Below are 72089 nucleotides of genomic sequence, written 5' to 3'. Positions count from 1 at the left end.
TAAATATGTATTTCACCAATAATTCAACCCTAAATTCCTCTATTTTTGTGCTCGCGTGAACAGGACTTTTATTTTGGTTTGGCGACGTGACGTCACAAGGCTGCGCCGCGCTCCGGCATTTGTTGTGGTTCGACTAAAGAAAGGTTTGTTTTTAAAATTTTAAATGAATGCAATCGATTTAAGCCATTTTATAGGTTTCGCAAACTCTGTAAAATGGCTTCACAATTATTGAATGTAACATTGTAATACTTTTTCTCACGTCAATGCATGTTATTTTCTGAGTAATGCGCTTCCGCAGAAACAGAAAAGCTGCGTCTCATTTCGCTCCGTGTTTTGTCAAACAGTTTAGCATAAACGCGAATTCAGTTACTGACAATCAGTGAACCCACGCAAACACAGGGCTTTCTGCATGTACGAGTCAATTAAAGCAAACGATTAACAAAATGATTCGTTGTTTGGAGTCGCTCGAGTCGTGCTGCTCAAAACAAAACACAAACGTGTAACGACGACTTTTACAAGCCAACTGCAAGTGTTTTCAAGAAAGTAGACTTTTAAATGTGATCTATAGAGCAATAAATACTAATGTAAACCATACACGTCGAAATTTTAAGCGTCTAACCTGTTTTGTTAATTTTGTAGAGCTAGTTTTGAGTGTTTTTGGTTAATCAGGTCATTTAAGTCCATTAACTCTTACTCTGACTGATTCCCTTTCAGTGCACTGGACTAGATAGCTGACTGAGATGCACCCAGAGATTAAGTTTGTATTATAGCTTTCTTATTTATTTTTCTGTTAATTTTTTTTTTCTCATCTTAAACACAGAAAAAGTCTTGCTGAAGCGACTGAGATCTGTGTGACGCTGTTATAAAGATGGCGTTTATTAAAGAAGAGCGTGAAGACGTAAAGATTGAAGACATACAGAGTGAAGATGTGAACATTGAAAACATGAAGACTGAAGACGTGAAGATTGAAGACATACAGAGTGAAGATGTGAACATTGAAAACGTGAAGATTGAAGAAACATTCAAAATGAAGTTTGAAGATAGTGATGATGATGATGGATTAGGTTGGTTTTCATTCTTAACTCACTCATTTGGTTGATATTAAAATGTCCAGCGCTACAGAAATGAATGATATCTTTGAAGAATATCATAAGAGTGTTATGATATTCTTCAAAGATGAATGCAGGAACATGGAGCGTGGACAGACATGTTGATCACATGACAAATACTAATGCTGCCTTCAAGTGCAGCTGACAAGATCCTACTTACAAACTGGACATTTGTTAGTACGGCATGTCAAGCATTCAATTCCGACAACAATAATATAGAAGTACCCCAAATAAATCAATAATGGAGTGTAACAATAAACCTAAAAGGTCCTTTTAATCATGACCGGGGGGGAATCCATCACTTAAAGGAACACTCCACTTATTTTGAAAATAGGCTCATTTTCCAACTCCCACAGAGTTAAACCGTTGAGTTTTACCGTTTTCAAATCCATTCAGCCGATCTCCGGGTCTGGCGATAGCACTTTTAGCATAGCTTAGCATAGATCATTGAATCTGATTCGGTATTTTTCCTATTTAAAGCTTGACTCCTCTGTAGTTACATCGTATACTAAGACTGATGGAAAATGAAAAGTTGTGATTTTCTAGGCCGATATGGCTAGGAACTATACTCTCATTCCGGTGTAATAATCAAGGAACTTTGCTGCCGTACGGTGCAGCAGGCACGATGCTATTACGCAGCGCCTGAAAGTAGTCCCCAGCTATATCATAACTAGTTACCTAGCTAGGGACTACTTTCAGGTGACATACTATTACTAGCGATGCACTGAATGTTAGGCAGCCAAAATTATTCAGCTGAAAATAGCGGGAAAAAAAGCTTATTCGGAGTAATTAGCAAAAAGACCGAATAAATAGTACCGAACAATAACATGATGCGATCAAATAGAGGCGAGCACTAATGCAGCAAACATGACTGCAGCGTGGAAACATTTAAAACTGTCCGAGAAAGATCACCGTTTAGCACTGCATCGCATGTCTTCGGTGAGAAGAGGAAGGGGTGGTTGTTGCTGGTTACTGTATGATGATTTAAAATCGCGAAATGGCCTTAAACAATTAAATACACTGGAGAATGTTATGTTTTCTAATACACGCATGAATTGCATGTTCAAACAGCGCTGCAGGAGCTCGTGACGGCGTCTCATTAGCGAGGGCTCAAAGTCCAAACCGCGAGGGAAATCTGCACTGAAACTGTGTTACTCAGTAAAATTATGATTTTTTTTACAAGGCATGTGACAATGTGATACGTGCATCTTCCCAAATTAGTAATGAGAATAATTTATAAATCTGCTGCTGTCAACAAAAAGAAGCACTGAGGACTTCCTGCAGGTTTCCGTCAAAATAAAAGCTCCATCAACATTCATAAATCTTAGTATTGTAATTTTACTGTTGTTCTGTTAAATAAAATTAAAAAGTAAGACAATAATAACGATAATAATTACAATAGCTCTATTAATACATTTATTATAGCATTCACACAGTGTTCAAATTCAGATCTGTAATATTTTCTAATGTTTTAAAAGAATTCCCTTTCCCCTTACAGCCTTTGCTCGGCAAGGCTGTATTTATTTGCATGCCTGATTCAAGAAGAGGGTCTCAAAATGGCCACAAGATATTATTTTATCAATCACTAATAAAACGTTGTTCCACCTTTTTTTTATTTGAATCATTATTGATTTTTATATAAATCACATGAACGGTGTCATATAGACGTCCCTTTAGGCTACTATTTCCTTATTTCGGATACATCTGAAAACAGAGTTCTCGTTTTAAAACTTTCTTTGTTCACATAGTTTCTCATTCACACTGAAATGTTGGAAAATGTTAAATTCGCTTTGCCGTCCATGTGTAAAACCTCAACAACAAAAAAAACTCACTGAGACAATACAGACATAACAGACAAGCTCACACAATTTCTGGCAGGATCATTTTATTTATAGGATTATCTCATCATTCACTGACGTGTCCATGTCGTGCTTTCTCATGTTTTGCTGCAGGACAGCAATTTTGGGTTAATTTTCTGTATATAAATATTTTCTTTATATTCATCTGTAATATAAAGAGTGTACAAAGTAAATATCTTTAGCAACAGTGTGAATATGAATAGCACATAAGAGGCACAATTACCGGTGTAAACATGGATTAGTACAATATGTGTCACATGACTAAACAAGCGTCATCATTTTTAAAAGCCTCCGTTTTCACTGTTCACACTACAACGCAAAAACAGCGTTTTCAAATTGATCCACTATGGAGAGTGTTTTCAAAAAGCTTTTCAAGTTTTCCTTGACAAAAATGTTGTCTCAGTGTGGACAGAAGGCCACAATGAGAAAGAAAAAAAAAAGCATTTTCAACTAAAATGTAGTAGTGTGGACATGGCCTTAGAGTCTGTAATAATCTGATGAACTGAACCAGGTGTGTTTGATTAGGGAGGCATACAAAATGTGCCGTGTTGGGGCTCCAGGAAAAATTAATCTGTAGCACATACTTTTTTTTTTTTTAAACTATATTTGTTTGATACTAAATCAAGTCAGGCCAATAATATTTTTCATGATACATGTTGGCTATGTGTACTCCTTTTGTTTCACTCAGAATGAAATCATTCTGATTAAATAATCCAACTGTACTGTTTACATGAATGCTAAATAAAGCGATTGGATTGATGTCTGAATTTGTCAAGTTTAAAATTGTTTTTGATTTAAATTATTATTGGGTTATTTTCACTCATTATAATAATGGGGTATAATAAGCTTTTTTAAAATTTGAGGTTGATTTTAAAGTTAAAAAATAAAGGATTAAGCATCGAATTTGATGAATAATAACAAACAGAAAGTGAAGTCTCTTCCCTTTTAAAATAACACTAGCCTATGTCTTTCAAATCTGTATTGAACAGCTTCAGTGACAGATTTGCCTAAATACACTTGTCCACATAGATTAAGTAGTTTTTGTTTCAGATGGATTTTGCCAAATTATGTGACATGTAACTATCATTCTCTGTGCAGGCAAACTAAAATGATGCCGGAAGAGCTAGCGTGTCTTATAAGCACTTTAGTCACTGCATTTTAAAACAACTAGAGCTTATTCGTTGACTCTGCATCACTTCTGAGGAAGAATGCTGTTCTACAAACTTAGAAATTAAGAATTGTTCAAAGAAAGTACTTGGTTCAAGAACATTACTAGCCATCTCATATTTGATTTTTGTTTCTTCAATTTGTGAGGAAGTCCAAAACCGTGTGTCATTGGTGTAACAGTGAAATCTAGTGATAATGTCTCTCAAGGAAACCTATACAAAGAAAAAAAGCAAAGGGCCTAAAACTGAGCCTTGTGGCACTCCACTCTTCATTTATAAATAGGACATAAAACATATTCATTTCTTGTCCACAAATGCCTAATCTCAAGCTGTACATGAGAAAGTTGTGATCTAATAGCTCTAGAAGAGATAAGCACAGTTTGTTTAACAATGGGACTTAAATCCTGACTGCAATTGTTCACAAATGCGTTACAGTTTCTAATATTTTAGACCAGGGATATCATAAACCAGAGTTTTGCTCCAACACTATTTGAATCAAAGTCTTCAAAATTATTTAATTTAAAAATAAAAAATTTAACTTTTTTGAAATCTAAAGGTATGTAAATTGGAGCAGGTTGGATCTTAACTCTGCAGGATTCTCACCCTCCACAAGCTGTGTTTGACATTCTTTAATAAATGGCAGATTTGGGCCATTATTGTTCTCTTTTCTGCTGTTGCGTTTAAACAGGGTTTAACTTGTATTTGTCTCTTTTCATCCTAGACCTGATGGCAATAATAGAGGAGATTCAAAAGCAGTATAAGAAACAGGAGCAAGATCAATGTAAGGATCATGATTTCAGTACTGGAGAAAAAACTGAAGAGACTTCCCCACAAACAAAAGCTAAGGAGCCTCGAATTAAACATCGTCTCATCTGTTCAGAGTGTGGGAAGTCTTTCAGTCATCGAAGCGGCCTTAGAATGCACATGAGGATTCACACTGGAGAGAAGCCTTTCACCTGCCCTCAATGTGGAAAACGTTTCTCTCAACAAGGAAACTTTCAATCACACATGAGAGTTCACACCGGAGAGAAGCCTTTCAGCTGTGACCTGTGTGGAAAGAGCGTCACAACACAACAAAAACTTAACTATCACATGAACCGTCATGTCAGTACGAAAGAGTAGGAAAATAATCTACTCAAGTAAAAGTTCCATTACATTAATGAAATTTTACTCAAGTAAAAGTAAAAAGTAGCTTATTTAAAATTTACTCAGATTAAACATTACTTTTTACAGGGTTCCTACGGGGTTTGGAAAAGTATGGAAAAAAGAAAGCAGATTATGGAAAAATATGTGTTTTCAGACTTTTGCCCCTATTTAATTTTTTTTATAATAGAAAATTCTGAATTTAGTGAAAATAAATGTATCATACAAGACGTGAGGTTTCATGGCAGCTGTTTAGTGACTCTTTCAGGGTTCGTACAGGTGCTCGAAATCCTTGAAAATTATAAAATAATGTAAAGTCTCCTGTAAATTCTGCTTTTTTTCATGGGAGAGTCTGCGCTTTCAAGTCGTGTAAAAGGTAAGCAAAAATGCCCTTGCTCAGTTAAATTAAATATGTTAAGGCCGTCACGATTAAAGTGAAAAAATAAAATATACATTTCAAAGTCAAAATGCAGGGTGGGTGTTTTTAATATTAATTTATTTCTGAAGTGAACCGACTGTCTTGGCATTTTCGTTCCATCTCATCGACGTACAGTATAATGTCTGAAAGCATCATTTATGAGCACAGCGCTGCTTTGTGTAGTGCCACCTAGTGGCAGACAGAACCTCATATTTTAGCCTTTAAACTATTTTTAAGAAATAAAGGAAAGGGATGAGTCAAAAGTGTAAAGAATTATTTTAATTTAAAGCACACAAGACGTCTTATTGTTTAAATGTTTTAGATTTTTGAAGGCACAACCTTTTTGTTCTGAGCAAAAACAGCAGGCAGGCTTATTGAAAGTGCAAATTAATCCTCTGCTAACAAAGCTGCTGAAAAACAATCATTCTTTATACTTCTGACTCATCCCTTTTCATTATTTCTTAAAAATATTTTAAAGGCTGAAATGTTAAGTTTGTCACTTTATAAAACTCTGTTTGTGAAAACCTGTATTTGAACTGCAAATCATGTTTTTTGCAGTCTTTTTATGGTTTAATATGTTACCATAGACATTGCCCTTCCCTGCTCATATAGTATTTATTTGATTTGTGCAGGTCTTAAAAAGCCTTACATTTTATTTGAAAAATCCTGGTGGTACCCTGTGAATTATTTCTTTCTTTTTTATTTTATAATTTATATACTTTATGTTGGCTATTTATATTATGCAATGCTATATGCGATCCAGACCGGTGGTTTTTAATAGCACAATAACATTTGATTTAAAGTGAAAAATTCAAGTGTGTGTGTGTGTGTAAACATGTAATTTACCAGTTTAAAGTGCTGGAAAATCTTGAAAATGCACATTGAAAGTGCTTGAATTTTGCATGAGACGCTGCAAGAGACGCGTGTGCAACAGTCAAACACATCCACGTTCACACAGAATAAACAATGGAAAAGCAGCGCAATCGAATAAAAAACCTGTAAAGAACTACTACTATATGTCTGATATTTCATGTTTGCATCATGGTGACAGGCTGAAAGCTGCTGTTGTTTTTACAGAACATTTATAGTTAATAATAGTCTACTGGTGGTATACCTTCAGTCATTTTGAATTTGAATTAGGCCTACCTTGACTTTTGAGATTTTTTTTAAAAGCATTTTCCTTTTATTTCTGAACACATAATATGTACAAGACAAGTTTGTTTAATATGTAGTTGTAGTTCATGTATCTTTTCTGCAAAGATATTTAACAAGTAATTTGTTTAACATTTACATCATGTTGACAACAACATGTGTGCCTCAGGATCTCGTCACACTATCTCTGTGCATTCAAAATGCCATCAATAAAATGCACCTGTGTTCGTTGTCCATAACATACACCTGCCCATACCATAACCCCACCGCCACCACCATGGGCCACTCGATCCACAACGTTGACATCAGCAAACCGCTCACCCACACGACGCCATACACGCTGTCTGCCATCTGCCCTGTACAGTGAAAACCGGGATTCATCCGTGAAGAGAACACCTCTCCAAAGTGCCAGACGCCATTGAATATGAGCATTTGCCCACTCAAGTCAGTTACAACGACGAACTGCAGTCAGGTCGAGACCCCGATGAGGACGACGAGCATGCAGATGAGCTTCCCTGAGACGGTTTCTGACAGTTTGTGCAGAAATTCTTTGGTTATGCAAAACGATTGTTGCAGCAGCTGTCCGGGTGGCTGGTCTCAGACGATCTTGGAGGTGAAGATGCTGGATGTGGAGGTCCTGGGCTGGTGTGGTACACGTGGTCTGCGGTTGTGAGGCCGGTTGGATGTACTGCCAAATTCTCTGAAATGCCTTTGGAGACAGCTTATGGTAGAGAAATGAACATTCAGTTCACGGGCAACAGCTCTGGTGGACATTCCTGCAGTCAGCATGCCAATTGCACGCTCCCTCAAAACTTACGACATCTGTGGCATTGTGCTGTGTGATAAAACTGCACATTTTAGAGTGACCTTTAATTGTGGCCAACCCAAGGCACACCTGTGCAATAATCATGCTGTCTAATCAGCATCTTGATATGCCACACCTGTGAGGTGGATGGAGTATCTCGGCAAAGGAGACGTGCTCACTAACACAGATTTAGACAGATTTGTGAACAATATTTGAGAGAAATAGGCCTTTTGTGTACATAGAAAAAGTCTTAGATCTTTGAGTTCAGCTCATGAAAAATAGGCCTATTTCACAACGTGACGTCAGCAAGCCGGAAGTAGGGAAAACTCTTTTCCGGTAAAAGCGCTTCCAGAACAATGGTGGAGACTAAAAGTAGTCAATCTTGTAGCGTACCTTTGTGTTTCACCTCGAAGAAGAAACAACCGTATTTATCGTTTAATAGCTTTCCCGATGATGAAAATATGAAAAAGCATTGGAATTGGGCTATACGAAGAGATGAGGGGGTGGAATTTACAGTGAGGAAGGGTAAGACTTTTGTGTGTGCTATGCACTTCACGGAGGATGAAGTCTGCGTCCATCCACAGTTCGGGCATAAATATCTTACACCGCAGGCTGTGTCTTCTAGGTTTTCGTGGGAACGACTGGGGAGACGTCGACGTTAAATCACGCCAGACACGGACGGCAAAAAGAGGTGTCTGTGGTGAGCAGGAGGAAGCAAATGTTGAAATGGAGAGTGTTGCTAAGTATAATTGCATAAACCTGTAATAATTATTTACCAAATTGAGTTGTTGTTTTTCTTTCATCCCTCTTTTCATTTTCAAATGTACTCTAATGAATTGTCATGTCATAATATTAAAAAAAGTTTTATTTTATTTCTTTTTAATTAGGTGCTCTTGATGAGACACTGGAAAAAAATAAAGGAGCTGGAGGAACTGGTGTCAAGCCTTACCATCTCTCGAGATTTGCTGGATAGATCTGATGAAGACTTCAGGTATTTCACGAGGTTCTCAAACAAAAACATCTTTTTTGTTTTCTGGAGATCTATTGAGCTCTCTGCATCCAAGATTGTGTACTGGTTCAAAGCCAAGAGGATTGAAATTTCAATTGTAGAGAAAGAGGTTGTGAAGCCAAGCCCCCAGAGCAAGATGCAGCTCATTGATGAGTTTTTCATGTTTTGCTTGCGAGTCGCTGTCGGTCTTAGAGAGAGAGTTTTGGCTGAGATATTTCAAGTGAGCACTTCTACAGTGAGTCGCATTACAATAACATGGTCCAACTACTTATACCTTGTGTTGGGATCAGTTCAAATCTGGATGACCCTGGAGCAGGTGAGACGGACAATGCCTGAAATTTCAGCAGTACTGCCCAAATGTGAGGGTCATTATTGACTGCACAGAGTTCAGATGTGAGTGCCCAGAGGCAATTACCCTCCACTCTGAAACATTCTCAACCTACAAGAGCCACACCACCTTCAAAGCATTAATTGGAGTGACACCCTGTGGTGTAATCACATTTGCGTCAAAATTATTCACTGGCTCTTTCTCTGACAAGGAGTTGACATGGCAGTCAGGAATCTTGGATTTATTGGAGCCAGGTGATGAGGTGATGGTAGGTAAGGGCTTCTTCATTGGAAAGCTGTTGGAGGATGTTAACACCAGCTAGTAACATCCTATTCTCCTTTTCATCTTTGCCATCATTCTCACCTATTTTACCTGTTGGTAACATTATCATTATCACCTCCTCCTGCTCACCAGCCAGTAACATCACAAGATCAGGTACAGCCTCTTCACTACATAATTTCATCAGTTTAGTACCTTAAATTATTGTGTACTTTAAAAAAATAAATAAAAAAATTACGCACCACTTCTCCAGGTAAAGACAAATGTGTAACTGTAGCAACTTTTCTGTTCTCATCAACAGTGTAAAAGAAAATGTATCGCAAGAATCTTCAGTCAACCTCATCCCTAGCAAGGGTAAGTAATTTCTCTATTTTTCTATTTATGTAGTATTTTGGTCAATCTTATTTATTGTGGCCAAGTATTAAGTAGCATTAATAGATCACCTACACACATTTTAGAACAGACATTATCTTTTAGTTTCATATAACAGAAGCAGAGACCTAGCCTACTTTGTGACACTGTGGTCTATCTTCCGGTAAGTTGGAGTTTTTGTTACCATTTTCAGACAGGATTTTAAGTTACATTATTTGTATGTCATTTGACCTTTTTCTGTTTCAATAATTTTTGCTGGATTAAGTGTTGGAAATTAAGATTTATTTTGATTTTGGAAAAAGAAAAATCATCAAAATGATTTAATTCAATTTTAACATAAACTAACTCTCCTGCAACAGAATCTTTCAGTTTTTTAACACATTGATCTTGAATCCTAAAATCTACTGCAGTTAAAGCTTAAATGAACTATGAATGACTAATCTGATTTTTTTCCTTGCAAACTAAATAACTATATAACAGTGAATAATAGAAGCATCATTGGTTAGGCAACACTTCCTGCCTATTTTCTCCCTAGCAAAACATGAATGTATGTGCCAAAGTAGAATTCATCAACTTTAGCCTTGATTTCTTGGATCAGATCATCATCTCTCCATACTCTCTCCACAGTGAAGTCACCCCTAGTATTTGTCACCAGATCACACCAAGTTAAGCCAGTGACCATCAGCTGACCCTGGACTTGCCAGTGGTAGGTGTGTGATTTCCTTAGTTTGGCTTGACCCCCAACAAACTTCTACCAGGCCATAGGGAAGGGTCTTCATTCGGGTCTACCACCTTGCCATCTGGACTAGCACCAAGGTGTGGAGCTTCGGGGGTTGATGATGAGACCACATGGAAGTACATTAACATTGAAGGTCTCAGCATAGCGGCGAAGAACCTCTGGCTCAAGTTCCACTCCTCTACGCATTGCTTTGGTCTGGGGGGCACCTTTAATGATTCGGCCAGCAAGTGTTTTTGCAGTGGATTCTGACCTCACATGAGCTGCTTCATAGAACTTGCTTGCTGTAAGTCGGAGGCGACGCATGCTGAAGCAGACTGGGCTTTTGGATTGATCCCGTGTTCCCTCCTCAATGATCCCTGACATCTGAGGTGTCACCTCCAGGCTCTGTATATGCATGAGTTCAGCCCAGCTGCCAGGGACAAAATGATATTGTGGAACTGTGTATTGTGGGACAGGTAATGGGGGGAATTCTGGTGCATTTGGATGGGTAAGCACATCCGTTGGCAGCACAGCAGGACACTGGTAAGAAAACAGTGAACCTTTTGGGACCTCTCCAAATTTTGATGACACCATGGTTACAGCAGACATCCCATCAACAATCTTTGCTATGAGTGGTTGAGGTCGAAGGGAAATGAGGGATGCTGCTCCAGCAATCACATCATTATCAGGCAAAGGTCCTAAAACAAAATTTTTATGTCTCACTGTTTTAACTATTTCGGAAATTATTATTAGTATTTGGAGATTACATCCATATGCTTTGTACAGGGTTGACTGCACACTGCTCCTACCAGAGGCTTTTGGCTTGTGCACCACAAGCTCATCCACTGGTTCTAGAGTTATGCCCTGACAAAACATTTATATATATATATATATACGGGATTGTACGGGATTGTAATCTGATTTGTACATTATGCACTTTAAATGTGTATATATATAATTTATTTATTTATTAACTTTAGTTCTGCTTTATTTATTGCTATCTGTTGTCAAATTAAAACAGTTTGAAGGATCAGTAGTTTTCTTTTTCATTTTACCTGGGTGCGGGACTATGCCAGGCCTGCTGCTTGCTTGTGGATGCAAGGGCAGCTGGAACATTCTTGGTGCCTACCGTACTAAAATGTGCTGTCTGGTAGAGTAATGCAACCAGATGGTTGCACAAACATCTTCCAGCAGCACACGAGCATGTATATGCAGCCAGTTGAGGTGGGGTGCTGGTTTCAAGAGTGATCCCAAAAAGTGATGCAAAGACTTTAATGTATTTCACATATTTAACACACATTTAGGGTGTACACTTTGCTCAGTGTAACACTTTAGGGTTTACACTGAGCTGTTTACCCCAAACGGTACAGTGTGATCTTGTATAATTTATATATATATGCATGTGTATAATGTATGTGTGTGAGTGCGTGTATATACACACGTATGTATGCAGTATCACATGCTATGTAAACTTAATCCTAACTGCAGGTGGTGCTGTTACTGCTAGACTTTATCGTTAAGTTTGACATTGATATTTAGACAAGTACTGCATTATAAACAATTATTTGCTAAATCCTGAATGTATTTACCTCAAGCTGATGTGGTTCTGCATGCTTTCTTAATGACCTATAGCACCTGGCTCTAATTACTACTTTCCCTGAAATAATGTTTGAGACTGAAGTGTCCAAACACACAAACACAGTTATTAACAGGACGTTTATTATTATTATTATTATTAAACCACTTTTAAATTCATCCATGAAAACAACATTGATCATTCAGAAATTAGCTACCATGGCAACTGTCTAACATAATACATACCTTGGTAATCAAAAACGAATTGCTCAAAAAAAAATTTATAACCCTTGTCCAATTTTGATCGCCTCACATCTCCCTGAAAACTATCAACAAAACGGACAACATCTGCTATTCTTAGTGTTTGTAAATTTATTAATGATTGGGAGAAAACGAGTTCGCATTCCATTATGACAATGAATGAATGAATGAATGAAACGATCGTAATGGCGCGACCAGAAGTACCGCTTCCCTACTTCCGTTCTCAGCTGCCATATTGTGAAATAGGCCTATGGGGGCAAAAACAAAAGTGTTGCGTTAATAATTTTGTTCAGTGTATATTCAGACAGGGTATTTGATCTGAGAGGAGTGTTTCTAACAGGAAAGTGTTTTCTTTTTCTGCCTCAAATCAAGTTATATTAATGATAATTATATTACTGGCATGCAGACAGTTTATGCTCCCGGAGACTCACGCGCACAGCACTTCCTTAGTGACACAGAGGACTCTAATGAGAGCTCTGAGGACATCTAAGCATTTCTAGACCTAAAAGACAGTGTTATTTTGCAACATCTACCATTTTAGAAGACTCAATTTCTTCTTTCTATTTCTCTATTACTTCTTTTGTTTGAATATGAAATTCAGATTTTATAATAAATAATAATAAAATATACAACAAATGTTGATAAATTAAGATGTGACATAATTAATGTGGTTATTTTCTTTCATTCTGTCTTTCTTTTTTTTTTGGCTAGTAGAAGTACTGAATGGCTGGTAACTTAAAAATTTAGTAGCCAAATTGGACAAAACCCTGCATATATGAATAGATTTATTCGTGCACCTCTAGTTTTGATGGCATGGGAACAACTCTTCCTCTTCTCTAAAGCAGCGCAACATGGCCCCGCCCCCTTTGTTACATGTTCCCATGGGCGGGGTTTGTCATTTGGCAGACGCTTTTATCCAAAGCGACTTACAAAGTACAAGCAAACAGACCAACGAGAGAGCAACAATATACATGTGCTGTGACAAGTCTCAGTTAGTCTAGCACAGTGCACATGGCAAGGATTTTTTTGTATTTATTTTTTATAAATAAATTCGACCGAATAGAATAGAACAGAATACGTAAGTGCTAGTATTAATTGGTCAGGTGATGGCAAAAAAGATGTGTCTTTAGACGTTTTTTGAAAATGACTAAAGACTCAGCTGCTCGGATTGAGATAGTTAGGTCGTTCCACCAGCTAGGAACAGTCCAGGACAAGGTCCATAAGAGTGATTTTGTGCATTTGGGATGGCACCACGAGTCATCATTCACTTGCAGAAAAACATATTTTAAATCGCCTGTAGTCTTTATGAAATGTGAATGAAGGCACTCTGTGACTCGCTGCAGCACATGGGACAAAGACTCCAGATTCCCTGTGAGAGAAATAATTACTGGATCAGTTAACTACTGTAAATTACATACTGTACTGCTAACTCTGACAGTCCTTTACTTTACTATAGTATTCCTATAAACATTACTATCTGATCATGGTAAATTCTCAAAAGGCTCATCTTACATTAGTTGCATAATTTATGATACTCAACCTGATCTGTTACCTGTCTAGAAGGTAAAGCAGAAGAGTTTATAGCATATACTGTGTATATATATATATATATATATATATATATATATATATATATATAAACAAATCACTCTTACTCCACATTTCTCACAGATATGAGGTGCAAAAGTGAGAGCACATGTCAGAAAAATGGACTAAGTGCTAGAAAAATATCCAAGAAAAAAAAATGATATAATGTATTTGTGAGAAAATATTCTACAAGTCTCATTGTGTGAATTCACGTACTGATTTGTGGACTTCACATTGTTTGATTGCGGTGTGAATGTGTTTTGACTGCAGCAGAACTGAGAGGGAACGAGTTTCTTCATTTGTGATTCACAGGATTTGTGCTCCTGCAGTGAAGACTTTGAGAAGATGAAACGGACAGAAATAAGAGTTTGCAAATCTGAAAATATTTTTCTCAGTGACTTCAAATGTCCTGATAAACATGTGGATAATATCACTACAAATACAATTATTCTTAACAGAGGAAAACATTCATTTATTTCATGCATGAACAGAGTTTGAGTCGCTTATAACGTGCATTTATAACATACACATCAACCATCTTCACACATCTGTAATAAGATGCGTTTATAAACCTGTTGAGTGTTATTTTTATTAACAAAATATTAATTTTACTTTGTTTTTATCAATTAAATAATTGTACTGTAAATAGAAGATCAGTGTATAATAATAATAAATACTGACTTTATTTTACAGTGCAACATTATTATTGTAATAGAAATAGTTATAATTTAAATAATGAAATATATATTTAATATTTTGGTCATTTAAATACTCACTTTTTATTTTACTGCAATCATAACATTTCTTTATTGCTATAATAAAACAAAATAAAATTATAATTTTGGTTGTTATGAATTGTAATTGTTATATTATAAAAAACAATTAAATTATTATATGAAAATGTTTGTTATTTTTAATTTATCATTGTTATTATTATTAATATTAACAATGTTATTTTTACTTTAGGTAAATATAATTAAATATAACAGGTACACAAATAAATAAAATTCTTACTATTGCAGTAATCATACTGCACTGTAAAATAAAATGTCAGTATTTAATAATAATAATAACAATAAACCAAATGTATATTTAATATTATATTATGTTTTCTATGTTTATTTTATGTAAATTTTATTATTATTTTAATTATAATAAATGAGCAAAGAAATATATTATGATTGCAATACTACAATCCCAGATAGCAAGGTGACATTGATTCAATGTTGAAATTCCATCAGAATCATCATTTTGGTTGAGGTTGAAAATTCAATACTAAATAATATTGGATCAATGTTGATAGTTCAATGCTTTCCAATGTTGAAAAGACAAACGTTGAATCAATGTTGATTTTTGGTCAGCTTAATTTCCACACTGGAGTATTCATTCAACACTTTAATGCAAATCTAAATCAATTGGGTACATTTTTATGAAATGTAGTGAGCACATTCATGCTTCTCAAAGGGGAAAAAGGGGAAGAGGGGTATTATTATTAAACTGCTGGACATTATAATTATTTTATTGTTGTTATTTTTATTAGTAGTAGTAGTAGTAGTAATAATGTTTTTAAAACTCCCTCATCATGGACGTCTCCAACCCTGTACTCAGTATTTTGGCTATCTAGGAGCACATTCTGCCAGAGACTGATAACTGAATGTCACAGAGTGTGTACAATTCCTGTGTGGTCATCCAGTTATATCATTAACTTAAATTAAATATTTTGAAATTATTATTATTATGGTTATTTTAGAAACCATGTATAATTTACACACATTTAACTAATTATTTAAAGATAATAGGTAAATAGAGACTTCAGAATGTTTTTTTTTCATGCACCTCAATCAAATCCGTTAGGTGGCGGTAATGCAACTTCAAGCTGGCTGCCAACCACCAATCAAATCAAAGCGCGCAGATTTCAAGCGCGAAACAGACTGAGACAACTGCATAAAGGCTTTGTCGGTGGTTTATTAGCGATAAGTGCACAAAGATTATTAAAAAATATGACATGAAATACACCTAGAAATAACAACAAAAAAATATCTGTGTACTTTCATTACAGTTTCGTTGTTTGACGACAGTTGATTGCCGACAGTTGATTGCGATACCTTTTCGTTGCGACGGATAACGTAACGTTACACCACAGAGAAGAAGGTACATGATTTGTATTTCATTTTGCGTTTTTAATCATCTTTTCCACATTGTGTTTGTTTTTCTGGACAGTTTGGAGTGAACTGCGGCGGACTAACGGCCAATCAGGATTTTCTTTAAATAATACATAGTTTAATTTCGCTTTATTTTTCCATAAAACCCTACCATAAATCCGCAGAACACTTGCATACACAGCAAGTGTCCCATGTCTCATGGGACACTTGCTGTGTATGCAAGTATTCTGTGTATGCAAGTGTTCTGCGATAAGTATCACCATTCTGTGATACTTTTTGCATTAAAAAAACAAACAAACAAAAAAAAACCTTGATGCCTTGACGCTGGTCACTGCCATTATGTGGACGAGCGCGAGGGTAGCTTTTTCTTTTGTAACTTAGTCCAAAAAAGCGCGGTCAAATTATTTCCAATTCAGAGTGAAAAAAATAATAATAAATCAACATTGTAATTGTAATAATTTGGTAAAATTCCATAATTGTGAGCGTGAGACGACAGCAAATATTATTATTAATTTATTTAATTTTTGAGCTCGAAGCCAAAAAAAAAAAAAAATTCACAAAGAGGGTGAAAATAATATTTATATTATTGAAAAACTGATAAATGGGAATGACCCTCGCAGCAACTTTAATTCTTTGTCATTTACTCGCATCCAAAATAAAAGTTTTTGTTTACATAATATATGTATGTGTACTGTGTATATTATGTATATATAAATACACACACATACAGTATATATTTTGAAAATATTTACATTTATACATTTATATATTCATATTCTTACGTTATATTATACAGTATTTTTCAAAATAATAGCAGTACAATGTGACTAACCAGAATAATCAAGGTTTTTAGTATATTTTTATTGCTACGTGGCAAACAAGTTACCAGTAGGTGCAGTAGATTCTCAGAAAACAAACAAGACCCAGCATTCATGATATGCACGCTCTTAAGGCTGTGCAATTGGGCAATTAGTTGAAAGGGGTGTGTTCAAAAAATAGCAGTGTCTGCCTTTGACTGTACAAACTCAAAACTATTTTGTACAAACGTTTTTGTTTCTAGGATTTAGCAATCCTGTGAATCACTAAACTAATATTTAGTTGTATGACCACAGTTTTTAAAACTGCTTCACATCTGTGTGGCATGGAGTCAACCAACTTGTGGCACCTCTCAGCTGTTATTCCACTCCATGATTCTTTAACAACATTCCACAATTCATTCACATTTCTTGGTTTTGCTTCAGAAACAGCATTTTGATATCACCCCACAAGTTCTCGATTGGATTAAGGTCCGGAGATTGGGCTGGCCACTCCAGAACATTAATTTTGTTGGTTTGGAACCAAGACTTTGCTCGTTTACTAGTGTGTTTGGGGTCATTGTCTTGTTGAAACAACCATTTCAAGGGCATGTCCTCTTCAGCATAGGGCAACATGACCTCTTCAAGTATTTTAACATATGCAAACTGATCCATGATCCCTGGTATGCGATAAATAGGCCCAACACCATAGTAGGAGAAACATGCCCATATCATGATGCTTGCACCACCATGCTTCACTGTCTTCACTGTGTACTGTGGCTTGAATTCAGAGTTTGGGGTCGTCTCACAAACTGCCTGTGGCCCTTGGACCCAAAAGAACAATTTTACTCTCATCAGTCCACAAAATGTTCCTCCATTTCTCTTTAGGCCAGTTGATGTGTTCTTTGGCAAATTGTAACCTCTTCTGCACATGCCTTTTTAACAGAGGGACTTTGGGGATTCTTGAAAATAGATTAGCTTCACACAGACGTCTTCTAACTGTCACAGTACTTACAGGTAACTCCAGACTGTCTTTGATCATCCTGGAGGTGATCATTGGCTGAGCCTTTGCCATTCTGGTTATTCTTGATCCATTTTGATGGTTGTCTTCCGTTTTCTTCCACGTTTCTCTGGTTTTGCTCTCCATTTTAAGGCATTGGAGATCATTTTAGCTGAACAGCCTATAAGTTTTTGCACCTCTTTATAGGTTTTCCCCTCTCCAATCAACTTTTTAATCAAAGTACGCTGTTCTTCTGAACAATGTCTTGAACAACCCATTTTCCTCAGGCTTTCAAATGCATGTTTAGCAAGTGCTGGCTTCATCCTTAAATAGGGGCCACCTGATTCACACCTGTTTCTTCACAAAATTGATGACCTCAGTGATTGAATGCCACACTGCTATTTTTTGAACACACCCCTTTCAACTAATTGCCCAATTGCACAGCCTTAAGAGGGTCCATATCATGAATGCTGGGTCTTGTTTGTTTTCTGAGAATCTACTGCACCTACTGGTAACTTGTTTGCCACGTAGCAATAAAAATATACTAAAAACCTTGATTATTCTGGTTAGTCACATTGTACTGCTATTATTTTGAACAATACTGTATATAAATATGTTTATATTTATGCATTTAGCAGACGCTTTTATCCAAAGTGACTTACAGTGCATTCAGGCTATACATTTTTTTATCAGTATGTGTGTTCCCTGGGAATTGAACCCATGACCTTTTGCACTGCTAATGCGATGCTTTACCACTGAGCATATACATGCATGTGTTTGTATTTTATAAATATACACAGTAGACACACACATTATGTAAACAAAAAACTTTTATTATGGATGCGATTAATTGTCTGACAGCACTAATATATACAGTATATACACACACACAATATTATTCCATATGTATTTTTTTCTCTTACAGTACCCTGGAGCTCCAACGTTGACTTGTCCTGCAGACAAAAAGGTTGTTTCTAGTAAGCATCCCATTGTTTTTTTTTTTTTTAACTAAACCATGCACCATTTGCACAACAATGTCCTCTCGTTGATCTAAGAGGAGACACTTGAGAAAAATAGTTCAAGCAACAGAGTCTGACATTTTGCTCAAGTTTCAGGAGACCGTTAGACCGAAGCAAGATGTTGCTGAAGGGCCTGTTGGAAGTGAGCATTCTGGTTTGGTCACTGATGAGCCTTGTCCTGTATTTGATAACACAGAGTTTGCTGGTCCTGTTTCTGAAATGCCAGGATCCCAGATTGTTAATTGCACAGGTTTACATTCATTTCCAGTTGAGAGTCCTCACAAATCAGCAGCTAGTGAGTCAGATGACTGCGATAGTGATGGCAATGATACTCCAACACATGATTTTCTTGAACAGTTTGAGATATTGGGCCACAACTTTCTCTGTGTCACTCGTTGCATTAACAGCACTTCTGAGTATTCTAAGGGTTTTTCACCCCAAACTCCCAAAAGATGCAAGGACGGTTCTTAAGAGTCAAGTTGATGTGCCTACTACCAAAATGGAAGGAGGAGAATATTACCATTTTGGATTGGCTAAGGGACTGCTATCCTGATTGAAATGTTTGACCTTGCCTACAAATTTGCATACACTAAAGCTTCAGTTCAATATTGATGGGCTCCCTCTTTTTAGAAGCTTCATGGTTCAGTTTTGGCCGATCCTTGCTTTAGTCAATTGTGACTACAGTAAGTCCCCATTCATTGTTGGTCTGTTTTGTGGGATTAGCAAGCCAAAAAGTGTGTTTGAATACTTAAACCCTTTTATTAAATGGTATCATTTACTGTGGTAGAAAGTTCCAAGTAATTGTCTCTTCCTTTGTGTGTGATGCACCTGCTCGTGCATTTATTAAGATGACTAAAGCCCGGTACACACCAAGCCGACGGTTGGCTGCCGGGCAGTTTTGTTGTCGGCCGACGAAGTCTTCTCAGTGTGTTCTGCACTGTTGGCTGCAGTTGGTCCTCGTCGGCTTGTTTTCGGCCGATTCGACATGTTGAATCGGCGTTGGAGCTCGTCGGTCAGTCAGGCCATCTGATCGTTCTGATTGGCTGTTCAGCTGGCAAACCAGTGTGCGAGAAAGGCGCAGAACGGACGTGCTACTTGACAGTCGGGTATCGAGCGTCGGCTTGGTGTGTCAGGGCAACTTTGGACCCAGAAGCTGCCGACGTCGGCCGACCCCGCAGTCTGCTTTCGTCGCCACTAGTTCGTCGGCGTCGGCGTCGGCGTCGGCTTGGTGTGTACCGGCCTTAAGGCTCACAATGGTTACTCAGGGTGTGACAAATGCTGCCAGTTAGGGGAGTGGAAAAACAAGATGACACCCTGAGACAAATGCAAAACCATGAACTGATGAAGACTTTGATTCAATGCTTGATGAAGAACATCACAAGGAGCTTTCTCTTTTAAGTGGCATAATAAAAATGGTCTCGATGTTCCCATTAGACTATATGCACCTTTGCTGTTTAGGTGTCACTAGGAAGTTACTGTACCTGTGGACAAGAGGACATTCACTGTCCACACGATTATCTAGACAATCCATAAATGAAATTTCTTCAAAACTGATGATGCTCCGTGCCCACACACCTGTCGAATTTAACCGTAAGCCCAGGTCACTGACAGAGATCGATTGCTGGAAAGCCACTGAGCTACGCACATTCATGTTGTATACAGGACCTATTGTACTCAGAAACAGCATTCCCAGTGAGCTGTATGATAATTTCATGTTGTTTTCTGTTGGGATGTGTTTGCTTCTCTCTCCTGGCACCTCGGATGGCATGGTTGAGTTGGTTCATAACATGCTTGTCTCCTTTGTAAGCCATTTTGGAGAGCTTTATGGCAGGAGTGAAATTGTATTCAACGTACACCAGGTAATACACCTATAGTATAAGCTTTTTGGGCCTCTGGATAATGTGTCTGGTTTTTCTTTTGAGAATTATCTAGGACAAGTCAAGCGTCTGTTGCGTAAGCCACATTTACCATTGCAGCAAGTAGTAAAAAGAATATCTGAAATCCCATGTATGCAGATTCCAGTGCCATTCAAAGAGTGCACATTACACAGCCTCCATTTGGATGGTCCATTACCTCCTCAGTTTAGCTTAGCTGAACAATACAGAAAAGTTACTACATATAAATATACATTATACACAGAGGAAGGAGATAACTGCATACAGGTTGTAGATGCAATTTCTCTTGTTATGAATATAATTAAGGTGGAAGAACACACATTTGTACTATATCAAAACTTCAAACATCAGGAGTCATACTTTTGCTGTTCTGAACTTTCTATTCATCAAGGAAACCTGAAGCTGTTTTCAACACAATTATAATAATAATAGTTTTTTTGAGCAGCAAATCAGAATATTACAATGATTTCTGAAGGATCATGTGACACTGAAGATTGGAGTAATGATGCTGAAAATTCAGCTTTGATCACAGAAATAAATTACATTTTAAAATATATTCAAATAGAAAACATTTATTTTAAATAGTAAAAATATTTCAAAATTGTACTGTTTTTGCTGTACTTTGGATCAAATAAATGCAGGCTTGGTAAGCAGAAGAGGCTTCTTTAAAAACATTAAAAATCTTACTGTTCAAAAACTTTTGACTGGTAGTGTTAATAAAATCAAATAATACATTAAAAATGAGTTTGTGTTGTGTTAAATTTCAGTAATTTTGACAGTCAAAGTTGACAAGCTTTTCAGGCAAATCCTTTTTCTTTGCACCCTCTTTCCAGAATTCCAGCTGACCTGTGACTTTCAATGCATTTGGTGCCACAAAGATCTGAATGAACCTGCAAGCACAAAAAGAAAAAAAAAACACATTATTTTTCAAAGCAGAATTTGTTTACAGAATTTGCCTCAACTGTCAAACTTGGTGCTGTATGCACTTTGATGTTAATAAAACCTTATATACTACATCTGAACGCACCTACAAAGGAAGGTACATAATTAGTTGATAATTCATCACATTCAAATTATTAAAGCTCCATTTTTTACAATGCAGTCTCAATCAGTAGAGCAAAGTGCTAGAATGCTGAATTAATGGGTCTGATTCCAGGGGCGGTTCTAGGGTGAGTGGATATCCGGGGCTTAGCCCAGAGACATTCATTTATGTATCAGAATACACGGGATACAAGTCAAATAAAACAGGCTATGCTGAAAAGTTACATTGGCTAAGTGGCTTAATTTTTTTTTTTTTAAAGCAACAAGTGTAATTAATTACAATTTGCACTTACAAATTGCATAAATAATATTGTGAAATTAATGTTTTAAATATAAACACAAAAATATGTAAATTATAGAAAAAAAAATAGAATGATACTTTTAAAAATGAGACTAAAATTACCAGTAGGCCACTGTCTTAATGACAGAGCCATTTATTTAATCTATTCATTAAAAACGGCTGATTCTTTCAGGAATGAAGAAACTGTTTTTATGAATAGATCAGTGAATCTCTGATTCAAGGCATTCAAAAAAGGTAAATTCTTTCAGTAATAAAACACTGTTGTGTGCAGAGACGTACAACATGGCTTTGTTTAGAACCATTTTTGCGAAAAAAGACAATATTTCTTTTCACGATTTAAATCACTTAATATTAACTTCTTGTTTATTGAATTTTGTTGCCCTGACACTTAGTAAAGTCTGCCACAGACCATGCTAAATGCTAACCAATCTGTTCATATAATCTACTCATTTCTAAATGTGTGTATGTGTCCTAGAAAATCTGTGCTTATAATACCATGATTAAAAATCTATATTTGTTGCTATACAGTAACAGTAATCTAATTTTGTCAGATGGGGATATCGGTATTATGAATTTATAGTCTACAGTAAGCTAAAGATACCTGAAGCAGCTGCATTTTGCTGTCTAAGTGCTGGTTCAATAGAAATAATTTTAATGCGCATGAAAACTCAATCTTGGTGCCCACACACCCCTAGCGCCATCCCTGTTTGATTCCCAGGGAATGAATAACTTAATAAAATGTGTAGGGGAGCGCAGGGCACAAACTAACACGGGGTAGGTTGTAACACACATGGTTTAAATATTTCCACACATGCTAGCATAACCAAATTTACACTTTTTATTAGCTGCCATATCAACACTATATAGAGAATAAAGTGCACCAAAATTAAAAAATCTTTTGAAGATGTCGCTGAATATTTATTCTACCAAAGCAGAAGTGCATTTCTGGCTGAAGTGAATTGTCATCTCAGTTTTTAGTATTCATTTAAAATTAGACAAGTCTGCTATTATTTTAATCTCCAATCTGTTATCAGTTTAGATAATTTTATAATGCTTCGCTAACTAGCAGAAGACATTAACCAGTTTTAAATTCCAGTTGCACAGATGGGGAATGTTGTAAAACTGTTACAATGTGCCCTGCTATTATTAAACTATGCTATTCTATGACATTAGCAATGCAATTTACACCATTTACTTTTATGAGTTTTAATGAGAAACCACAAGAAGCAGGTGAATAAAGACTGATAATTGATGTTTAATGTTCAGAAATTGTTATTTCAAGAAATGTAAAGCATTTCTTGTGTCCTATGACAGCTGTGTGTGGAGGGAGGGGAGTGTATCATTTCTGAATGTGTTTCTTCATTTGCGCACTCTGTTTTGAACTACACTGTATATGTAGCTGTGTGTTGCGATCAGGGCCGTCCCAAGCATGGTTGCAATGTGTTCATTGTCAAACTCCAAAATTAGATTATTTTTAATTCTTAAAAAACGCCATTATTTTATTTGAAAAAGTTAATTTTATTTTATTGACAAAATATTTTAGTTGTTTTGTATATTTTTTCATTAGATCCGATAATATTTTAAGCTGTCATATGGTTATATTACAACATGCCCCTCACATGTTACAATGTACCCCACCTATGGGGCATGTTGTCATTTCCATTCTTTTGAGATAAATAACGAAAAACATACACCTGTAATTATGAAACAACGCAACATATTTGTACTAGACAAGTGTGAAATTAAAGTGTATATAAAAAAATTATACTCTGAACCCCACGTGGATTTACACATGCTAAGAAAGTCCGTGTTAGGTTGTGTCCCGTGCTCCCCTACATTAAATACAATATAACTTGCTTTGGCTAAAAGCATCTGGCAAATGCATGAATGTAAATGCAATGTAAAACAAAATGTATTTTGGGTTACCTAATTCTGCATTTCTGTAAAACGGACAGCTGGCTGTATGATAGTCATAGTCAGGATCCTGTTTTTTCTTGGAAAAATCTCCTGTAACAGACAGAGTCACAACACCCTTTTAGTGTTACTATAGTTTATGATCAGAAAAAAACTACCGTACAGTAATACAAATATTTTGAATAAAATAAACATTTTTGGTAACACTGCAATAAGGTGTCATTTGTTAACATTGGTAAATGTATTAATTAACATGAACAAACAATGAACAATGCATTTATTACACTATTTATGAATCTTTGTTAATGTTAGTTAATGACAATACAGTTGTTGTTTATTCCATGTTAGTTCACTGTGCGTTAACTAATGTTAACAAACACAACTTGTGATTTTAATAATGCATTAGTAAATGCTGAAATTAACATTAACTACGCTTAATAAATGTTGTAGAAGCAATGTGCATTAATGTTTTTAACTAACGTTAATGTTAACTAATGAACCTTATTGTAAAGTGTTACCACATTTTTTTATATTTATAAGCAAAACTTACTATATTAATATATTGCTAGCCCGTTCCTCTCTTTAAAAAGTAAGTTAGTGGAGAACAGCAGCCCGTGGCTAATCTAGCTACTTTAGTAACATTAGATGAAAGCTCACCTGTTTTTACGACGGCAATCACAGGAAAAGACTCCAATACTCCTCCGATGCAGACGACATCACCACAAGATCACAAACTTGAAAATAAAATACAAAAGATGTACTTTACAGTGGTATTCCTTAACTCAGTTTTCCTCAGTATTTCACGTTAGCTCGCGGTTTTATTTTACGTCTCTCACTGAATAGGGACCGTCTCTAAAGTTACATACAACATTGGTACACACGTTTCTAACTTAAATAGCATTTGAAGAGAATTACACTTGCGATAAAGAGGCAGTGTACAAAAGATGTTATGCTTCTCTGTGTTCATTATCTTCGGCTAACTGACATTATTAACTTACCAGTTGATGTTATCATGGAAACTATGCCAGTCACAAGAAGAGGCGCCAAAATACACCTCAGACGTTGTCGACAAAATCTAGACTAGAAATTTGAAAAGAACAAACAAAAGAATTACTTGAAAATACTGTTTAAAATGTCCACTGAATTGAAACAGTGGTGTTGCCAATGCACTTTACCTCAGTAACATTATTTCACGTTCGTTCGTTGTTAAGGTTAAGTAACGACTCGCCAGATTAACTAACTTGCATCAAAAGGCAGCCAAACCTACAAACGTGTTTCTCGGTTTAATAAGGTTTATTTTGGCTAATATAGGTGACCTTAATTTACTCACCAGTCGATGTTATCACCGTTATGGCGGCGTTAATCCGGCCTTCAGTCAGAAAAAAAGGCCCCAACTCCCGACATGAAAAACGACACGATGGATAATGTTAGTTTGCTGTTAATGAGTTAAAACATCTTAAAATATCTCAGTTTTGCGTAAAACAGAAATAATATATGCCTACTAACCTTTTTGTCTAGTTAACAGTGCAAAGTGTCTCTTTTGTCTTTTTACCTCTGCTTCCACCAAACAGCAAACAAAATAAATCTCCCTTGCCATTTTTCGCGGGCAAGTTCACTACTGTAAATTTACAGTAGTTTACTGTAGTGACCATACATTTTCCCATAATCCTTTGCAGTTTACAGTAAAATACTGTATATACATTTTACAGTATCTTACTGTACATAATACAGTAAAATACTGTTCAAATTACAGAAATCGGTTACAGTGTGTCTTTAGTTTTTATTTACTATCTTTTCTTTCTTTTCTCATGGTGAAACAAGAAGCAGTGGTGCATTGTGCAGTTTAAAAATGGTGGCACTGAAATAGTCCCTCAGAACTGGCTTCATGGTGACAAATTATCATGGCCGCCATTTTCCCCCAAAGAGAGATCGAAAATTCATTCCGCAGTAAAAAAAATGCCTCCAGCCAGGTGACGGATGGATTTTTTATGAGCCAGTGAGATGTTTAATAAGTTGTGGTAAGTAAACATCTGTTGAAGTGTTATTTTAAAGGGTTGGTTCACCTAAAAATCCTGTCATTAATTGCTCACCCTCATGTAAATCGAAAGCAACAAGATTGATCTTGTTCATCTTTCGTTCATTTGAAGTATTAAGGCTATCCTCACACTGGAGTTTGATGGATGACCAAGAAGAAAGTCAAAGTAATGTTATTTAAACTGACAAATAATAAAGAAATTGATAACATTTTATTTGAAATTGTGTCTATAATGCTGTCTGATTCTTTGTTTCAGACCAAACCCTGTATATAGTCAGGATGTTGACTCAGAGGAGGAATGCACTGATGTTAAAAAGAGAAGATTTCCTCAAGCTCCAAGGATTGTGATACCAGGTATCCTGTTTGTTAGTTTTGATAAATTAAAAAAAATATATATTATCTTTCCCTGCCTTATAGGAAACATGTGTTTTAAAATGTCATGTAATGTCACCTACATTGAATACTGCAAAGTAATGTTGTGAGTCCAAAAGCCTAAAATGTACATAGTTTTTCAGTAGTTCAACAATAATCATGTATTTTCTTCTAAACAAATCTGACATTAATCAGTGTCTGTCGCAAGCTTTAGTTGACTGGCTCTAATAATTCACTTTTTTTTTCCTTTGCAGCAGAAGGACCAGGAATTGCTGGTGTAGCCACCTGCAGCAGTGGAATTGGGAAATCCACAAGAAACGGTAGGCTAACTATTTTAACTTCAGGATGAGATTGTTTGTAAAATCCTAAATTCTTGCTAATGTTTTCTGTGTACTTTTAAACAACACTTTCATTCAGGCATGTTTATTTTAAGGCATAACAAATGTTTATTTTCACCTTGTCACTTTGGTGTTTGCCGCAGTCAAAATCAAGTAGATTCTGTTCTACTGCACTAGGGTTGGGCGATATGGCCAAAAAAATTGTGATAATCAAATTTATCAGTCACATATCAGTCGATATCGGTAATTATCACAATAAATTTCAGTTAATTTTTAAAAAAAATAATTTTTTTAGCAGAACTTGCCAAACAGATGAACATTTCACAAATCTGAGGTACAATATTCAAAACATTTGTACTCATGGAAATTACTGAAGTATTCAAATCTGTTCATTAGAAGGGGGTGACCAAGCGGCAACCTCCCGCTCTCTCTCTTGAAACCAACACGGAAGTGACTAAAACTGCAATTCATCGACTGGCCGCTGGAGGCTGGCTCCAAAAGGGAGTCAATCCCATAGACTCCCCATGTTAAAATGCCCAACTTTACAGCAGAAAAAAACATGTTTACAGCCTGGTACAAAAAATTATTTTGGTCTATATAGCTAATTTTTCCCTTCGTGACAACTGTGAGGGGGGTGAATTTTTTTATAACTCATCCGTTTAAATTATATTAAGCCTTAAAGTTCTGCATAATTAAGGGCGTGGCCACTTGAGTGACAGGTGGATTGCCGCTCTGCTCCAGAGTGTGAAACTCGCTAGAGTGTGAAACTTAGAAAACTGGCTTTAAAGATTTGTATTTGTACAGAAAAAATAATTATAGGTAGGACACTGGGAATCTGGCAATTAGATGTTTTAATGAAAATGATCTCAAACTTGATTTTTACGGCTATATTGATATTGTACTCTGCTTTTGCACTGTCTGCAAAAAGTGAGATGTCACGCCAAGGAAAAAGGCAGTAACTCCCACATTATATACAATATTTGGGTGCTGATCACCATTTACAGAATCATTATAGTAACATCTGGATCAAATCTAGTGATCACTGGCTATAACATCTAGTGATTCATTTTTTTTTTTCTGACCATAACAACCAGACAAATAGTTAAACACGAGTAGATACCGTTTTGCAACCAATTTATTTGCAATGTTCGCTAACATTAAAGGATGCAAGATATACTTAGCCTATTGTTTTTACATCGAACTGAATGAAAATAGCTTAACCTATAAGAACGACTTGTGGATTGATGTGAACGCCAGCAGGAATAATGCTCCGAATGATTGTGAATTAAACCTCTCCGATGGCGTTCATTGCAATTGATTGTGTCGACTTACAAGAAAAGGAAGGAAAAGGATTTAATTGCGAACAGTTATTGATTTCATGTGTGATACGCTGTCAGGGCATTTGAGTCCTCATGTACAGAAGTGTGCAGCCCCAGACTGACAGCTGGCACTGAGTGAATAATCTGCATTATATATATATAAAAAAAACACTTTAAAGATTATTTACGATTAATTATTGGTGCCAAGTTATCGAATCATTATTGCTTACAGTGCTTTGTTATATGGAGCAGTTTGTTAGATCGCGGTCTCTCTCATTTGTTTGTCTAATGAAGTGCCGACAGATATAGAAGTACACAATAAACGCAGTAGACTTTAATGGACAGTAAAACAAAGGCAGAATACTGTATAACTCCAGGCCGGCACAGTATTGACGAACGAATGCAAACAAATGCAGAGCACCAAACTTATTTGAGCTTTCCAAAACAAAATCAAAGAGCGGTAACTGATGTTATACTGTGTTCTGCCTTGGTTTCTCCGGGGCTTTTCTCCATGATACTTAAACACATGTCCCAAAATGATCAATAACTCATTTTCGACCAAAAACGAAGTTATGGTGTTTTGTCTTTGCACGGCAGCACTGCTGTCACTATAGAGGGGTGTGGTTTCAGCTCAGCTTCACCCACGTCCCGCCCTTTTGCCCATTTTCGATTATCCGGGAGTGACGCGTGGTGACGCGCTTCCAAGATGGCAGCGGTCGGCTCATACATTTATCATACATGTGTTATTGTTTTATCAAGGGAAAAGTATATTGTGATAATTATAATTATTGTTTTATTGCCTAGCCCTATACTGCACTTTTACTTGATTCTGGGAAGTTTTCAGCTCAAGTAAATCGGCAAGCAACAATCTTGACTGCATTTAAAGGGTTAGTTCACCAAAAAATACAATTTTGTTGTTAATTACTCACCCTCGTGTCATTCTACACAGTAAGACTTTTGTTTATCTTTGGAACACAAATGAAGATATTTTTAAATGAAATCCGAGGGATTTCTTTCCCTCCATAGAGATCCAACACATCTTGTACATACAAGGTCCAGAAAGGTAGAAGAGACATCATTAAAGTACTTCATGTGACACCAGTGGTTTAACCTCAGATTTATGAAGCAATGTGAGTGCTTTGTTTGCACACACAAAAAAAAAAATAATAATAATAATTACCACTATATTTGCAAAATAATATTATCCAAAGCACATTCACAGAATAATGTCTGGGCGTCTGGAAGCAAAGCACTCGCATCACTTCATAAAACTGAGGTTAAACCACTGGAGTCACGTGGAGTACTCTAACTCTAGGATTTCATTAAAAAAATATCTCCATTTGTGTTCTGAAGATGATCGAAGGTCTTAGGTGTGGAACAACATGTGGGTGAATAATTAATGACAGAATTTTTATTTTTGGGTGAACTATCCCTTTAAAATAATCAGTTGTTCTAATTATCACGTGTTTTCCCTGTGATGACTTTAAGTTCAGCGACCCCCTGCTGCTGGTGCCCAATGTGGCCCTCTTCATTCTGATGTGAAAGCTGCCCTCAGCTTGGAGGAAGATGTGCCTCACCATGAGCCCAGTCTTTATCAACATTTACTTGCAGGTAAAGCACTTACAGATATCTAAAACGGTGAACTTGATATTGAATTTTAAAGCTACAACTACTTAAGCGTAAATGGCAATTTGTTTTTTAAACATATTGCATATGGCCTGTATGTAAAACAATAATAGATCACTATCTATTCAGTACTTGCTAGCCACTGATTTTGTTGTTTGTAAATGACCTTTATGAACAAGGGCAGAGGTTACAGGGTTTTGACTGATTCAATGATTTGACGGATAAAACATATCTTTGTTTCAGTGAAAGAGCCAGGGAGTACCATCTCCAGTAATTCAAACCAGTGTACTTCATGGAATGAAAGAAAAGGTATTTATTCAACTTTTGATGACACTGCTAGAGCACTGCAGGTTGAGTGATAACATTTGAATATGTTTTACAGTGATGATGTCTAAATATGAATCCAGAAGCAAAACCTGTGAAAAGTATGATGTAATTGAGTTGAATGAGCTCTTTACTAGACGCGATCGAAGTGTATTCGAATCTGCCTTTTGGCAAACTCATTTTCCATTTTTTTTTTTTTTTTAGCACATATCACATCGGGAAAGGCAAGGAAATATTTGAAAAGTGGGAATAAAATACGTAATTAATAATACAGTGTTTTTGGGTATAGTTAACGGTAGGTGGAGGGCTTTATTGTCCCAATAAGAAAGCATCTATTTAATAATATTAATAAATTTGATAATTTACACTCAATATATTTTTTTCCACTTAGTGTAACTGCCAAAAAGAAAACAATATCGTTGTTCAGTTAAAGACAGCTCAGTGTTGATTCAGTTCTGTTCAATATGTAAAGTTAATTAATTATGAAATTAGTTCAATTGGGTAATATAGCATTGTTGACTAATATGAACCCTTCAAAGTCTTTGTAAAAAATTATGTTTAACACTAATTTGTAAGGTAACAGCCTCGACAGCTGTGCTGAATTAAGGTTCAGTGTTTGTCAAGTGACAACACTGTAGCATACTACTCTGAAACATTTTGTTGTTTATTGTATACTGTTTCACACACTATTCTGAAATATATATAATTTGTATGATATTTTACAATATGTGAAACATATTGATCATTATACATACATTATATAAGCTGCTATGGCAACGACTACATATTGTTTAAAAACAACAGCTTCTGAATGTTTGTTACCACTACAAAGTTTGAGTATGTGACACAAGGATCAATGAAGGTTATCAGCTATTTAATTGTGATCAACCAGTTCTCATGCCTTTTGAAAATTTCAAATATTATTTGTTTACGATTGTTCTGGGGCTCTTAACTTATGATAAGCTCTGTGTGCATTTCATTTCAGCAGCACCTTCACACAGCGTGGGAGAATACCACAATATGTATAATGTAACTATTTGCAAAGACAATGTAGAGTACACATACACAAGCAGCAAATTCTAAAACCATTGTTTGTTGTATTTAGATCCACTGTATGAAAGCCAGAGTCCCTTTAATGGTAAGATAAAAAGAACATCTACAGACTTTTGAGAGAATTTTGGCATCATTGGCAAGACTTGAAGTGTTCACATGATAAACTTTCAGTCTATGGTAGTTAACCTTTGCAATAATAGTGCCAAACCATAGGTACAATTTGAAATGTTCCACCCCTAATTAATATTCTAACATTCCTATTATTTATATCTATGAAAAAAAAAACTTGCAATATTAATTCATATATTATATGACCAGTTTTATAGATTTGTTACATTTGTTTTCTTGTACATTTTTAACACACCTCGATATGTCAATACGTCACCAAAATTACATCCAATGTTTGGTCCGAAACATAAACCTAATGGCTATGTTTTTCCGCCTTTTTTCCCTTTTTGTAGTCCCGTCAGAGGGACATCTCACAGATTCGCTTGCATATGGTAAGAATAAGTTTTGTTACTTTTTGATGGTCACTTTTGAACATTCTGTTGACTATAAGTAACTTTGCAACATGTCAACTAACTCTCATTAAAGTACAAGTCGACTGTCAACTTAATATCTGCTAACTCTGTGATGTTCTCCTAACATACATTCTACTAACTATTAGTAACTTTGCAAGTACATACCAACTTATTCTAACACTCTAACAAGAGTTACTAGACATGTAGGTGCAGCGTTATTTCAGTCAAAAGAATTTGTTAAAGGGACCCACAAAATAAAGTGATACCATGAATTTCTGCCAACTGGTACCTGTGACAGGTATTGAATATTCTTATTTTTTTGATTATTTGTTGATCAGCTTTTTTTGAAAGCTTGATTGTGTTTATAGGGTGTAGTGTAACGTGTTTTTTTCTAAACTGCTTTCCCTTTCAAGACATTGCTTATTCTAAAATGATGGAAACACTGGCTGAACTAGTTTCAGAAGTGAAAGAACTCCGTCTAGAGGTCCAGAGTTTCATGAGACGTTAGCAGCAACCAATCTCTCCACCATTACCTCTTTCACTCCCTCTAAAAGATTTCAAAGAATTAGAAGCAGCAGAGCGGATTCTTCAAAATGAAGATGCCAGACGTGCAATGGTAAGTTAAATTCATTCAGAACACACATCTAGATAATGAGGAAATTACGTCGCTCCCTTTGCCAAGTGCATTCCAAACGACTACATAATGGTACAAGGCATAGGGATGATCACTTCCATTTGGAATTTGCCCTGTGAACCGTACGGTACGAATATGTGTACCGTTACACCCCTACTTTCTAGCAGGGAAAATGTTAACATTCTTTTGTAACTTTTTAGGCTGGCTGTTTTGCCATTGTGGGAGGAGCATCAGTTGAGACATGTATAAGAAGGATGCTGGCCTGTACTCTTACTAATGAGCTGGCCTCTCAGATGAACTGGGCAGGAAAGAAGCTGAAGAATGAGAGTAAACGAAAAACTGCATTTAGAGAAACCAGGCTCAACACGTGCATTTTTGGTAAGTCAGGGTCCATAAAGTCCATAAAATGTCTTAATTATATTTAATGGAATGAGAAAAGCCTTAATTATCTTTTCAAGAGGTCTTAACGTTGGGAACAGAAAAACAGGTATCTCAAAATGGCTTAATGTGATTATTAAATTTCAACAGGTGATGATTTAATTAAATAGCACTGCATGTTTCAAAGTCAAAGGACACAATGCTGTTGCATGTATAGGCTAGGAACCGATCCGATCTCAAATTCTTTGTATCGGCCGATACAGCACAGTTTATTTTTTTTAATCAATGTGGAATTTCTATAGTTCTGTGTTGTCTTTTGTGTGTTAAATACAATCTACTAAATATAAACAACTTCATTTTAATAAAAAAAAAAAAGAAATATATATATATAATCATAATCTGACAAAAATACTATTATAAACTAGGTTAATGGATCATTCAGCAGCAAAAGTTATTCTAGAAAACATTTTATTCACATACTCCTAAATACATTTTACAGTTTGCACACTTTTTTTTGTTACAAATGCAAATAAAATGCTCAAACTAATTTTTTTATTATTTTTAATTTTTTTACTTTTAATGTTTGACACAGCTTTTCCATTCAGTCATCCAGTAGGTCTTCAGATGCTTTAAAAAAAGTCTATTAAAATTTTTAAAATAGTCTTAAATTTGAATTCAGCTAGTTTTAATTTAAATGTAAACATCCAATTTCAAGTAGAACATTTGTAAGTCGCATTTTCAAATTTTTAGGACCCATCTTCTTTCAGTAATACACTACTACCAATCAAATGTTTTACAACATTGTGCAGTTCTAACTTCCTTTTTGTTCCTTTTTTTTTAATTTGATTTATTCTTTAGATGCCTTACACCGTGTCCTAACTACACGCGACGCGACGCCGCGACACGCGATAAAAGGTATCTTTTCCATGTTAATCAGAGTTTTTGTCCTAACTAGCCGCGACGGCGACACGCGAAATTTCTAATTTAGAAACGGGTTCTATTTCCGCGACGTCGCGGCTGAAAGACCCGCCCACACAGCGATCTCATTGGATGGAAGTTCTGTGAGTCATTATCATTAATCATCAAACATGGACGAGGAGAAACTGATTGTGGAAGTTCAAAAGTATTTAATTCTCTACGACAAATCCCACAAATTCCACAAAGATATAAGAAAAAAGGATTCCACTTGGAGAAGCATCGCTGAAGCACTGAATACTCATGGTAAGTTATAAGTTTAGACTTTTTCAGTTATGTTGTGCTAATGTTCTTACCTTACTGTGAAGCATCAATCTGTGTAAAATATAATGGAGGGAAATCCGCTTGTATGTTTAATGTTAAGTAATAGTAAGTAGAGTGACCAGACATGCTGATTTGAAGCGGTGTGTCCCTGTGTCCCCCAATATTATCTGTCTGCAATACCGGAGGCCGCACTTTCAGGACCGCAGTTGTAGGACCCTAGTTTTTTGTGACAGCGCCACCTACGGAGCCGGAGAACCGCAGTCCCAGGACCCTAGTTTTGGAGGACTGAAAAAAGTGCCACTAAGGCAGTATTTCCACCCAGTTTTAACTACATTAGAATTTTAGAGTTTTTTAAATGTTTTATTACACCCAAATAATACTTTTATTGCAATTAAACCTGGTTTCTAGGAATGTTGAGTAATTATTGGGTCTAAGTAGCATAATATAATAACTCAAGTAAAATAAACAAGGAATCATGGTATAGTCTTTTCAGTCTCTAGATCAACTACATTTTCAAGTACAGAGGGAAGACACAAGGATGACTCTGGTTGTAGATTTAAGATTGTGTATATTTTATATAAGACAGTACAAAACAGTTGAAGAGAAATTAATCATTTTTATTGAAAAAATACCACAAGTAAATTATTAATTATTGTTTGCATCAATCAAATTGTGTCAATTTATTTAATGTGTTTGATAAAACTATGTATGTTTGAGTGATTCTGATAACATTTTGATGTTTTGAAGTTTATTGGTCAGGAACAAGCATTCCTGCCTGAGAGTTGAAGTAATCAGCAAATTTCTCTCGCACACTTGTCGCTTCCAGGCTTGCTCTGTTGGGCCGTTCAGTCAGCCCCCTCAAGGGCACATCTTCAGATGCCTCTCTTAGCCAGTGTTCTGCTTCACCTGGGCGTGTCAGCATGTTGTGCAGAATGCATGTTACCACAATCAAGGTGTCTGTGGTGTCTGGCATCAAGTTAATGTCCCTTTGGAAAATTCGCCAGCGGGAGGATAGTATGCCGAATGCTTTTTCCACTGTCATTCGGGCTCTGCTGAGGCGGTAATTGAAGTTTGCCTTCCGTCTCTAGATTCCTCCCTGGGTAGGGTCTCATTAAGTTGGGCTTGAGAGGGAATGCAGCATCCCCAACCATTACAAAGGGAAGTCTTCCCAGGTCCTCAGCACCAGGCAAACACTGATCCTCTGGAACATTCAGTGTCTTCTCCCTCATTCCTCTGCCTAGTGTGGAGTTGCTGTAGACACCTCCATCACTGTTTTTTCCAAAATCACCTACTTGGATTGCAGTGAATTTGTAGTTTGCATCAACAAGGGCAAGCAAATTGATGGAGAAGGAGCCTTTGTAATTATAAAAAAGGCTTCCAGATTTTGGTGGAGCAGTGATGCAGATGTGTTTACCATCTAGTGCCCCGATGCAGTTGGGAAACTGCCACCGATTTTCAAAGGACAGTGCTATGTCCTTCCACATTCCCTCTGTGGGCTTTGGGAGATATACTGGCAACATTCGCTTTTCAATGGCCCTACATGTCTCTTTGATACAGTCGGACACTGTCTGGACTCCAAGACGGTAGCAATCGCCAGACTGTGCATCGAGTCTCCTGTTGCCAAATACCTGTAAATAAAAAACACATTGTTAAAGTTGATGAATAATGCATTTCTGTTTGTTTCACAGATTATGAAAACCTAAAGTCAAAATGGAAAAATCTGAGACACTTTTGTGAGAATCTCAAGCAGACCACGTCTACCCAGTGGTTCAGGAGCAACTGTACAAAAGGAATGGAAATTCTATCCATATATGACATTCCTTTTGCCATATATTCAGCCAAGAATGTAAGTTTCTTTGTTCTTAAACTACAGTGTTCTGTTATATGTTGGTGCAAATATTGCTTGTATAATTTAGGTTATTTTTCTATTTGCTTTCCTTAGGTCAAGGAGCAACTTGGATGACTACAAACACACCAATGAATTTTCATGTGAAGAACAAGATGAAGATGGAGAAAATAAAGAAGAGAGAGAACAGTCAGCAGATGAGGGAGAAAGAGGAAGTGAGAGAGAATACACAGTAAGAAGAGAACAGCAAGGAAATGCAACATCAAGACCTAGAAAGAAGAGGTCCTCTGCCCAAATGGAAACCTCAGAGCTCTTAAAATTTCTTCAGCAGCCCATGCCGCATGAAGATCCTGATGAACTTTTTTTATTGAGTTTGGCACCTGAGCTGAGGAGAGTAACAGTAAATAAAGGGCAATTAAAAATCAAATTGATGTCACTCATTGTCAACTGGGATGAGGAGCAGCATCAGATGTCCAGGCAAATGTCTAATTATCAATATCCATCTCAATACCTCCCTCATGTGGAACCTCACAACTACATGCCTAATCTTACACACAGCCTGCCAAATCATCCTAATTTTTCACCTGCACCATCTCCTTCACAGTGTAGCTGGGGTAATTCACACAATTCCAAGTCTTGATGTGCACACACACACACACACACACATCTTCTGCAAGTATGGTCCTATCTTATTTCAGTATTTCATTGATGTTCAAAATGTGTTGAGGGTTTACACCCAGTTTCTCTTGTATCCACTAACATATACTGTTTAGAGAGTCATATTTAAACAAAACAAATTTTTCAGAAAACTGTTTCATATAGTTTTCCAAGTTTTGCCACAAACCATTAATTATTTTCTACTACTGTTGTTTGGATTTGTTTTTTGTTTTTTTTTAGTGTAAAGACTTTTGCAGAATATTTGTGTGATCTTTTATGAGGTTGATGTACAAATGTTGTGTTGAGCAATTTTAAACTCGTTACTGTGAAATAAACTACTTTGCAGATTATTTTTTTTCATTTTTGATCATCTATTGACTTGTCTTGTATAATGTCATAAATTGCACCCCCAAATGGAATTACAAAATAATTACATCAGTAATGTCAATTTCATATATTTATAATTGTGTTTGAGGCATTAATCTAATAACTTTAAAAATAATAAAACATTTAATGATTTAACTGAAGAAGAATAAAAAATGTGAATTCACGATTGCTTGGTATTTATACCACTTAAGACACATCATCTTTGACAATTTTGTAAAATATTTTTTTACAGTGCATTTACTTACCTTAGTGTTACAGCAAGACGTTGTTGGGGCTCAACTGGAACACGGAATGATATGGTCTGCTTCCTCAGGTCTTCACCAATATAAGACAGCACATTCTCCATATCAGTGGACGACATACGGAAATAATTTAAAAACGTCGTTGTCCAGGTAAAGTTCCTGCACTAGGTTGTGGAAGGCCCTTGCTCTGCTCTTCTTTTATTTATTGGATGCACCCACATCCTTGTTTTTCTCCCCTGTAATAAAAGAAAGGCCGCTACTTTCTTCCTCCTCCAGAGCTCCTGTCTGACTCTCGGACCTTAATGAGAAAATAAATGCAATATTTCATATCTACATGTAATATAAGTAGTATTATTTTGGTCATTAAAAATCTCAGATGCTAAGTAGTTTTTTTTTCTTCTGTATTAAAACAGTTTGAGTTTGATAATTTTCTTTCCATAATAAAAGTGATGAGTTGTGTTTGAATTTCCCTATGAACAACAACAAATAAACTGGTTGTCATATGAGAAAAATTGGCACTGATTGTGTACAAATTATTTATTTTTAGTTAAACTATCATTGTGCGTTACTTCAATAGCCACAATGAATGCGAGAATGGATAATTTACCTCAGATTTTGAAAACAAATTATTTATAGTTAAAACTGTGAATTCTGTGCAAATAAACAACAACTGTATTTCATAACAAAGTTTCTCTAACAGTCACCGAGTATGTATTTCTTAATAATGGGAATTATTTATTTATTTGATTATTTACTCACCCATTTTCAATGCGAGTGCGGTACTGCAGTGCGCTTCCAAAGAGAGCCCGCCCACCCGCTCTTCTGATTGGCTGTGATATTTGATTGATTCTGTCGCATCGCGCTGTCGCGTCGCGTGTAGTGTGGACAGCCAAACTGCATTTCGCTGGAATCCTGTCGCGTCGCGTGTAGTTAGGACACGGTGTTACAGCAACAACTGAAAGTGGAGAAAAAGGAGGCTTCAGAGTTCGTCTATGCCGTGACGGTGCAAAAATGGCTCCGTTATGCCCCTGAACGGATTGGGGGTATTGCTCGTGTTGGAGAATCCTGAGTTCATCTATCCGTTTAAAATCCGACTATCCGTTTCATTAAGGACATAATTTTTGCATCAGAATAGCTTAATCCTTGAAATTCTTCAAGTCCTAAACAGTGAACTGTTGTTTCTTTCTTTGTTGGTGAGTTTGTATTTACTTACATTTTACAGATGCACGTTGCATTTAGTTATATTCTGTCATGATTTTCCAGGCTGTTCTTCTGGTATTTGTTTTATAAATTCAGAATGAAATGTTCCATTAATTGTTTTAAGTCACTTTGTCATTCATTTTTATCATAGTCTGTATTTAAGTTGTATTTTAAGCTCTCTGAAGTTGTTTTTAAGCACTGTTTTAAAGTATCCATGCTGTGTCATTTTTAGAACCACTTGTTTTTCTTGAATGTGATCATTTCCTGTTCCAACTGTGGGGGCATAAATAAATACATTTGTATGTAAACTGAAGGATGTTGTCTACTTTGACTTCTTGATTCAAAAGCATATTAATTGCATCCCTACATGTTCTATGATTGAAAGGAGTAAAAACAGGCAATTAACTGGCAGAGAATCCTGCGGCACATAAAGCAAGATTGCTTTGATATTGTTTCTATGTTGTTTCAATGTTAAATAAGTGATTTAATTAACGTTGAACAAATGTTGATTTTGTGTCCATCTTGATTGATTTTTGATTGATGTTTCATCGTTGAAATAACATTATTTCAGGGTGCAGACCTGATGAAAAATCAATGTTAAACTTCAACATTGATTCAATGATAATTTGGTTGAAGCATTAACATTGATTCAATGTTGTTTCAGTGTCAGTCTGCTATCTGGGATTGTACTGTAAAATAAAAAGGGAGTATTTAATAATAATAACTAAAATAGTAAGTGCATTTTTCTTTAATATTATAACAATTACAATGAATCAATAATAATAATAATAATAACAAATCCATAAAAATGGTAAAATTGCTGTAAAGTAAAAATTGTGTATTTAATTCTATTATAATAAGAATTATTATTATTAATAATTAAATTTAGTTTTTATTTATTATTATTATTAGTATTGTAATTACAACATCTTTATTTTATGATCATCTTATAATTATAATAATTCATATTTTGGGTTTTGTTGAATAAAATAACTATTGACGTTTTATTGAATAAATATTGCAATAATATTATTTCAATAACAGTTTTGTTTTTGTTATTTAAATAATAAAATTATAATGTATTATATCATTTATATTTTTGTTATTATGATTATTGTAATCAACATTTTTTTCTTATATTTCTTATAACTTACATTATATAATATTTTGGTTTTTATTAAATACTCACTTTGTATTTTACAGTATGATAGGATTACTGCAATCATAACATTTCTTTATTGCTATAATAAAAATAATAAAAGAATATATTATTTTGGTTATATATTATTATTGTTGAATACTAACATTTTATTTTACAGTGTAATATGATTACTCTAATAGTATTTAATAATAAGATAAAATGCTTATTTTGCTATTATTTTAATTTAAATAATAACAAATATAAGAATTGTTATGATTTCAATCATAACAAAAATATCAATTACATATAATATATTATAATTGTATTATTTAAATTACAACAATTAAAAATCCATCAAAACCATTATTTTTGCAATAATAGTATTGTAATATTTATTCAATAAAAGTCAGTATTTATTAATAATAATAACAACAAAAATATGAATTTTATTTCATTATTAAAAGATGATAAAGATGTTGTAATATTAATATATAATTGATTATATTCATGATACAAATATCAATTAAAATCTGATCTCAAGTTGATTTGTCATTGTGTTTGATTATTTCTGTACAAAAACAACAGATTAATTACTTGTTCTTCATCAATCATGTTTGTTAAATAAACTTTTCAATGAAAAGGTCATTTTGATGATAATAATACAAATGATTGATGAGGCAAAACAATAAAAACACGAATACACACTCGCACACACACACACACACACACACACACACACACTGATCTTACTCTATATGAGGATTTCTGACACATTTATTCTGACCGTTATTTCAGTGACAGAAGTTGAGCTTCAGAATTAATGTCATAAAGAGACTTTATAACATGTTACTGATTCATCATGTAGCTCAAAGCATTATGGGTAGAATCTCTCATCAGTCTATTCAGATTCATCAACACAGTTTTACTGATGATTCACAATAAACATTAAACCCAGGATAGAGCGGCTGAGTGAATGTGGTCTGGACTGTGTGGATGAGGCTCGTTGTGTCAGAGACGCTGTAGAAGGACAGAGTTCCTGTGCCGCGATCCACAAACACTCCTATTCTATAGATATTACCAAACACTCCTGTTCTTCTGCTGATGGGCTTCACAGGGAGATCAGTCTGTATGTTATTGTGTCTGAACGAGTGTCTGCCATTGTGATAGGAGTAACTGGAGGGAGAGCAGATCAAACTCCAGGACTGATCATTATTTCCAAACACACACTCTTTACCCTCTCCCTTCCTGCTGATGCTCTTATATGACACTGATATATACACATCTCCACTCCACTCAATCTCCCAGTAACAGCGTCCACACACACTCTCTCTACACAACACCTGATGCACACCATCAAATCTGTCTCGATGATCAGGAAACGACTGAGACTCAAGCACGTTTGTCACCTTTCTGTTCTCCTCGGAGAGAACGAGTTGAGTGTTTGCTGTGTTTGGATCCAGTGTGAGAAAACAGGCATCTGAACACAAGAACAGAGACATTTATAACAACAGTCACTACAGTTGTGTGTGTGTGTGTGTGTGTGTTTGTGCTTGTGTGTAGACGTACATTTCTTCAGTCCTGTTGTAATCCTGGATTCTCCTCCATGATCCACACTAGAAAACACATACAGAGTCACAGTCAAAAAAAGGCTATATAGTTGCCAAGGTACTCAGGGTGGTATGTCATTGCTATGGTACTTGTCGTGATTGCTAGGCTGTTGCTATACGGTTGCTAGGGTACTTGCTGTGTAGTTGATAACACATTCTGGGTGATTGCTAGTGTGTTGTTATATGGTTGCTCGGGTACTTGGGTGGTGGCTAGGCTGTTGCTATGCGGTTGCCAGGGAACATAGGGTGGTTGCTAGTAGGGCTGTGTATCTCGATACGGGATTGCGCTGAATTTCTCCTCAGCATATTTGAGTGAAACAGCTGTTTATGAAACACTGTAGGATCATTGATAACTACATGCAGAGCAGACAGTGGACCCTTTTCACAAGACTGTTTCAATGGTCATCAGCATCGTAAATGCTTAAGTTTTTTATATTCTGATTTTTTTTTTTAAATGTATGTACATTTATAATAATAATAAATTAATTTTTATATAGCGGCTTTAAAAGTTCATTCTCAAGGCGCTTTACACTTAAGAGGGTACAAAATACAGTATTGTTCAAAATAATAGCAGTACAATGTGACTAACCAGAATAATCAAGGTTTTTAGTATATTTTTTATTGCTACGTGGCAAACAAGTTACCAGTAGGTGCAGTAGATTCTCAGAAAACAAACAAGACCCAGCATTCATGATATGGACCCTCTTAAGGCTGTGCAATTGGGCAATTAGTTGAATTAGTTGAAAGGGGTGTGTTCAAAAAAAAAGCAGTGTGGCATTCAATCACTGAGGTCATCAATTTTGTGAAGAAACAGGTGTGAATCAGGTGGCCCCTATTTAAGGATGAAGCCAGCACTTGCTAAACATGCATTTGAAAGCCTGAGGAAAATGGGTCGTTCAAGACATTGTTCAGAAGAACAGCGTACTTTGATTAAAAAGTTGATTGGAGAGGGAAAACCTATAAAGAGGTGCAAAACTTATAGGCTGTTCAGCTAAAATGATCTCCAATGCCTTAAAATGGAGAGCAAAACCAGAGAAACGTGGAAGAAAACGGAAGACAACCATCAAAATGGATCGAAGAATAACCAGAATGGCAAAGGCTCAGCCAATGATCACCTCCAGGATGATCAAAGACAGTCTGGAGTTACCTGTAAGTACTGTGACAGTTAGAAGACGTCTGTGTGAAGCTAATCTATTTTCAAGAATCCCCAAAGTCCCTCTGTTAAAAAAGGCATGTGCAGAAGAGGTTACAATTTGCCAAAGAACACATCAACTGGCCTAAAGAGAAATGGAGGAACATTTTGTGGACTGATGAGAGTAAAATTGTTCTTTTGGGTCCAAGGGCCACAGGCAGTTTGTGAGACGACCCCAAACTCTGAATTCAAGCCACAGTACACAGTGAAGACAGTGAAGCATGGTGGTGCAAGCATCATGATATGGGCATGTTTCTCCTACTTTGGTGTTGGGCCTATTTATCGCATACCAGGGATCATGGATCAGTTTGCATATGTTAAAATACTTGAAGAGGTCATGTTGCCCTATGCTGAAGAGGACATGCCCTTGAAATGGTTGTTTCAACAAGACAATGACCCCAAACACACTAGTAAACGAGCAAAGTCTTGGTTCCAAGCCAACAAAATTAATGTTCTGGAGTGGCCAGCCCAATCTCTGGACCTTAATCCAATCGAGAACTTGTGGGGTGATATCAAAAATGCTGTTTCTGAAGCAAAACCAAGAAATGTGAATGAATTGTGGAATGTTGTTAAAGAATCATGGAGTGGAATAACAGCTGAGAGGTGCCACAAGTTGGTTGACTCCATGCCACACAGATGTGAAGCAGTTTTAAAAAACTGTGGTCATACAACTAAATATTAGTTTAGTGATTCACAGGATTGCTAAATCCTAGAAACAAAAACGTTTGTACAAAATAGTTTAGAGTTTGTACAGTCAAAGGCAGACACTGCTATTTTTTTGAACACACCCCTTTCAACTAATTGCCCAATTGCACAGCCTTAAGAGCGTGCATATCATGAATGCTGGGTCTTGTTTGTTTTCTGAGAATCTACTGCACCTACTGGTAACTTGTTTGCCACGTAGCAATAAAAATATACTAAAAACCTTGATTATTCTGGTTAGTCACATTGTACTGCTATTATTTTGAACAATACTGTATATAGAGGAAAATGGGGAACAATAAAAGCAGATTTGATAAAAAAAACAAAAGAAAAAAAACAATACCCTTCCCCTCAGCCCCTAACAACTCACAGATAAGCAAGTCTAAAAAAGTGAGTTTTCAAAAAAGATTGAAACACATTAAAAGATTCTGCATTTCTAATATTATAAGGAAGAGAATTCCAGAGTCTAGGAGCAAGGGAGGAAAAACTATACTTTTATAGTTTTTACTTTTATAGTTTTAACTATATTTACAACACTATACTTTGTATTATATCAACTTTTCATCAAATTACAAAAAACTAGTTAACACTAATGCGCAGAGGTGGGTAGTAACGAGTTACATTTACTTCTTTTACACTTACTTGAGTACATTTTACTAATAGTTTACTAAAAGTAACTAATACTTTTAGAGTATATTTAAAAATGAGTACTTTTACTCTTACTAAAGTACATTTTTAGTGAAAAAACTGTACTTTTACTTCGTTACTGGGGACGACGCTCTTCTCGTTACTTTATCTTAATGCAATATAAGTTAAAAATCCTTCAATTTATTCCAAGCGCGCCGTCTACTTTTTTTCTGGGCAATGAGCGATGCCCATTCGTGAATGATTCATTCTTTTGAGTCAATTCTGTTCAATGGCTTGATCAAACCATTTGGCAAACCAGTGAATCGGTTCGCGAATCAGTTTGAATGATTCGTTCAGTTCCCTGCTGCACGCGCTGAGTTGTCTGACGCGGTTCTCACTCAGAGTTGTAACATCAAGATCGTTGAAGACGTGGCTTTGTATCTACAGTCAATTGAAAGCAAATCTGCAAAGGCTATTGTTTGCTAACCCGCGTTAGCTCTGCGCAGCGACGCGTGACCTGTTCCAGGAGGAATGCCTTTTTGCCTAGACACAATTAATTCATATTGCTTGTAGATGTTACTGCGCTTTGAGTGACGTTAACCTGTGGCAAATTCAATTGAATGGGTATGATTTGGAAAGGCACACACATCTTAATAAAAGGTCTAGCAGCAGAAAATGCATATCAGAGCAAAAACCAAGCCCTGAGGTCAAACAAACTGCCTGTAGAGCTCAGAAACAGGTTTGCGTCAAGCCACAGATCTGGGGAAGAGTTCAGAAAAAAATTATGCTGCACTGAAATTTCACAGACGCATTTAGTCTCTGTTACCCTTAATGGAAGAAGTTTGGAACAACCAGGATTCTTGCTAGAGCTGGCCTCCTGGCCAAACTGAGCAACTGATGGAGAAGGGCTTTGGTTAGAGTGGTGACCAAGAACCTGATGGTCACTCTATTTGAGCTCCATGATCATATGTGGAGATAGGAGAAACCTACAGAAGGACAAACATCACTGCAACCCTCCACACATGAAAACACACTTGGAATTTGCACAAAAAAAAGCACCTAAAGGACCCTCAGACTGTGAGAAACGAGATTCCCTGGTTTGATGAACCTCAATTCCAAACTTCATGTTTGAAGGAAACCAGCTCTGCTCATCATCTGCAGAGTAGCATCCAAAAAGTAAAGTGTGGTGGTAGCAGCCTCATGCTGTGGGGCTGTTTTTCAGCGGCAGGGACTGAGGGACTCGTCAGAGTAGAAGAAAAGCTCAATGCACCAAAATATAGAGAGAGCCTTAATGAAAACCCAGTCCAGAGCATTCAGAACCTCAGACTCTTTCTCCTTGAATACAATCAAATATTTCTGGAGAAACCTGAAAATGTGCATCTGCCCCCATCCAACCTGACAGAGCTTGAGACGTGAAGAGATGAGGAGAATAATGGTAGATAATTGCCCAATTCTGATGTGCAAAGCTTGTCGTATCATACTCCAAAAGACTTGAGGCTGTAAAAGTGCTTCAGCGAAGTACTGAGTTAAGGGTACGAAGACTTATTTCAGTTTTTTTATTTTTAATTAATTTATAAAGTTGTGACAATTCTGTTTTTGCTTTGTCATTATGGTGTATGGAGTGTAGATTAATGTGGAAAAAAAGTAATTCAAAGCAGTTTAACATAAGGCTGCAACATAACAAAACATGCAAAAAATGAAGGGGTATGAAGACTTTTTATAGGCACTGTACATATACAGTATATAATACATAATTAATATACTTTAAAATATAATTTAATTCATTGATGCAAATCAGAATTTTTATCAGCTGTTACTCAGAGTCATATGATCCTTCAGAAATCATTCTAATATATTGATTTATTACCAGTGTTGTTGAAAAAACCAGCATATGCTGGTTAGGTATGTTTTGAAGCTGGGATGCTGGTTTGAGCTGGTTTATGCTGGTCCTAGCTTAAACCAGCTCAAACCAGCATTCCATGCTTCAAAACATACCTAACCAGCATATGCAGTTTTTTTTCAACAGGGAACAGTTTTGCCGCTTAATATTGGAACCTGTGACATTTTGTTCAGGATTGTTTTATGAATAGAAAGCTAAAAAGAACAGCATTGATAATAAATTAACATATTGGAATGATTTCTGAAGGATTATGTGACACTGAAGACTGGTGTAAAGGCTGATAAAAATTCTGATTTGTACCACTGAAATAAATTACATTAAAAAAAAAAAAAAAAAACATTAAATATATATATATATCTAAATAAAAATAGACTATAGATATTCAGTATATGATCGAGAGTAACTAACTACTTGAGTAGTTTTTTATCCAATACTTTTTTACACTTACTCAAGTAACTATTCAGACTATCGCTTTTACTTGAGTAAATATTTCTACAAGTACTTTTACTTTTACTTGAGTGCAGTTTTTGGGTACTCTACCCACCTCTGCTAATGCAAGGGTGTTTCTAATGCAGCGTCTATGGGAGGGACGGTAAATTTGACATCATTCTCTCTTCTGACTGCGGTTATCAGTCTCTCTCAATTTATTTTTCCTTTTTTTGAAAGTTGTGAAAACACTATTGTGGAGTTTTTCTTTTGCTATTAGAGCAAATGGGAATAATGCAAGAAGATCTGACAAGAAGATCTGATAAAGCCGAATCTGACATTTTGTCCGACAAACAAATCAGACAGAAGAGTTGATTAACGTTGGTGGACTTAAAGGAACACTCCACTTTTTTTGGAAATAGGCTCATTCTCCAACTCCCCCAGAGTTAATAAATTGAGTTTTACCTTTTTGGAATCCATTCAGCCGATCTCTGGGTCTGGCGATATCACTTTTAGCATAGCTTAGCATAGATCATTGAATCCGATTAGACCAGTAGCATCGCGTTCAAAAATGACAAAAGAGTTTCGATATTTGTCCTATTTAAAACTTGACTCTTCTGTAGTTATATCGTGTACTAAGACCGGCGGAAAATGAAAAGTTGCGATTTTCTAGGCTGATATGATTAAGAACTATACTCTCATTCCGGCGTAATAATCAAGGAACTTTGCTGCCGTACCATGGCGCAGTGATATTACGTAGCGCCTGAAAGTAGTCCCCAGCTATATTATAACTAGGTACCTAGCTGGGGACTACTTTCAGGCGCTGCGTAATATCACTGCGCCATCGCAACTTTTCATTTTCCGCCGGTCTTAGTACACGATATAACTACAGAAGAGTCAAGTTTTAAATAGGACAAATATCAAAAACTCTTTGGTCATTTTTGAACGCGATGCTACTGGTCTAATCGGATTCAATGATCTATGCTAAGCTATGCTAAAAGTGCTATCGCCAGATTCAGAGATCAGCTGAATGGATTCAAAAACGGTAAAACTCAACTTATTAACGCTGAGGGAGTTGGAGAATGAGAAATGTGGGGTATTAAAATCGTGTTTGAATGAGCGTCAGGTCACCATTATTTATATAGCGTTTTTTACAATGCAAATTGTGTCACAGCAGCTTTACAGTATTAAACGGGGAAATAGTGTGTCGTTCTCCTCTGGCCAGACGAGACCAGCAGTTTAATTCTAGGCTGCAACAAAGTCAGATTGTGCAGGGGACTCATCTGTTTCTTGTCCCGCTGGCCATCGAGGCGTGCATGCGTGTTTTACTTTCGGTTTCGATTTAACGATCGCTCAAACTCTTGGCGGTGCTGAGCGTGCATTCTGCAATACAAGACATTAATTTTGTCAGATGCTCGGCAACAAATCCTCCTTTAATGTTTCTTATGGGCCAATGAGGGTCTTTTTTTTTGTTCGCGTTGAAGTAAATTTAAAGTAATAAAAAATAGTCTGGCCAATCCAAGGCCCTTGTACACATGCAAGCCTGTGCATTAATCTGCGCCTGACCTTAATAGTCGACTAATCATTAGTCGACCAGAAGAAGCTTGGTCGACCACAATTTTAATGGTTGCTTAGTTGCAGAAAATAAATAAGTAAATAAATTAAAAATCCACAGGCGAAGTCATGTAGTTCGTGATGGACAGATAGTTAACGACTGGTCTGTGGTAATACAATACATCGAACAGGACATCCAAACGCTCACCTATCATTCATCGACCTCAAATATGGCTTATCATCTGAAAGATGTAAATATTAGCAACTTTACATGGCCACTCAATCTAATGTTAACCTAGAGAAATGTGCGTTGCGTTTCACTGTAAACAGACCAAAACTAAGACGTTTGAAAACGATGGCGTGGCTGCCCACATTCGCTCTGCGTATCCTTGATGACCATGTAAACAATAACATCATGCTCATTTGTTGCGTCTCATTTCGGATGCTCATTTAAGAAAAGTAACCATTAAATTGCAAAGTAAAAAAATAAATTACAATATTTTTACACCCCAAGGAATAACAGTCGGTTTTATAACAGTTACTTCTCTTAAATTAAAACATCCTTGATGACGTATGCAGCCTGAATGGTGATGTGACATGCGTTTTCGGTTGTTTAGTGTAGACGGAGATAACGCCAGTGAAAATGAGGGTTGTTTTCAATTTAAAATGCTGTTTTAAAACAAAAATGCATTAGTGTAAACAGAGCCTTACCTTAGCTAAGGAAAACCAGTCTCCTCTTAGCTTATATTGAAATCCACCGACATTTTTCTTTACAAGTTTTGTACCTCTAATTCATGACCATTGTTTTGTTTTGCTCTCTCCTGTGTTTCCGTATTCATCACTTCTCAGCGGCGCATGTGCAACGCCGACGCCCTACGTCATCCACCCAGAACGACTTGCAAGTACGACAGTTAGCGCAAGCTAGTGAAAACTGTTAATAACGTTTTAAATATGGAACTGCCCCCCTGGAACTGCGTGAGGCACTTTTTATTATGGATGGATGCACTTTATTGAACTTCTTTTGGACTGTTGAAAAAAACCACCCACCCACCGCCATTATAAAGCTGGGAAGAGCCAGGACACTTTTTTTATATAACTCCGATTGGATTCATCTGAAAAAAGAAAGTCTTATATACCTAGGATGCCACTTGGGTGAGTTAATAATGGGCTAATTTTTATTTTTGGGTGAACCCTTTGAGGACTCAAATACAGGACTGACAATCATATCCTGCTGTTGTGTGAATGTGGCCAGTGTAAGTCTATAAGATTTTCCCCAGCTTTGATCGTCATTTTTATGAAAACCATAAGTCTGATCCCTTAGAAAATATATAGCACACTAAGTCAGAACAGTCTGAAGATCTGAGCTGACAAGAGACTAACAAACCCCCCCCAAGTCAGATTCCCAGTGAAATGCTCTCCGACAGCAAATGCAATTGCTTCCTTCTTTTCTGAGAAGATCAATAATATCAGAAAGGAGATTGGCACATCTTCAAGTTATGCAGAGGTCACACAGATTCGACCGCAGTTTCAAAAAGAAGTGACTATGTCTGTTTTTGAAGCAATTGATAGCAAAATTTATAGAAATAGTACAGCACCTTACATAGTCAACCTGCTATCTTGACACACTTCCCACATTTTTTTTTTCAAAAGTGTGCTTAACTGTTTAGAAGCAGATCTCTTAGAAGTGGTGAACGCCTCGCTTCTTTCTGGGACTTTTCCAAACTCCCTGAAAACTAAAATTGTTAAGCCCCTTCTGAAAAAGCGCAATCTTGATAACACAATGTTGAGCAATTATAGACCAATATCAAATCTTCCTTTCATAGGTAAGATTATTGAAAAGGTAGTTTTTAATCAGCTGAACAACTACTTAAACTCAAATGGATACCTGGACAATTTTCAATCTGGTTTCGGAGCGCATCACAGCACAGAGACAGCGCTTATTAAGATAATAAATTATATTCGCTTCAATTCTGATTCTGGCAAAATATCAGTGCTGGTACTACTAGATCTTAGTGCTGCGTTTGACACTGTCGATCATGACATACTTCTAGAGAGACTGGAAAACTGGATCGGGCTTTCTGGGATGGTACTCAAATGGTTCAGGTCATACTTAGAAGGGAGATGTTATTATGTGAGTATAGGAGAGCATAAGTCTAAGTGGACATCCATGACATGCGGAGTCCCACAAGGCTCATGTAACCCAGGTTACTAGTGAATGGAAGCAGCCATAGAGATGACATCAAATTAAGTAACAGATTATATGCATTAACAACACTGAAATCGTAAATATGACTGCACAAATGAATTAATTATGTAAAAATATAAATTATCAGTTTATAAATGTGACCAATAGCGTAATCTCTCACTTAGCAAATTCTCCAATGAGATCGCGGTTGAATAACGTCACTTGACGTCCGCCATCGCGGCACTTTTAGAGAGCAGAGAGTTCGAGATCTTTCTTTTCCTCGTGAGCTTCAGATGCGAGCGGACGCTAGATACTGTGTCGGGGGATGAACGCACCAAAATAAGAGAGAGATAAAGTAAGAGTTGTTTAAAGTGTCTTTAAATTATTTATATGATATGAAAAATATTAGCAGCTAAAACAAGTGGAGGTGATATGATAGTTCACATTGTGTGTTACCTCGATGTTAATGACACAATCGAAGCGTTAGCTTAAAGCTAATATAACGTGATGCATGTATCTCTAACCAAAGGGTCAGAGAAGCTGAATGCAATTGAGAGTGACATCTGAAGCGGATTTCATCTGAAAATACCCTGGTTAATTTGATGTACATGTGTATATGAGTTCCTTGGTGAGTTAATGTGTTTTTTTTCTTTATTTGATTGTCATTTCTATATCATTCAAATTAATTGTGTTTTATCAAATTGTGCAATATTAATGACAGATATGCCTTAATGTGTGCAATGTGAACAAAAATGCTGTTGTTTATGAGAAAGAACTATACATGTGCAATTGTATGGCAAACAAAAAGATATACAAGAAAGTACACGACATTTAGGAAGAATTTCTTTATTGTTAAAGAGAAATAATACATAGAAAGACAGTTTATCACACAGAGTAAATGAATGTTAATTGATGTGTTTTAGTTGGAGTTATACTTATTGATCAAATACTAATTGTTGTTGTTTTTTTTTTTTTTTTTTTTTTTTTTTTGTTTCTGATCTTGTTCCATGTGAAGTTCCCTTGCTGGATTTGCCCCGGATGAATCAACTGATGTGTGAATTATTCCCGAACCGTCTCAACTCTTCCTTTGCCTGCGCTGGTGGAGTTGGACTGGCGAGCCACCGTTAAACAAATCCTTTGAAACTCTTGTGTGAATCTTTCCTGGGTGGACAGACAAACTGAACTTGCTCCCTTTTAACTGGTAGGAGTGAAATTGCATTGCTCGTTAGTCCTGATCTGGAGTGGAGCCTAAAGACTGTGATTAACATCAATTAATTGACCTTTGGGGACTAAATTTATAAACTGATCTTTGATTCCTCAGAATTATTTCTTGTCAGTTCATTGAGGACTTTGGTTCTGAGTATTTGAATTAAAATTGTGAATGTAAATTAATTTTCTACATTTCACTGTCATAATACAAATCAAATCTTGTTTTTGACTCAGCCTTGTCTGAGTCTGTTCACTGCTGCTGCATTATCTCTCTCCTCGGACGAACCATATCTTTTGAGCTCACTGGTCCATTGGCAGAGTTGACCCAAATTTTTGTATCGTGTGTAATGGGTTACACTCAATTCTTGCACCACTCTTGTTTTGCCTGTATATGCTCCCACTAAGTCAAATAATGAAAAAGAACCAAATTGCCTATCACAGCTATGCTGATGATACCCAGATTTACCTAGCCTTATCTCCAAATGACTATAGCCCCATTGACTCTCTCTGCCAATGCATTGATGAAATAAACAGTTGGATGTGTCAGAACTTTCTTCAGTTAAACAAGGAGAAAATTGAAGTCATTGCATTTGGAAACAAAGATGAGGTTCTCAAGGTGAATGCATACCTTGACTCTAGGGGTCAATCAACTAAAAATCAAGTCAAAAATCTTGGGGTGATTCTGGAGACAGACCTTAGTTTTAGTAGTCATGTCAAAGCAGTAACTAAATCAGCATACTATCATCTAAAAACATTGCAAGACTTGGAGAAACCTGTTCATGCCTTTATCACCAGCAGGGTGGATTATTATAATGGTGTCCTCACCGGCCTTCCAAAGAAGACCATTAGACAGCTGAAGCTCATTCAGAACACTGCTGCCAGGATTCTGACTAGAACCAGAAAATCTGAGCATATCACACCAGTCCTCAGGTGCTTACACTGGCTTCCAGTTACATTTAGGACTGATTTTAAAGTACTTTTACTCGTTTATAAATCACTCAATGGCCTAGGACCTAAATACATTGTAGATATGCTCTGTAGGATCTCTTTTGAACAGCACATTCCTTAGCAGAAGTTAAGAAGTCTTCTCTCAGCCATCTGTGGTCGTAAAATTAATAAATGATCAACACAGCGCCCAATTGTCTCAGCTGGCTTCCTGTCCCGCTCTGCTATCTTCTCATGAGACCCGTAAAACAATGATAGATTGGAGGAGAGAAGAACTCTCTGCATCTGGACGCATTTAAGAAAACAGAACTTCAGTGTTGTCTCTGACTAGCTCTAGCATAAATAAGAAAATCTGATACACAGAAGAAAGGAACTTCTTATTTGGAGATTGGCCAGTGACAAACGCTCCAGGATCCCCTGACCGTTTAACGCATAAGTTAATGATTTAATCAACATAAAGACAGATTTACTTTGACACAGACACTGAGCAGATCTACACCCTGACCTCAGGACATCTCCCCTTTTCTTCCCTGCATTCCAAAAGAACACACCCTTTTCTCTTCTTTTACAGACAAAAGAAACTGCATAGAGGATTTCTAAGAGACAATCAGTAATTACCGCTGCTATTAAAGCAATATACTCAATAGACAATATATACCAATGTTGTATTTTATGTCTTTTGTTTTAGCTTGCTGTGTTATTGGAATCTATTATATTTTTAATCTTTGCCGTATAACTTTTCCCTTTTAAGCAAGATCAAATGTGTTTAGTATGGTATGAAAGCATGTTTTATTAGCAAGAACTCGGCGTGAATGAGAAGTTAATGTTATATACCGTAAGCTTGTTACCATACTTTATAGAAGTATCAAGAAATTCTTACAGGACAGTTTCTCTTGTGACAGGCAGAACATTAGGGTAATGTATGCACGGAAAAGGAACCGTGCGGGGCAGGGCTTTGCCCTGCAGGGACAATTTGATTGGGACAATCGCCGTGGGATGGCCAAACTCAGCTCTGTCAAAACCCCAATGTCCAAACGGATTCTTTGCTCTTTCGCCGTCGTTTGATCGCGCAAACACTTGCGCTCACATGCTGCAATCTCAAGCGATTGAGTCATCCAAAACTCAACCACTCCGTCAAACTTCTGACTGAAGAAACTTTTTGGAACCTGAAACGTGAAGGAACTCCGAGAAGAAATTCTAGTGAACGCGTCACTCTCAACGTCACAAAGAAACAGCCAGCTACCGGAGGGATTTCCCCAGAAACGTGTCAGACAATGACACATCAGCAGCCAATCAGCACCCATCCAGGAAACGAGCCAGCTGTCAACCCAACTCGAACGTAAGTAAAACAAATCTCCATATCCTGCTGAGCTGGTCGAATTCATCTTTAAAAGTAAAGATAGTAAGGTTCTCTGCTTGTGACTTCCTCAGGTTGAATGTAAAGAATTCTTGGAAAACGAGTATTAGAACTCTGGGAACTTCATGCAAACGCAATAACTCCTGAACTGTGTGTGTGTGTGTGTGTGTGTTTTGTTTACTGTAGCAGAATAGAAAATAAAACTTGTTTCATTTTACAGAGCAGTGTTTGTGTTTTGTATTTGATCAGTTACTGCCTTGAGCTGTCGACCCTTTGCTACCTTGCTCAAAATTGATAAATTACTATTTTGTTTGTTTTATCGTTGGCTACAAAGTAAGATAAACAAAACTGTTGAGATATACTAATTTTAACGTTCGCTGGATGAACCGTTAATAATGAGTCTTTAAGACTTGATTCCCTAAAACTAAATTAAGAGCTAATAAAATTCTTACAGCTCACTAAATATAAAACTAACAGACCACTCAGATCATTAGGATCGAGTCACTTAGTAATAACAAGGGTTCACACAAAACAAGGGGAGTCCGCTTTTAGCTATTATGCCACCCGCAGTTGGAACCAGCTTCCAGAAGAGATCAGATGTGCTAAAACATTAGCCACATTTAAATCCAGACTCAAAACTCATCTGTTTAGCTGTGCATTTTTTGAATGAGCACTGTGCTACGTCCGAACTGATTGCACTATGTATAATCATTTTCTATTCTTAACTGTTTTAAATTCTTTTAAATCAATTTTTATATAATTTAGTTTTTATTGTTGTGATTATTATTATTTTAATGACTATTTTAATAAAGCACTTTGAATTACCACTGTGTATTAAATGTGCTTTATAAATAAACTTGCCTTGCATTGAGCTAAATTTGGATCAAATATAGCTTGAAAATTACAGGAGATACAACTTAATTATGATTTAGAATGTCAATGATTTTGAAAGATTATCAAGATAAAACATCTTAAACATGCTTTTAAACAAACCAGCAATGCTAGCATAAATGTTAGAATCATGATAGCAAAAAAAATAATAATAAAAAATAATAATAATAATTAAAAAAAATTCATTCTTGTTGTTTCACAGAGACTGAACTTCAGCTTTTTCAATGAATGGCTACACTATTAGTCATTTAATATGAAGTCATCTATCGGTATTTGTTTAGTCAGTGTATAAACAGTTTTGAGGTTAACTGATCTAATTTCGTGTTGAATGAACATGTTGAATATTAAAGGTTTCTGTGTTTTGTTAATGAAGTCTCTTTGTTAGTGATTTGGACGCAACAGTATTTTTAGATTTGTGGAGTAATAATGATAATACTAATAATAATAATAATAATATATATATATATATATATAATTATTATTTTATTTTTAAACTGTTCAAATCTGACCTTTGGGACACCAGAATTAGCACAGAAGACACAGAGTGGCATGCTGATACTAGTGTTATTATTTTTAAATGTAATACTGGAGTTATTATCTAAAATTTCCATGAATTAGATGTACATTTCAGACATCTTCACTTTCATTACAACCTATAGGCTAATTTAGTGAAATCATTAAATTAGACGTGTGTTTACCTAGTTGCTTAGTCATGCATTTTCAGACATAATTGCTTGTTTTTTTTAGGTTTTGCTTTTGAATATAAATTTACTAAAATTACCATAAACGACTACAGAGAAAGCACACAGAGAAAGCATTTCTTTTTTTCTTTTTTTTACCCATAATCCATTTTAAACTTCAAAATTGAACAAAAAATGAACAGGAACGCTTAATTCCAGCAAGTTAGGCAAGTTTGGTCCTAGAGAGCCACTGTCCTGCAGAGTTTATCTCCAACCCTCATCAAACACACCTGAACAAGCTAATCAATGTCTTCAGGATTACTAAGGCTATAAGCGTGTGACTTTTTTTCCAGGGTTGGAGCTAAATTCTGCAGGACATTAAGCCATGGGGAAGACAAGTTAAATCCCAGAGAGCCGCTCTCTCTAGGACCGACCTTGGAGGAGTATGTGGAGGATTGTGGAGTAAAAACATTAATAAACTGAGTAAAATTACATTTTTTTTTTTTTTTTTTTTAATTGTTACAAAATGTTGCCTGGTGTCTCTGGAACCCCAAAGAGCCAGGGTGTCCACCCCAAATGAACAGCGCATAAGGGTTAATGAGGTAATGTTAACTAATTTACTGTAATAGTGACTCCAATGTGTAACTTGTAATATTCAAAGTTAGGGCTTTTTTGTTCCTTCATTTACAAGTTGTTAATGTTTGCAACATAAATGATCATTTTTAATATGTTTGTTCTTTCCTTTTATCAAAGCTGTAGGAAGGTGGCTGCCATTTTTGTTGTATTTTCACTGTCCGCTCCTGTTTTGTGGCCAGTTAGGGAATTAAAGTACACTGTTTTGTTGTTGATTTGTTTTGTCTGAGCAGTTTAGATAAGATTTTACTTCTAAAACTAGTGCTTTTTTAATCCTTTATATTGTTACATCCTCTAGAAACTCCTACACTCATATAGATATACAGAGATACTGAAACCAAAAACTCCTCCTGCTTGACATACTTGAGTTTGTTCAGTGAGCAGTTTGGATCCTCCAGTTTTTCAGAAAGCAGCTTGACTCCTGAATCTCCTGGGTGATTGTAGCTCACATCCAGCTCTCTCAGGTGTGAGGGGTTTGAAGTCAGAGCTAAAGACACATAATGACAGCCTTCCTTTGTCACCATACAGCCAGACAACCTACAAAAACGCAACAAAAGTCCACATGACATTAGTTTGTTTGCTGTTCCTTATTATATTGAACTGATTGTTCAATAAGAACAGTTGGTAACAAAAAATAATAATTTTGTGCTCATTTAGCATTATCAAGAAGAAACAAATATTCCCCCAAATCATTGGACATTATATATCTTGCATTTAAATGCAAAAGTAAAGCGTTAGATCTCTCTCACAAACAATAGTGGCACAATACTGCTCCTGAAATCTTATGTCAACAAAGTAGTGAAAGAAAGAATATAAAGATAGAAGATTTAAAAACAAAACTTCTAGGCCCAGTTTCATAGACAGGGCTTAGACCAGGGGTCTCCAACCTTTTTTATCTTGGGGGGGGGGGCTTTAAAATATAGGTCTTTAATAGGGTGAATAGGGTCTTTAAAACAGCTCTATTCATTTATACTGTTATCTGCACATGTTGAAGTAGATTCGTCTCTTGTCTCTGAGATAATATGCGCTGTTAATGCTTCGTCAGTTTTTTTACTTTCACTTTCTGTATGACTGAAGTTAAGACGTTCACCGGCATTACTATTGCGCAAAGTTTGCACGTTGCTTGTGTGATATCCATTGGCTCGCCTTCTACTGTATGAACTACATGAATACATGAAAGAGGAATCAATTCAGTATGCCGCACTGTCTGAAACACGTCTCTAAGCTTGTGCGCGCTTTGGGTGTGTGCGAGTACAGTGCGCAAGTAACGAATTGAGTTCGGTTTCGTTTCTTCTTGTGGTTTTAAGTAGAGGTTTTAAGCACTGACATGTTTTAAGATCAGTCAGTGCAAGTTTCTTTCAGTTGAAACAGCTCAGATTTACATTTTAGTCTAGGACTAGGTTTAAGCCTTGTCAGTGAAACCAGAGGCTAATGTTCTAATCTAATCTGCTGCTACCCCCACCCACACAAGAGATTTGCGACACAATGATTTACTTTTTCCAGTTTCAGAGATTCTTCATTAATGATTAATTTATATTTTTCTTAGTTTATTGTACAGTTACGCTTAATGATGAATGAAACATTGAGCATAAATCTACTTTACAGACAATGTGTCATGTATATGTTCCTGTTTAGTTCCTGTTTGCCCTTATTTGGTTTGGTTCCTGTTTGTCACCTTCATTGTGTTCACCTGTCTGCCCCTCGTTGTCTTCCCTATTTTAGTTTCTGTCCATTGAGTTCGAGTTTGTCGGTTATTGCTTATGTGGCCTTAACTACTATGTACTTACATCAAAAAATAAGTACAATGTACTTATAGTGTTTATATTGTATTGCAAAACACTTTTGCTGCTATTGAGGTGGAATATGGGTAAGGTTAGGGACAGGTTTGGTGGTATGGGTCAGTTTAAGGTGTGTTAAGGTGTAAGGGATGGGAAATTAATTACAGATGTAATTACATGCAGATATTTTTAAAATATAAGTACAATGTAAAAACATGTATGTACACAATAAGTGCACTGTACCAAATGAGATATTGAGACAAAAAAAAGAAAGAAAATTAAAGGCCATCAGCAAAGATACAGTCGAATACTGAGCGGAAATAACAAAACATTTTATTTATAAAGCACCTTTTTAACACCAAAAGTGCACACAATACAATCAATGCAGTGTACAACTATACAAGTAAAAATTAAAAAAAATAATATTAGTACACTTAGTTAGTACAAAACACATTAGTACAACTAATTCACCCAAAAATTAAAATTAGCCTGTGATTTACTCACCCTAGAGGCATCCTATGTGTATATGACTTTCTTCTTTCAGACGAATCCAATCGGAGTTATATTAAAAATTGTCCTGACTATTCCAAGCGTTATCATTGCAGTGGGCGGGTGTTTCAGTTCAACAGTCTAAAAGACATCAAATAAAGTGCGCGCATCCGTAATAAAATGTGCCTCACACGGCTCTAGGGGGAGAATAAACTCTCACTTCATCTGGCTGTCATACTCGGAAGCCGTTCTGGCGGATGACGTAGGACATCGGCATTGCGTGATTAGTGAAGAACTAATCTTATTTTAGAATTTTAGAAGTAAAAAATGAGGATTTGTTAAGAAAATGTCGGAGGATTTCGATATAAGCCAAGAGGAGGAAGGTTTTCCTTTGCTAAAGTAAGGAAAGTTTTTTTTCCTTAGCTCCTGTAAACAAACTCATGAGACTAGCATATCTTGCATATGACAGATACCAGGAGTGAGAGAAAAGTGTTTATTATGTTTGAAATATGGATATTTTTCTTACAAAAATCCATCGATTCGCTACAGGAGGCCTTTATTCACGCCCTGGAGCTGTGTGAGGCAAGTTTTATTATGGATGCTTTATTTAACATGTTTTGGACTGTTGAACAGAAACACCCACCCACTGCAATGATAGTTCTTGGAATAGACAGGACAATTTTTAATATAACTCCGATTGGATTTGTCTGAAAAAAGAAAGTCATATACACCTAGGGTGAGTAAATCACAGGCTATTTTTTTTTATTTTTGGGTCAACTAACCCTTTAAAACCGTACATAAAATGAACCAAATGCATTAATTATGCAATAATAATAATAATTTCTTAAAGAAGCTTAAAGTATGGGGTGTACCTAATTGTAATAGGCAATATATTCCATGACCTTGGGGCAGTGAAAGAAAATGTTCTTTGTCCAATAGTTTTTAATCCATTCGCAGGCTGCTGTCATGGGGGTGCAGAGTATGCCAGGCATATAGGCCCACCAGGTCGCTAGGGGCCCAAATTACCACTTTAGAATTATTTACATTTTTTAATTTATTTACTTTTAATCTTGTATACATGAAAACATTTTAACTATTAATAGCGTATTCAAATAAAATGAAAATCTAAAACCAAATTTTTTATATAATTTCTGAGAGCCTGATTACAAAATCTTACCATTATAAGCCTTTAAAAGAAACACTTCAACATACATCAGACGGTTACACTTTATTTTACATTGTCCTTGTTACAGTGTAATTATACATTTAAGTACTAAGCAATATTAATATTAACTACATGTACTTACTACGTGGTTAGGGTAGGGTTTGGCGTAGGGTTACTTACTTGTAATTATGCATAATTAATTGTTATTATAATAGTAAGTACATGTAACATGTAACAAAACCACCTTAAAATAGACTGTTACCAAAAAAAGCAGCCTTACAAATAAATAATTTTTAAATGATGCAAAAAAGTCAGTGGACAACATTACTTGCTTGTAAAGAATAACAAATTATGTGTCATGGAAATATTAAATGCAATAGCCTGGGGTGGCGTTTCCGTATGGCAGTCAGGAGTGCCGTGGAAAATTATCGTGGCAGCACCTCTCGTTTCTCATGCCCGCTCCGTGTGTCTGCTGGGCGGCAATCAAACGGGCAGGGCAGCGCTTTTCACGAGCGGAGATAGCTACTAGACAAATTATGTCATCTTTTTCTTTTTCTTATCTTGGTTCTTTTGTTGTAAGTTATGCTATTACTACATTAATTTATACTAGCATATGTGGTTTATCAAGCGCTCCCTGAACGCAGTCTCTGGCTTACTGCCAGTCAAGCCCAAGCACGCTGCACCCATCTAGAGTGATAACGACCCTGAACTGATCATAAAGTCTTTCTGAGTCACAGGGCTCAAGTCCAAGTCAAGTCTCGAGTCATTGCTGTCAAAATCTAAGTCGAGTCTCAAATCTTCTTTAATTATGTCGAGTCGAGTCGAGTCGCAAGTCATCAATTTTGGGACTCGAGTCCGAGTCAAGTCTCGAGTCCACACCCCAGACAAACTGTCTATCCATTATTTGACATTCTTCATTTTGCTCTGCTGAACACATTATACACTGACCAGTTTGTTGTTTGAATGACAACAAGATAAAACATTAAGCTTCAGATGGGGCTTTACGGTTTACAGAAATAGAAAACATTCAACTTTTTGTAGAGTAATTTGCTGCATATTAGGCAAACGATTAAGAGAGAATGTGTACATGTTTTAAAAATAAAAATATTATTTGCAAATAATATTTTCAAATCCGTGTTATAAGTGGCCCAAACTCACAGCTCTGGCAGAAATGAGTTCATGCGACCAGCGAATTGTGTCAGTGAATACAGTGTCAGACTTCACTCGTATATTGTATATGTGTATAATCATACATTTCTATACTCAACATAGCCATGTTCATTTTGGACCCTAGCTAAGATGCTAAGGGCATCCTGCACACAGCTGTTAGATAGTTCTGATAGCTTGTGCAGTGCTGTCAGAAGTTATTCTTGAAAATGCAGCAGTTTTGCAGTTTGTTCAGTAATTATTTCAGACCATTTTTCTATTTCAATCTCAATACAATCCACATCTACAGAAAACTGTATAAACATGAAAAAATGCCTGCAAATGTTTTTGTCTATTGTTCTGGCATTGCATTGAGAGCAGAATAAACATTTGTTGACAAAATGTAATGGTCATTTATTGTGGTAGCATTTTGTTAATTATTTTATGGAAAACCGTTTACCTCAGTGTCTCCAGCTGACAGTTTGGACTCTTCAGTCCATCATAAAGAAGCTTCACTCCAGAATCCTGCAGGTCATTGTTACTCAGGTCCAGCTCTCTCAGGACAGAGTTTGAGGATTGTAAAACTGATGACAAACTCCCACAAGACTGAGCAGTGAGATTACATATGGAAAATCTGAAAAAGGACAAAGCATGCATACAGAATTAATCTTAACTGTGTGATTTTATTTTTAGAACTGATATATATATATATTAATATATATACAGTATATTAGGGGTGTAACTATACACGTATTCATGTTGAACCATTCGGTACAAGGCTTTCGGTTTGGTACGCATTACAAACCGAACGATTCGTTGGACTAATCCTATTATGTTAGACTAGTGCGTGTGCGCATAGAGAGTGCATTCTTTCACTGCATGATTCAGTCTATTAAAATGCATTTAGAATGATCACAAAATTCAAGATATGGGGGCAGAAAATAATTTCATATAGTTAATCAATATCACAGAAGAGTGCCATTTTTTCTCTCCAGAAATCAGCATGATTACAAATGATTTTTTACAACATTTCAATAAGCAAGAAGTTAATTAATAGACTAACGTTTTAGACAGCTTATTGCCTATTTTTGCTGAATTTCGCCAACAAAAATAAATCCAAACACAGCCACAGCACTGTTTTGTGTCTGTCACGAATCCTGGCCACGCACTTCCAGTTACTCACCACCAGATGTCGTCTTCACTTTACATTGACTATCACACCACACAGACTTTTACGTCACTCCGGACTTCAGTTCCCACAATCCATTGCACTCGTTACACGCACTCTGGTGCAGCCAATCACACACCTTACATAAGCCATGGACTTCCTCTCTTTCACGGCCGAGTATTGTATGCATTTATCGCTGTCCTACCTTTAGCTACCTTACAGAACCTTTTGTAGTTTCCCTAGTCTTGCCTTGCCTTGCCTGTTTCGGATTGTGTTTTCCCCTGCCTGGACTATTGCTTACGTTTTCAGATTACCTCTCTTGTCAAGCCCCTGCGGTTATTGTTTGCTGTCGACTGACTCATGCCCGTTTTGGATGGCTCTTTGCCTTGCCTGTGATATACCTGTTTGCCATTGTTCGACCCTGCCTGTATTTATGACCATGTCCTTGAATAAAACCTTGCACATGGATCCGCACGTCTCGTTTGCCCCGTAACAGTGTCTCTGAGCAACATGACGGCATTTCGTTCCTGAATGAATCACTCGTTAACAGTGACTTGCTGCCACCTGCTGGCTGTTTTAATTTCACATTTAAAGTATCTTTTAATCTTTTAATTAATTTCAAACATCAGTTGCCAACGTTTTATGTTTAAAATATCAAAACATTATTTATGCATTTGTAACTGCAGGTTAAAGCATTACATGTCCCTCTGAGCTGCATTAAACAGTGTGTAAAAGCATCTAAATGCCATTCAGATGCAACTTCTATGTTTCCTCTGCATTGCAAAGATGAATTTAGTCGATACTGACTCCATTTGCTTGGTAACAGCCCAAATGTCTTATTGACTGATTAAATGTAAAAAATTGACTCAAAAGGTGATGCACACTTTTAGAAAAAAAAAGGCTTTATAAAGGTAAAAAAAAATGCCCATAAAAGGTAAAAATCAATTTAAACTTATTGGAAAAGATTAATATGCTACATGACAATAGACAACATCAGCTGGAATACTTCAAACCGGAGCTGTTTTTGTTTTATAGTAAAAAAAATTTTAGTGCAAAATTAGTTTTAATAAATAAAAAATGTGTAAAAATCAAGGAAATTTCTCTGGCATTTCTTTCTTTTTGCTGTATCGAAAATGTACCGAACCGTGACACCGCTGTATCGTATCGAACGGAACAGTGAATTTTGTGAACCATTACAGCCCTGATATATATATTTATATATATTTATTTATTTGAAACTCAAACCTCAATATCTCCAGCTTAGAGTTTGGACTCTTCAGTCCATCAGAAGCTTCAAAGAAAAGAAGCTTCACTCCAGAATCCTGCAGGTCATTGTTACTCAGGTTCAGCTCTCTCAGGACAGAGTTTGAGGACTGTAGAGCTAATGACAAACTTTCACAGGACTGAGAAGTGAGATTACAGCCACACAGCCTGTGAAGAGAATCAAAAAATATATACATTATATATTAATGTGAATTTTTCAGAGTCAGGTTATATAGTTCATAAATAGATGGCATCAGAAATACAATAACAAATGTAGATTCTACAGCACCTTGTAATTTAGCTTCATTCATCACACCCAAAGAAAAACTGCAGTGCTTTACAACTATAGGACAGGAAGAGTTAAATAAACTTATCACTGCATCTAAACCAACAACATGTTTATTAAATCCTGTACCCACTAAATTACTGAAAGAGTTGTTACCTGTAGCAGAAGAACCACTTCTTAATATTATTAACTCGTCATTATATCTAGGCCACGTCCCAAAACCATTCAAGCTGGCAGTTATTAAGCCTCATATTAAGAAACGACAACTAGATCCTTGTGAACTAGCAAATTACAGACCCATTTCAATCATACAATTCATCTTCCATTTATGTCTAAATCTTAGAAAAAGTTGTGTGTGCTCAATTGCGCTCCTTCCTACAAAAAATTATATTTATGAAGAGTTTCAGTCAGGTTTCAGGCCCCATCATAGCACAGAATTTGCACTTGCTAAAATTACAAATGACCTGCTTCTTGCATCAGACCAAGGCTCCATCTCATTGCTAGATTTACTTTATCTTAGTGCTGAGTTCGACACAATAGATCATGACATACTCATAGATCGATTACAAAACTATATGGGCATTCAAGGACAGGCTTTAAGATGGTTTAAATCCTACCTGTCCGATCGTTATCACTTTGTCTATTTAAATGGGGAATCATCTAAATTATCGGCAGTAAAGTATGGAGTGCTGCAGAGCTCTGCCCTAGGCCCTCTGCTATTTTCAATATACATGTTGCCCCTTGGCAATATTATTATAAAATACAGGATTAGTTTCCATTGTTATGCTTATGATACTCAACTATATATTTCAACAAGACCAGATGAATCTAGAGTGTGTTACAAATATAAAAGATTGGATGACCAATAATTTTCTCCTATTAAATTCAGACCAAAAAAATAGTTCACAGAATCTCTTGGATTACAATTTGTATCTAGACGGATGTACTGTTACTTCCTCTACAGTCAAAAATTTGGGTGTTATATTAGACAGCAACTTGTCTTTTGAAAATCATATTTCTCATATTACAAAAACAGCATTTTTTCATCTTAGATACATTGTCAAACTATGTAACATGTTACCTGTTTCTGATGCAGAAAAGCTAGTTCATGCATTCATGACCTCTAAACCCGACTATTGTAATGCACTGCTAGGTGGTTGTCCTGCATCTTCAATAAACAAGCTACAGGTAGTCCAAAATGCAGCTGAGTCCTTACCAGATCAAGAAAATATGATTATATTACAATTTTACAGTCTCTACACTGGCTACCTATTAAGTTCCTTATCAGTTACAAAATACGGTCCCACTTTATATTAGATGGCCTTAACTACTATGTACTTACATTTAAATTAATAATTTGATACAGTGTACTTATTGTGTACATACATGTTTTTACATTGTACTTATATTTTTAAAAATCCCTAAATATAGTTACATCTGTAATTACATTTATAATTACACTGTTGCCCCATCCCTTACACCTTAACCCACCCTTAAACCTACCCATACGACCCTAACCTGTCCCTAACCTTACCCATATCCCACCTCAATAGCAGCAAAAGTGTTTTGCAATACAATATGACCACAATAAGTACATTGTATTTATTTTCTGATGTAAGTACATAGTAGTTAAGGCCACCTAATATAAAGTGTGACCCAAAATACTACTACTTACTTATAAGGCTCTAAATAGTTTAGCTCCTGCGTACCTAACTAGTCTTCTACCACGCTACAATTCATCACGCTCCCTAAGGTCACAAAACTCTGGATTCTTGGTAGTACCTAGAAAAGTAAAGTCCACTAAAGGAGGTAGAGCTTTTTCACATTTGGCTCCCAAACTCTGGAATAGCCTTCCTGATAACGTTTGTGGTTCAGACACACTCTCTCTGTTTAAATCTAGATTAAAGACACATCTCTTTAGCCAGGCATTCACAAAATGTAACTCATAACTTTGTACGTCAGCTACTTCTGATTAAATGTAAATTATCATTCTTTTTCTGAGATGAGATGATGCCAACCCCCAAGAAGACCTCAGATATTGCTAAACCTGGAACAACATACAAAGCTACAAAATTTTGCTATAAGTTTAATTGCAACCTATAATCCTCGCAGTTAGTGTTCACCGTCTGTTTGATTACATGTAATTTAACTAACTGCATGATTTTCACTGTACCACTAATAACCTACTCCTAAATATAGTCAGTTGATCATCAACCATAACTCCAAGGTGGTTTTGAAGGAGTTATGGTTGATGCCCCTAAATGCATGGTGAAATTGTGATGAAACGATAGGTTTGATGGAACCACAAGCAGTTCTGTTTGGCAAGGTTGAGTTGAAGGTTCATCCAGCAAGAAATGTCTGTTAGACAAGCTGAGATGCGTGCAGCTATCGTCGGATCATCAGGAAGGAATGAGAGGTAGAGTTGAGTGTCATCAGCATAGCAGTGATATGAAAAGCCATGTTTCTGAAAGACAGAACCTAGTGATGCCATGTAGACAGGTCCAAGAACTTAGCCCACATACACACATTGGGTTTCCATGTGTTATAAGGACCTTTCATATAAATAGTTATTTTTATACTGTATAATGTGTGTATCCTGTCCCCTCTAAGCCTAAATGTAAGCCTACCCCTAATCCCAACTGATGTATTTTAACATAGTGATCTAATGAGTACTTGTATGTATTTCATACTGACAGCATTATGCTATATAATTTTTTTAAGTGGTTATGTTTAACTTTGAATCAAATCCATAAGGAAAGGGAATGTGTTTTTAAATTAAAATTAATAGGCCTCCACCTCTAGCTTGCTCTATTCTTTGTCTATTCTATCTGTTTTCTTTTTATTTATTATGTAATTTTGTAAGTCACTTTGGATAAAAGCATTTGCTAAATGACTAAGGGTACTTTCACACTAGCACTTTTGGTGCGCACCCCGGTTCGATTGACGTCAGAGTTCGGTTCGTTTGGTTGATGTGAACACTGTCTTCCGACCTCGGGTGCGCACCCATGAACCGTACCCGAGTCCACTTAAAAAGGGTGGTCTGGGGTACGGTTCATGTGAACTCCGGTACGGTTCGCTGCTGATGTGAATGCAATCGTACCAAATCACAGAAGCGAACCGCTATTAATGACGTATTATTTAATAAAAATGTGTTTGTGTTTTTCACTCACTTTCCTGATGAGCGTGACTGACGCACTGCAAGCAGAGAGCTGTATATCTCATTTCTGTTCGCCTTCAGCATTGTTTAGAGCATTTGCAGTACATTCATAAAACAGACATGGGTGCCGTTATGCACTGAAGCTTTGTAAACTAAACGAACTGTTCAAAAACGTAAATATATAAAAGTGCAGAGAGCAATCTTTTTTGCCGCCTTCTCCCGCGCCGTCGTTACTAAGCCATGGGGTAAACAGCTGCTGGCTTGATGACGTAACTCGGGTTCGGATCAGGCAAGCGAACCAAGTGTGAAAGCACCCTAAATGTAAATTAACATGAAACAGTTCAAACAGTTCATTTTTCTTTGAACAAACAAACTGTTCAAAGAAGTCATTAAGCGTGTTTAGATATTATTTCTGAATTATAATTGGAAAACTGCATTACAACATTCCAGGCTTTCTAGGATGGTTTTCTCATCAGGTTTTTTGAGTAGGCATTGCCTGCCTTGTGTTCTTGGATAAAATGCCACTGATACAATCATACTACAAAATAGACAAGGGAAATATCTGCTAGCTATAGTTATGAAACACCTATTTATCCACATATTTGAACATAGTGATTCAGTGAAAGTGAAAGTCAAACCTCAGTATGTTCAGTCGACAGTGTGGACTCTTCAGTCCTTCATAAATCATCTTCACTCCTGAATCCTGCAGGTGATTGCTACTCAGGTCCAGCTCTGTCAGATGGGAGTTTGACGATTGTAGAGCAGAAGACACAGTTTCACAGCATGTTTCATCAAAACCACAGCCATCAAATCTGCCAAAACAGAATGTGAATTTTTTTTCTGCATTAACTTATAGTACTCTTCATAATCATGTGAAATATTTCACATAGTATTTTGAGATTAAATTGTTTAGTGATGTAGAACAAAACATTTGATTGAACAGCAGTCAGTGTAATTACTCACAGGGCTTTTCTGCAGCATCTTACAGCTGGAACGAGTCTTGTGTAGTTTGACGATGACGACGTGAACCTCTTTGGGTTGAACTCATCCAGCACCTTCTCTGACATCAGCAGTACGCAGGTCAGCACTGTGCACATTGAAGATGAGAGGTCTCTTCCTGGATGGTTATCTGAACTGAGGTAACTCTGCATTTCCTCATATAATGAATGATCTTTGAGCTCAAGTAAGCAGTAGAATAGGTTGACTGAAGTTTCATCTGAGATATTGTACTTGTTTTGTTCTAGTTTAATGTATTCAGTTATTTTTCTGATGCACACACTGGTGTCTTTAGTGTGTGTGATCAGGCCTTTGAGCAGGTTTTGACTGAAGTTCAGTGAAATGCCCATCAGAAACCGCAGGAACAGGTCCAGATGTCCTCTCTGACTCCTCATGGCTTTATCAGTGGCCTTCCGCAGTAAATCCTCCAATGTGATATTTTCTTCTGGCTTGTCATAGAAAAACTGAAGCTCTTGCCTGTTCTTGTTCAGGTAACAGATGAACACATGCACTGCAGCAAGAAACTCTTGAACACTCAGATGCACAAAGCAGAAGACCTTTGCTCCATGAAGTCTGTGTTCCCTTTTGAAGATCTCAGCGATCATTCCTGTGAACTCAGTGTCTTTGCTCGCATCAATACCACATGCTTTCAGATCTTCCTTATAGAACACAATGTTTTCCTTCTTCAGCTGTTCAAATGCTAGCTTGGCTAACTTCAAAATCATCTCTCTATTTAATTGTAAGTGCTCTGTACATTCTCTTTCTTCTTGTTCATCGTACTTCTGGTTCTTAATGTTCATCTGTATCAGCAGGAAGTGAATGTACATTTCAGTGAGTGTTGTGCTGATGTTCTCTGCATTGTTCTCAATGAGAATATCTTGAAGTACTGTGGCTGTGATCCAGCAGAACACAGGAATGTGGCACATGATATAGAGACTACGAGTCGTCTTAATGTGTGAGATGATTCTGGAGGCCAGAGTCTCATCTGCGATTCTCTTTCTGAAGTACTCCTCCTTCTGTTGGTCAGTGAATCCTCGCACCTCTGTGAACAAACCTACATACCGAGGAGGAATCTGATTGGCTGCTGCTGGTCGTGATGTCACCCAGACAAGAGCTGATGGAAGCAGATTCCCTTTGACCAGACTTGTAAACAGCACATCTACAGATGCTTTTTTCTCAATAGTGTTCAGTGATCTACTTTTAAAATTTAGAGGCAGGTGACTCTCATCAAGTCCATCAAATATAAATGCTAGCTTACATTCCTTATATAGCTTTGATTTCTCCAGGTCCTTCAGTTCAGGATAAAATTCCAGAAGAAGCTCGTGGAGACTGAAATCTTCATTTGTCATTAAATTAATATCTCTGAATGGAAGCAAGAACACACAGTCTATATCGTGATTGGTGTTTCCTTCTGCCCAATCCAAGATGAACTTGTGCACAGAGACAGTTTTTCCAATGCCAGCGACTCCCTTGGTCAGCACAATCTTCTCCTGATTGTTTTTCCTCAGTTCAGTAAATATATCATTGCATTTGATTGGTTTGTCATGTGTTTTTTTGTTCTTGAAAGCATCATCAATCTTCAGAATCTCATGTTCCTGATTGACATCTTTCATATCTCCCTCTGTGATGAACAGTTCTGTGTAAACAGCCTTAAGTTGTGCTTCATTTTCTTTGTTGCCCTCAAAAATATATTCTGCTTTTTTCTTCATGTTTGTTTTGTGAGTTTCAAAAAAGTTTTGCAGCTCTGTAATAAAAAAATAAATAAGATTGAGGAAAAAATTACACATATTTGAGAAATATTTTTTATACAAGTATGATCGTCATTATCAATAACTGATGCAGACAGATTAAATTCACACTTCTGAAAACAGCACAGTCCATCCCTAACAACATGTTTTCAATTTAAAAATGTCTGAATGTTTTTCATGTTCGATCTAGATCACAATCATTGTATTGATCTAGCTAGCTCATCAAAAAGGATGTGAGGCTACATTTACAACATGCTTTGACCTGCTTGAATGAACTTTTTTTATGTGTGATTGTAATCATGCCTTGATGACAATCAATCAATTTGATGACAGTGCCACCTATTGGCCAACTTTAATAAACAATTGTATCACATGCATGACCGAGTTTGCTCATGCCTGTTTTAGACCATTGTGAACTGGATATCAATGGAGAAACACTCTGTTTTCTTCTATGTATCTGTATAAAATCTGCCACTGATGCGACTGGCCCTGTAAATGCTGCTTGTGTTATATTTTCTTGTTTCCATTTACAGACAGTGATTGTTATTAACTCCAGATCTGTTGTGAATCACCTCCAACAAGGACAGATGTCTTCATATTCCCCTCAGCCTGAGCTGTGTGAGAGAGAAAGAGAGAATTACTCACTGCGAAAAATTCTTCACAAACATATCAGCAGAGCAAAGAGGAAAACAGGTTTCACTTGTAAATGTGTAATCATGTTACAGTCACAGTGAATTAAATGTTACCTTGCTTGTGTTTATTCTCCAACTGTTCAGCCAGATCATTTTGGATCATCTTTCTCAGGATGTCTACCATGACCTTCACAGCTTCTTCTGGTCCAAAACACACCACCATCTTATCTACTGTGTCAAATCTATCCGCCTTTTCCAATTCAGACCTTGATAAATGCTCAAGATATAAATTCACTAAGTGCCATTGAAACTCCTTCAGGTCAGCTTCTACCAGCTCCTTCAGTGAGTCCACAAGCAGTTTTTTAACAGACGCCATCGTCCTTCACCAACTCACGGCTGCAGGTCAAGAAAAAGAAAACATCTGAAGTACTTCAACTCTTAACATGTGGACCTAAGAGCTCAAATTTTATTTGGATTGTGAAGCTGTGAATAGAGACATGAATCATCAGAAAGTTGTTTTAAACAAATCAGATATAATTGCTTTGAGTTTTGTTAGCAAAAAACAAACAAACAAAAAACTGATGTAAATAATATCTCAATGCTGTCTGATACTGTAAGTGTACATGACACTTTTAAATCCATATGTTTCAGTATCTCATGTAGTAGTATTATTTACTAACCATGAATAATGATGATGCAGATGTTTCTCCAGTTAACTGTGTATTGATCAGAAGTTCTGAAAGTTTCAATTCTGCATGTTTATAGGACTCTGGAGGGGGACGTTTTCTTCAGAACTTAAACCTGTTAAACCAGAACAATTTAAGAAAACTAATGAAACCAATTTTTCAGACTCGAGATGAGAGTAAACCATGTGGAGAATCACTGTCTGCCATCAACAGACCCACACACAGCATATCTGACAAACCATTGAGTGAAATAATTGACAAATTACAGTTAAAAAACAGACAAAACAATACTGACACACAGGAATACACCAATCATGATTTCTAATGGCTGATTCTGCTATTTCAAAAACAAATGGGCCGATTCTGATACTGTTTTTTAACTAAATACCCACTTTTTTATGTACATACCAAAAAAAATAAAACAGTGTTTGACGGCTTTTTATTCAGATGAAATTTCCTTAGACAATTAACAAATGTATAGTGCCATGAACTACAGAAAATACAGTGTTATAATCCAAACCAATATCATGGGTGTATCTGTTGTAATTATCTTATGAAATGCACTTTGTGTTGAAATGTTTCTAGAAGCAAGAGGAGAATAAACGTAATAGTGTTTCTGACTCACGATTACACATAAGTGATATATTCTCCTTATATTAATTAAGAAAGGCAATGCATGAGTAATATCTATGGCTGAAATATATTTTACATTTCATATTACTTATAGTGTAAAACATAACCATATGGAGTAACAAAAGTAGGCTACTTTAAAATGATCATTATATCAATTATATAAAAGTTAGAAAACATGGTTGCAGAACATTATAGTGAAACCTTGTAATCTCTATTTGTCCGTATTTACCGTAATCATGTTTCTTGAGTGTTTCATGATTAAGTTATGATTAAGTATTTTATGCTTACTTACATTAATAAGGAAGTGCCTTTGTGCTCCTTGCTTTGATCAAAATGTTCAGTTACTAGACAAGTTCTCAGTATGTCCTTGGTTTCCCATTAGGTCCATGTAAATTTCCATATCAGCAAATCATAATGACAGTTTGATGATCAGTTTTTCAAAATGAAAATATCTTACGGTCAAGTGTAAACACTGCATGTACAACACAACTTCTGCTTTCACCTTCCTTCTGTCAGTAAGGTTGCCAAATCTGTCCGGAAAAAACACCTCATCATCGGCAGTTTTTACACAGTTTGGTTTTAACTGTGGCTACAGACTGTTTTAATCAAATTTCTGGTAACACTTTATAATAACAATCAGATCGAAGTAATTTAAAAGTGTTTTGTTAATGATTAACTAATCATTTAAACATCACTATACATTTGTAGATGATTAATAAGTGGTATGTTACCATGCCACAAGTGTGTTTTAAGTCATCCAAAAATGTTTTTGTAAGTCATGAAATAATCATATCATTAGTAAATGATTAATAATTATTTGATATATTATAAACCACTTATCACAAATGTGTTGCTCTGACAGTCATAATATTACACTGCTAGAACATATTATCATGAAGTTTTGAGATGTTGAAATTGATTAAAAATTATTTGAAAAAAATATATATATATTGCGTGGATAAAAAATAACATCCAATCTCCACTACAGACCTTACTACAGATCTTATTGATTTTGTGGCTAAAAAAAAGAAGGGACATGTTGCTCTGTAATTTTAGCAGATGAATGGCTGAATAATAGAATAATTTGAATTAATAAATAGTGTCAGAGAGCTGCAGATCTGAGCTGCACAAACTCTCAGGATGTGCAAGAAAATATTATATTCACAGAAAGAGTTATCGTCTCATAAATTGTCTCAAAATCAAGCATACGCATATATAGCAGTTCAAATGCTGACTGATATGTTACCAATGTGCGATTTTATAATAGTTTAATGTCTTGACCATGGTGAACATATTTTGAAAGGTTTGCAACCCTGATTTTAGGCAATGAAGTAAACATAAAAATAAAACTGAATTAAATAAAAAACAAATTATGCATTGTTCAGCGGCAGCTGTGACAGCTGAACATGCTCTGTATGGCTGCTCCGAGTCCTTCAGATGCAGCCTTTGATATGGGTTGCAGCTGTAGTTAGCAACAATTTGTTAATATTCTGACAATAAATGTTGGTTTTATTTTCGAAATGACCAGTGGTGGACTGTAACGAAGCCCATTTGTTAAGTATTCAGTACAAATGTGAAGTAGGTTACTATGTTTTTTTTTCTCACAGGACAGCAGCACTATAAAAATATGGTCTTTTGATGCATTATTGTAGATTAAACTGCCCAACAGTATGAAGTAAGCTATTTCAAATTTAACAACCTTGAACATATTCAGAAGTTAAATGCAACATACACAGTAGTGCAGCAGTAATTTGAACGCCAAACCATCCTGACAAATTCTTTTTCAGAACAATACATACCTTCCCTTTTACTCTC

General features: G+C 36.2%; 2 protein-coding genes and 1 long non-coding RNA gene across 5 annotated transcripts; 1 reads left to right on the top strand and 2 right to left on the bottom strand.

Annotated features, from left to right (window-relative positions):
- The first annotated feature begins 63 nt into the window (after nucleotides 1–63).
- LOC131538830 (zinc finger protein 184-like) lies at nucleotides 64–6701 on the top strand. 2 transcript variants are annotated; one of them, XM_058772979.1, is made up of 3 exons: nucleotides 64–143; nucleotides 821–1064; nucleotides 4856–6701. In XM_058772979.1, the coding sequence occupies exons 2-3, from the start codon at nucleotides 869–871 to the stop codon at nucleotides 5254–5256; spliced, it is 597 nt and encodes a 198-aa protein (XP_058628962.1). In that variant the 5' UTR covers nucleotides 64–143; nucleotides 821–868; the 3' UTR covers nucleotides 5257–6701. The 2 variants fall into 2 exon arrangements, with proteins under 2 accessions (XP_058628962.1, XP_058628963.1); XM_058772980.1 differs by having other exon boundaries at nucleotides 105–143; nucleotides 715–1064.
- Nucleotides 6702–21027: 14326 nt separating this feature from the next.
- On the bottom strand, nucleotides 21028–26339 carry LOC131538856 (uncharacterized). The gene is made up of 5 exons (XR_009270717.1): nucleotides 25238–26339; nucleotides 24906–24987; nucleotides 24565–24641; nucleotides 23920–24000; nucleotides 21028–21541 (listed from the first exon to the last, which is right to left on the bottom strand). It is a non-coding gene; the product is annotated as an uncharacterized LOC131538856 (long non-coding RNA).
- Nucleotides 26340–39726: 13387 nt separating this feature from the next.
- On the bottom strand, nucleotides 39727–70821 carry LOC131538708 (NACHT, LRR and PYD domains-containing protein 3-like). Of its 2 annotated transcripts, none has more exons than XM_058772756.1 (11): nucleotides 70567–70821; nucleotides 69636–69756; nucleotides 69070–69438; nucleotides 68896–68937; nucleotides 66543–68319; nucleotides 66218–66391; nucleotides 62119–62304; nucleotides 60166–60339; nucleotides 55491–55664; nucleotides 40786–40832; nucleotides 39727–40696 (listed from the first exon to the last, which is right to left on the bottom strand). In XM_058772756.1, exons 3-11 carry the CDS (start codon nucleotides 69329–69331, stop codon nucleotides 40131–40133), a joined length of 3402 nt encoding a protein of 1133 aa, XP_058628739.1. In that variant the 5' UTR covers nucleotides 69332–69438; nucleotides 69636–69756; nucleotides 70567–70821; the 3' UTR covers nucleotides 39727–40130. The 2 variants fall into 2 exon arrangements, with proteins under 2 accessions (XP_058628739.1, XP_058628738.1); XM_058772755.1 differs by having other exon boundaries at nucleotides 69070–69351.
- Between the last annotated feature and the right edge of the window lie 1268 nt (nucleotides 70822–72089).

The sequence above is a fragment of the Onychostoma macrolepis genome, chromosome 04 (genome assembly GCF_012432095.1).
Source record: "Onychostoma macrolepis isolate SWU-2019 chromosome 04, ASM1243209v1, whole genome shotgun sequence".
Lineage (NCBI taxonomy): Eukaryota > Metazoa > Chordata > Actinopteri > Cypriniformes > Cyprinidae > Onychostoma > Onychostoma macrolepis.
Note: the sequence above shows the minus strand (reverse complement) of the source record. Positions and strands in the feature narration are given on the sequence as shown.

Coding starts and splice junctions, on each gene's coding strand:
- LOC131538708 (XM_058772756.1), bottom strand. CDS start 69,331: ATGGCGTCTGTTAAAAAACTGCTTGTGGACTCACTGAAGGAGCTGGTA. Junction 62,305..66,217: donor TGTCGACTGAACATACTGAG/GTTTGACTTTCA, acceptor TTCTCTTCACAG/GCTGTGTGGCTGTAATCTCA. Junction 55,665..60,165: donor TGTCAGCTGGAGACACTGAG/GTAAACGGTTTT, acceptor GCGTTTTTGTAG/GTTGTCTGGCTGTATGGTGA.
- LOC131538830 (XM_058772979.1), top strand. CDS start 869: ATGGCGTTTATTAAAGAAGAGCGTGAAGACGTAAAGATTGAAGACATA. Junction 1,065..4,855: donor TGATGATGATGATGGATTAG/GTTGGTTTTCAT, acceptor TTTTCATCCTAG/ACCTGATGGCAATAATAGAG.